At 38.8% G+C, this 72,089-nt stretch overlaps 2 protein-coding genes across 9 annotated transcripts in view; both read right to left on the reverse strand.

Moving 5' to 3' along the window:
* Positions 1-14,041: 14,041 nt before the first annotated feature.
* Positions 14,042-56,652, reverse strand: LOC149787781 (DNA damage-regulated autophagy modulator protein 2-like). Of its 8 annotated transcripts, none has more exons than XM_089973980.1 (8): positions 56,444-56,628; positions 27,571-27,672; positions 25,365-25,418; positions 24,481-24,548; positions 18,572-18,720; positions 17,388-17,568; positions 16,665-16,741; positions 14,042-14,472 (listed from the first exon to the last, which is right to left on the reverse strand). In XM_089973980.1, the coding sequence occupies exons 2-8, from the start codon at positions 27,639-27,641 to the stop codon at positions 14,281-14,283; spliced, it is 792 nt and encodes a 263-aa protein (XP_089830106.1). In that variant the 5' UTR covers positions 27,642-27,672; positions 56,444-56,628; the 3' UTR covers positions 14,042-14,280. The 8 variants fall into 8 exon arrangements, 7 of the variants coding, with proteins under 7 accessions (XP_089830106.1, XP_089830107.1, XP_089830109.1 ...); XM_089973981.1 differs by having other exon boundaries at positions 56,328-56,457; XM_089973983.1 differs by lacking the exon at positions 56,444-56,628 and adding an exon at positions 33,785-33,834.
* Positions 56,653-69,872: 13,220 nt separating this feature from the next.
* LOC149787782 (DNA damage-regulated autophagy modulator protein 2-like) overlaps positions 69,873-72,089 on the reverse strand; it is a 17,149-nt gene continuing 14,932 nt past the window's right edge. Inside the window, exon 8 of the mRNA XM_089973986.1 lies at positions 69,873-70,457. Coding sequence (XP_089830112.1) covers positions 70,266-70,457 — 192 coding nt within the window. The 3' untranslated portion in view covers positions 69,873-70,265. The remainder of the gene's footprint in view (positions 70,458-72,089) is intronic.

The following is a 72,089-nucleotide window of genomic DNA, read 5'->3' on the forward strand; positions in this document are numbered from 1 at the left end:
TAGCTACTTTTCGGGTTGACGAGTCAGCAATGGATGGCTAGACTAGCGACCTCCCCGCTTTATACGTCTCAATCGTGGATGCAATAGAAAGCATCCCTGTGTTTATTTTGGGTCGGAACGCTATAGTTCACCTAATCCAGAGGGAAAGTGAGAAACCAAAGAGTATATATATATATATATATATATATATATATATATATATATATATATATATATATTGATAAAATATTATAAAACAAACCACAACCACCCTTGTTTTCAAAACATAACATTTTTATTAAACCAACAAACAAGCAACAAATAAGTAAAAATCTATACAATATCAATGTTTTTCAAACAGCAACTTATTGATCAGGTTGACCATTAATGTACACTACGTTTCCTAGCTAAAGACAAGATAAAAACCATCTATCTACTTTATGATCGTTTCTAGAAGAGTCACGATCAAAAAGTCACTAAATGTTCTTAGGGATATCCAAGACTGAGTTGATGAAGAAAATGCACACAATATTGTCAACACATCATAAGAACTCCACACGGTCATCGTGGGGAAAGTAGACGGCCACCCAATAGATTCCTGGGAGATGACTGTCGTCGGTGTTGATCACATAAGCTTGACAGTCTTTATTTTTGCGATAAGAAGTTCATCTTTAGCGCACACCACAGGATTCCAAGAAGCAGTGTACTAACTGTTCTTTAAAAGGTAATAAAGTTCCCAGGTATCAATTCTTTTTTCTTGTTTTTTTCACACGTAATGATAAGTCATCAATTCAATCTTAACTTTTTGCTTCAAAATCTCTGTGGAGTAAACGGCTCTTTGCGGAGATTCTACGCGTTGGATCTCCAGAGTAGTCCATGGAAAAGAGGGATGATCACGCAAGTCTTCATACCACTGATGCAACACTACTTCTTCCGAGATGAGAACCCAAGCGCCATCCAGATACTTGTCCAATGTTTCTTCTTGGCTCGTTATTAGGCATTTATCGTGTTGAATTTGACTGGGAGATCGTTGTGACATCCATATCAATGTTTCTTATTCAACCCTGTATTTTTGTCTGCCAGAATTTTAGCAAAACAGACGACTAAATGCTGATCTTGTTCTGGATATCTCGACATCACCATCTCCTCTTCGTCTTGTCTTGATATGTGGGTTCTAAGATATCCTTGCATTCCATTTCCAAAGAGTTTCCACCTTTGTCCCTCTTTGAGTTTGTTTCGACGATTGATAAATTCCAAATTTTGGTCGTTCCCAGCAATCGTAGTGTCGTTGAACTTGGTGGCGACCGCTTTGTTAGGTTTCCTTACCACGCAAGCATCCAGATGGGTGTTCTTGGCTTCTTTTCCGTATGTCAAGAGATTTTCTAGGTACGATCGATAAGGGTAAGTATCCATGCTACTGCTGACAAGTTTGTTATTCAAATGCAAATCCAATTCGCTGACCAAGGAATGCATGAAATTGTTGACTGGAGCTACTCTGGCAGGTACAGCGAGATCGTCGCCCGTTTTATGAACTTCGTCTTTCATGTACAAGTAACTGCTATTCAGATGAATGTAATCATCGGGCTCACCTTGATTTCAAATTCGATGGGAGATGAGTCTGTCAAAGAGAAGATGGAATGAACATCTATCAATTAGCATTCTTGCATCGTCATCATAGTGGGTGGCATGACATACAGATCCAGTTCCGAATTGGAACATTCGCAAGACTCTCGGTGCATCCTGTTTTCTCTGTGTTGTTTAATAAGCAAAGACGTCTAATTCTCTGACGTTTCTTCGTTTCTTCGTCTTTCTGGTCAATTGTGTGTGAAGTCTGCTGGATGGGTGTCGTCGTCGTCTCTTTCTGCCATGTCCTTTTTGTGGAGTCAGGGAAGCAGGAATGTCTGGCTCGGCAGCGTTCAGTGCATTTACTCGTCGGCCCAAAATGTTTTCCAGTTTGAAGTAAGACATTGTTCATGCTCTCAAGAAGGCTCCTTTGGGGTTTTGCTTGTCAATGAAAACATATTTTGGAGAAATTCTTTTCCTTGCGACAAAGCGGCATCTTTCAAGGCGTGCAATCTTAGTCTCGCCATCGGTAGCAAACCAGGGGCCACCAAACGAAAGGCAAATTTCAGAATATTTCCATGTCTTCGCTGTTGAGCGACTCCTCGGTACACAGGGTACATGACATACAAGTCGTGAGAAAATCTTTTGCGAAATTGGAGTTTCACCGTGACATTCCCATTGAAGAATGGAATATTTTGTCCCATATCTCCGAAATATGACATACTGACGGGTAAATAATGAGGATGTACAAATTCGTGGTGAACGTGATAGGTGTTTGTACTTTTGTAGTTAGCAGTCACGACAGAATCCACTTTGAAAGGAATGACTCGCAGTAACTGTGCAGATGTGTGTACTACCACGTTGTGCTCCACCACACTGGATTACACACAAATCAAATTCAATCCTTCGTTCGATTCTACCGGGTGACAAAATAATTTTAAAATCGTTTGTTGCTGAAGATTTAGATGTCAGGGGAAAACAGATCATGAGATAATGTGATATTCTCTCCACCCAGCATGCCAAACAAACTAGGATTAAAAATGATGGATAATGTTTGGCTATCCGTAAATTTCATCAGTAAGCGTTGAGCCACTTTATGGTACTCGATCGTGACAGTTTTTATATTTGATAGGGCTTTTCCAAACTGAGTGTCGAATATACTGGCAATCGTGTTCACCATTGAGATAATAGCCTGTAGGAATCATCATCTCATAGAGTCTCAGGAGAGATTTGGTTTGGGATGGTTTTTTGGATTGGTGAAAACTATAATTGTTGGTATACAAGTTTTCTTGCACTTGGATATTCCAGATTTCGACGTAAAACTTCGTTTGATTTTCGATGAGGTTTAGGATTTGTGTAGGATGAATCATTTCGACCAAAGCCACTAACCAATGCGCTTCGTGATCCAACTGGATGGTCTAGGGTAATTTGGCAGTGAAACAGCACACACTATTGTGCGGAAAAAACATCCATGGAACTGTCACTCGGTAAAGTTCAGTAAAACTGGTCATTCATGATTCCAGAATTCTTCTGTCCAGGGGTCGCTCGAGGTCAGAGAGGTTCCAAAAGAGGGTTGTTGTTGTTGTTGTGGTGACTGTTGGGAGGAGGACTGGTGTTGGTCACAAAACTACCGTTGTTACTGTTAGAGTATTTTAGGGAAGGTAAGGGCAGAAGGTAACCGATACCACTGCTCCGTATAATGGTCCACAATTGTTTGTCTCCTTGTTGCAAACTCATATTCACAATGACAGCACCGATGACACAATACACCATAATGATTTGGCAGAAAATGACGATTTGAGTTTTAGGCACACGTGCTTCACACTACACCCACAGCGATGCATTTGTAGATCTTGCAGAGAAAAACTTAGTGAAGGAGTGGTCACTGTTGTGGTGGAGGTTATATAAAAGGCATAGTGGTCACTTCCTTTTATAGTCGATGACTTGCGAAGCGACGATCCATGAATCAAAACCGAGAGGATATCCTTTCCAACGCACTTTGACATCTTTGACACGACATTGTTCCACTTTTCTGGTTCTTTGATCGAGAATGGTTTCAATGTCGTTCACTTCGTTTTTTTTTTTTGGTCACGAGTTGTAACTCGGGCAAGTAAAACGTTCCTTTTAACACTTCTCCGTTCATGTATTCCAATTTATAGAAGCACTCGTCTAGTGACTCGAAACAATTCAGCGGTCCAGTTAGGTAAGTAGCCTTTGTTGAAAGTGCATTTGGTTTGCCTAAGTGCACCCAATCTCCCGTCGTCAACACTCCACCTTTCTTGGGGACAGCCGCAATCGGAAACGTACCGAACAGGCGCTCAAAGACGGTCACTTCGTCGTCGGAAGTCACTTCTTGGGGTGGCACATCCGATGCTACGATGATAAGATTGGTTGTAAGCTTTGACGAGGTGAGGTAAGACGAGGTAAAAATGTTCCACGTTGCTGGATTTGGTTTTGAGATTCACGGTGGTGAAGAAATGATGTAAAGCTTGGTTCAGAAATTCGGTGCCTCAGTTGCTTTGCCATCAAAGAGGTAGACGATCACTTTGCTTCAACACCAGTGTAAAGGCTCCCACTAACTCAGTCCTCGATTTGGATGTGAAAGGTACGAGCCAGTCAAATTTGGAAAAGACGTCAATGACACAAAACAAATATCTGTAGCCATGATTGTAGGGGGCAAAATGAGATACATCGGCTAAATCGGCTTGCCATTGATGAGCATTACCCTCCACTACTGGATGAGACTTCAGGAATCTTTTAGCCGAATAGGTTTGTATAAGGTGTACGTGGCTTGTTCTCGTAAACATCGTTGCACTTGAGGTAAACGAACATCTTTCAGTCTTGTTTTGGGAGCACAATACAATTTCTGAACTCCTCCGTACTCCACAGGATTGGATGGATCGTTGCAATTGCTGGCTAACAGAAGCTCCATTTGGACTAACTCTCTTGAATACGTCACCCACTCTTCACGGATGGTACTCTGACCAGAGAGAGGTGGTTTGGAAACGGCTTTACGTGTCCAACGTGACACCAGATTAGAAGTGGAGGGTAGTTTTGGATGTGGTGATGGCAATGGCATGGCTTTTTTGTCGCTTTCTTTCTTCACCTCTGCTTTCCATTCTTTCCTTTTCACTTCTGTCGAAGGAGGAGTGGACATCATCTTTTTGAAACACTTCTCGTACCTCTTCTTCCTTAGGCATCCGTGGGGCTGCGTCTGTCTTGGCTACTGAGGACAGCGGTAGACTTTTCATCATGATCTTCAAATCTTTCAAATCTGTTTCGTCTAGAGTTTTACGGTGAAAGAGCTGAAGTTGTCTTAACACTTGTCCGTACCGTTGCGATTTTTCCGTTTCTGAGAAATAGCTGACATCTATCAACGGTTATACTTCGTGTTGTAACTGGGACATCTCGGTTCGATGAGGATTGAAAGGTAAATGCGGTGGTGTGTTGTTGTTGTTGAAAACGATTTGATTCCATCCAGACTTTGTAATTGTCTAAAGTCGACTTTCGTCCTTCCATCAGAATCCGAAGATCACGTATGAGATCTTTTCACCTCAGAGGTCCCTTTAATATTCTTGGTCCTTTATTATATCGGACCCATGGGTGACAAGCCTCCAACGAGTCCTCATAGCATTGTTCCCAGTACGACTTTCAGCAAGGTCCTAAAAACATAGGTAAAATTCATCCACATTGCGACATCTTTTTCTTTTGACGAATGGAGATTTTCTTTTTAACCATTAGGCTATGAACGTGTTGCTGCTTGCGTAAGTGTTCTTTCTGGTGTTGAGACAAAGATATATTTCCTTTCAAGACATTCAGGCATCATTCGCACATGGTATCGACTACGTCTTTCAAGGCTGTTTGAATGAGTTATTTTCGCATAGTTGGAGGGGCATTAGACAGGACGGACAGCATGTCCTAATGTTTGGCTAAACGAGGAGGAAGTATTTATTTCTTTCCTTTTGGGTCAGATGAGAGATTGTTTCTGAGGGATGACATCTTTTTGCGTTTCAGAGCACAAAATTGTGATGTCTATCGTTGTCCACATGTCTCTTTTATAACGGAATGCGTTGCTACTGATTGTCGTTCCGTCCGTTAACTTGACGACAGGCAACATTTGACGTGTAGGGGTTCGCAACGGACTAATTCGGAACATTTCTTGCTTGGATAAATCCAGTAAACTCTATAGCATACCATATATCTCTTGTTTTTGGTGGTCAGGAACTTTGCAGATGCAGTTGCAGCTAAAGAGGAGGAGGAGGAGGAGTATGTTACCGCCGGAGGAAACGTTCCTCGAGATACATGTTTATATTTTTTCATCAAATTAGGGAAGACGGGTGATGTGATTTGTTATGTAATTTGGATTTTTAACGTAGTCTTAACAATGTTTCAGTCATATCGCTACGATGTCTGCAGTGTGACATTTTAAAGTGATGTCTAGCACAGGGGCATCATGCCAATAACATGTAGCATGATGTCCCACCCAGTCACATTATCCTGACACCGGGCCGACCAGTCATAACACTATTATTTTAATGCTGAACACCAAGCGAGGCAGCTGTTAGTATAATTTGTATAAGCCTTTGTTATGATTCAGCCGTGGATTGATCCCACGACCTTCCCCGTCCGAGGCGGACGCCCTAACCACTAGACCATCGGAGCTCTGGGGAAGACGGATGACAAATCGGACTTGTCTGAATCATTAGCAACGGTAAAGTGGAAGAACCTGAGGCTACTGGAGATGAATCAATTTAACGGGAAGATAAGATTGAAGGGACGTCATGTTGACAATGTTTGAAACAGACTGTAAGTGTCGCAGGATTTCATAGATTTATTTTAAGTCAACGGGTACATGTATTCGACGGGCCCTTCGTCTTGGCACCAGTGTGTGAAAAAGATGCGACCGAAATCTCAAATAATCAGAGGTAGTGTGTTTTAAATCCACGAGTAAATAGGCGTTGGGGTTTAAGTGGAATCTTCGTACGCATGAGTCACCCAAGGAGTTCTTAACTGTTTGGCTAACACTTGCACTTTCAATTTATATCTAGGACTTTTAAACAAGACCAAAAAATGTGCATTGAGACTGATGGTGCAATGGGCTTTACTTTGTTTAAGCAGATTTTGGGTAATGCAAGTGAAACTGGCATTTCGGCGATGCCCTTTTCTATGAAACCAGTTTAAATTCTTCTCCGTCTCCTCCTAATATGTCGTCGAAGAAGACCAGATGGGTTTGATTGGGGTCAGACACGATACACTCTTCTTCGCCAGGAATGCCTTCCGCAAACACGATGGAATCTCTTTGTCTTTCTCACAGGAGTGTGTACGCCGATTGCCGCTCTTTGCAACACCACACGATGCATTGATCAAATGATTTCTTTGTTCCATCAAACATTTGACAAATTCGGTCTTGCCACTAGGTGCAGAAATTACCATGTCAAAGGGATGACAAAGTTATAAGGTCTCCGAAATAGCACGATCTAACTTTTCGTCGATGACCTTGAAAGTGTTCGAAGAGGTAGCAGAGGCAACTGAAATAGCGATAGCAAAGGTGTTGACAATTTTAAAAGTAGAAGAGAAAAGACGGGAGTTTTTATACTTTTTTCAGGACACATTTATTCCAGACTTTAAAATTGGACACAAAATACAATAAGGTATAAGAGACAAATTGTTAATTATAACTATACAATGCACATCAAAACGATCAAAGTGCCACTTCAAAACGATCAAAGTGTAATATAAACAAGTCACTGCAAAACATGGGTGACGAAAGTGTGATACCCTAGAAGAATGTATATCGGTCATGGACGTTTTCCATTTTTCAATGCTGACACATATTGTCGTGTTCATACATTAAAGTGAAGTGGTTGGGATGCCGTACTGACTTCTGGTACATGATAAGATACAGTTTTTCAAAGGGTCGACTGACGATTTGGTGTGTGGGTAAACGTACAAACTTGTGATGTTCGCAGGTGTTCACTTTAATGTCTTGATCCTCTCCAGATTGAAAGGTTTCTATCAACACGTCAAAGTTCAACACTTGACTGGTGCGATGACTGAGAGTCAATCTTTTCACTCTGCACTCGGTGTTTACTTCTCCTTGTGGGTCACGGTATTAGTAACCGTAACTTTTACGACCGCCTTTAGCAAAAATTAAAATCTTGTCGGTTTGCTCGTCCGTCTGGGCTCCTAAACAGTCTACTTCGATGGCAGGATGACGGTGACAAAGGCGATCAATGTAGATGCAAGTGTCCTTGTCGAAATACAGCAAAATACAGGACACGATCTCGTAACTGGTGTAAGGTTTCGTACAAGTATAAGCGAGCATGGGATGTCACGTAGGCTGCAATAGTGACATTTCAAAATGTGTTGGCCTGTACAAAGTCCTATTCTTCTTCGTAACTGACCAGGATCAAGTCTTCACGAAGAACGTCGACGTGTTTCATGTGTTCGATTTTATCGTGAATCATGTGAAAGTAGGCAGAAGGTTCAGTCAAATACTCCGTCTTACCCCACGAGCAATTCAACATCACTTTGGCAAACAAACGCATTCTTTCATTTTTCTAGACGTGGTCTAAAATGATGCCTTCCTGGTCAAAGTATTTATTTTTGAATTTCTTTTGGTCTTCAGGAGTGTGACAGCAGAAAGCCGCTGGCCTCTAGTTTCAGTTTAAAAAAGGCATCCACATAGTCAGGGATCGGTTTTCAAATAGTGGTAGTACTCTTGTCTCCACATTTCCACCACTTGGTATCCTTTCTGTTTTAACTCCAAGTGCCGTTGACAAGTGGCCTTTTACAAGTCTTGCACGGTACGTTGTAAAAACTGATTTTTAGTGTAACCGTTATGACATCAGTGAAAAAAGCAACCGTTAAACTCGCACACGATCTTAAGGTTTTCTAAGTTCCATCAATCCACCGAATACGTTCCAATAGTCTTATCGCCTCCTCCGTTTCTAGCATGTTTGATTCACTGGTCTACTTTGTCGCACAAGTAATGTAGCCAGCGTATGGCTTTGACCGAATATCGATGTTTGACAAAATTCGTCGTTTAAGGACAGATGACAGCAAGGGTCTTCTCGGGCATGAATCGTTTGAGGTACACTAAGGTACACAATTTGGCAATGGTGCACTCTTTTTTCAAAAGATCAATCCTTCTGTGCGCCTTGAACAGTTCTTGAAATTTTCCACAGCAACGCCATAAAATGTCCTCGTCTGATCGACAGTACTTTAACATTCCTTCCTGAAAGACTAAGGGGTATGAGGCGTGAATTTGGTATCAAGCATAGTAAGCTTCTCGTTGCTCGGTGCGCGTGTTGTCTGGGTCGTAGTAGTGAGCATGAGGCAAATGTGGCAGAACAGCGTGTTGATTGGATTCGGTATTGACAAAATGTGGAAAAGAGCCTTTGGTCACATCTGTGATTCCAAATGTTTTAGACATTCGGCTCAATATGCCAAGTAACTCATCGAATCTTTAAACTGCACTGGAAATGATTCTGGCTCCGTTCAAAGTGCCTTTAGGACGTTCGATGCTTTGATCCATATAGTAGAAATTGGCCATCGTACCCAGAGAAATTGCAAGCCATCTCCATGGCATAGCGATGACAATCTCCGTAACGTTCAATGTCCTCTTAATTCCACGTCTCGTCGATAGGGTCTAAGATCTCCTGGTCAAAATCAGCCAGCATGTTCGGTCCTCGAAATATTTTTTCACGTCTTCCATGAATCTTGCTTCAGTGAGGGCAATCACAAAAGATCGGTTCTTGGATGCACTTCTTGCACGCTCGGTTAGCCACGCAGAAATTAGGTACGTGAATGCCAGTCTCTTGCGTGCATTCGAAATAGAAACAGATGAAATTGTATTTCTCTTTGTAGTCATCTTCCTCTTGTTGAGATTGATATTTTTGAATGTTGCGTTCATGTTCCAAGTCCACGATTTGGCGACAAATGGGACACCGTTTCTGTCCTGAACAAACGTGCGCTTTGGCACTATTGGTACGTATAATTTTTCCAAGTAGAAAACCATTTCAGCAGTTGGCAAGCACTTTTCCGCTGTGAACCTTGCGTCTTCAGATGTTGCTGGTAACAGATAGTACTGACAAATGTTTGCAATGCGCTCGTTCTTGTCCTTCGTCAAGATAAGGTTTAGAGACCAAACATCCTGGACATTTCGATTCGCAGTGCTTGTGTTGCTCTCGATTTTTATACACATAGTCACATTTCTCATAATAATAACCGTATCCCAGGAATCCGGTGATAGTAGTAATGGCATCGATATGTTTGTCGTGATGATAGGCGTGAATGTATTTTCTGTCTTTGAAATCTTTGCCTCGAAACAACAGAGGTCCAAGTACTTATTGAGGGTGTACCTTCCATGTGCCGGGTGGAGCCAAGACGTCTTGCAATTTTCGCATTTTAGGAATGCCACATGCAATTCTTTGGATAGCCCCGCTAGCTGTACAGGAATTCTGCTTCTCTTCGTTGTTTGCGTCGGTCCGATCTTCAATTCTCTTCCCATTTCTTTTTCATTCTGTCTTGTCTTTCTTCTCGGCATTCGTCCCACGACGATAGCTCGGGCTAAACTTATCTTGTCTGTCTTGAGTGTTGTTAATTTTGACGAGACTCTTTTTGGTTCTGCGATGGTTTTTCAACAATAACATCTTTTTGCGTCCAGTCCCTTTCGGGTGGGGGAGAGAAACGTAGGCCATGTACAGCGTCGCTTTTCGGTCGGTGATGTGAAACTTGTCGTTGGACTGCTGAACGTTTTGATACTTGTCGATGACTTTGCAAGGTGTCAATTCTGTTGATCTGCTAAATTCGATCCAAACCGGTGACTTCAAACTGTCGTCAAGCGATCGTCTTCTTTGGCTTCACGTTGTCGTTTTCGTGTGGTTAACAAAGAATCCCACATATCAGTGATGAACCCTTCTGTTTCTCCAGCGGTACTTCTGACTTGAAATCTTTCAATTTCACCGTGTACGTGTAGGCTGTGATTCTAAATTTTCAGGAGGAATGTTTATCCGTCTCTCGCACGTGGTAATACTTTTCGGGTGATACTGGTTGAATTTAACTTGGCGTAGACTCTCTCGGTATGGTCTCAGTCGTAGAATGTGTGAATTCAGTCAGTCTCGCTCATGTCGTCTTCAAAATCGCTGTCATAGATTTGAGCCAAAACGTCAGCTCGTGTGCGAGGCGATATATCATGCCTCTGCCTCTTACTTTCTTTACCTTCTTTCTCAAAGAAATCGTGCGCTCGTTTTATCTTGATTTCAAACGTGTAAATGACTACATTTTAGACGCAACGCAGTCCCGATATATAAGGTATGTGATTTTAGGCTTTAAATATACTTGGGTTTTTCCATAGAAATTTCCACAAGTTGTCGATACAAATAGATACTTGTATTTTCCATAGCAATTTCTTACAAGCTGTGACTATACACAGATGCCAGGGTTGTTCTATAGATTTTCCTGAAAGTTGTGACTATAGATACTAGCGTTTTTCCATCCAGTATATTTGGTGGTTTAAGAGATAGTCTATTTTGTGAAATTTTATCCCATTCTCTTACATTTTAAGCTAACACAGGGCGTTTGGATAGTGAGTATGATATAATGGATGGTATAGTAATAGTATTTTTGTGGTATAAGAGAGATCTATTTTGTGAGATTTCATCCCCTCCTCTAACAGTATAAGCGAACAAATGACATTTTGATAGTGAGTATGATATGCTAAATAGCATACTGGTGTGATTGATTATATTGTTGTGGTTAATGGATAGTCGTTTTTGTGAGGTTTAATCTTCTTCGTTTACATTCTGAGCGAACATGTGGCATTTTGGGATAGTGTTTTTAAAGGTGTTAAATGGTATAGTTAATGTGATGGATAGTATATTTTTGGTGTAAGGGTTAGTCTATTTTGTGAAATTTCATCTTCTTTGTCTGCATTTTAAGCTAACACATAAAGCTGGAGAGTGTGTGTGTGTGTGTGTGTGTGTGTGTGCGTGTGTGTGTGTATTATTGGTCTTTGTTTGTCCATATCAAACTCCTTTTGTCCCTAGACAGAGCCATCCATGTTCAAGGTCCCCTTGTCCCTAGCTAGTCCCATGTTCAATTCCAATTGTCCCTAGACAGTACTACACATGTTAAATTTCCCTTTATCCGTATAGTAGCCCACCCATGTTAACTTTCCCCTTTTCCGTATAGTATTTTTGTGTTAGATTTAAGTATAAATCTATGTATATCTGTGTCTCTAACCATGTCTCTAGCCCTGTCTCTATGTCTATATCTCTAGTTATCTATATTCAGGTCAGCCACTTGCAACACTGATCCTAACTACTCAGTTCAACTGACGTCAGCCACGTGCAACATTGTTGCCATTGTTTCCCCAGTGTTCAGTACCATGATGTCACCCTATGTAAAATTCTCCATGTCGCTATACAGGCCCAATCACTTGTCGCAATATTCACATTCGCTTGTCGATATACAGTCCCAATTCCTTGTCTCTGTGTTATATTCCCCATGTCCCTATACAGTCCCACACACTGTTCCATTTTCCGTTTGGGTCTAGACAGTTCCTGTTCCACTCCATTCCCGTTTGGGACTAGACAGTCCCAAACCCATAGGTCTAGACCAGTCCCAGATCCATGGGTCTAGACAGTCCAAAACCTATGTTAAATTCCCATTTGGATCAAAACTGTCCCAGGGTGGTTTTCCTTCTATAATCACCTTGGGCCTAAAGAATCCAAATTACCTACTTCCAAGCATATTTACTAAACGTATTAATACCATTTAGTAAATATTTATAACATTTATTTCATTTACTCAATGTTTTGACATAAACTATATTGGTTTACTATCTATTCTTATTTGTTATTACACAGTAGTGAGTAAATTTACTTATGATTGGTTTATGCAACTCTTCACTTAATCGTGTCGTCGACTTTGACTGAATGAACGCCTGTTCCCCTTTGACTCAATGAACGCCTGATTTGTGTTTTTATTTTGCCTAACCCATGCTTATGCCAAGCGCTAATAATAGGTCTTACAAAGAATTGTTTAGTGGCTTTGGACTTCTTGTTTAATCACCTTTATATTTTTAACTCATCAAATATATTTATTTTCACATCGATCTTTGATAGTAGGACTTTTTTTGTAAAAGTAGTCACGGCGCATACACAAGCCGTCAAGCTGAATGACAGGTGGACTATTTTCTAACGGATATCCAGATCCACAATATTCGGAAGAAGGCATTGTCAGTCATTTCTTAACAGATTCAAATGGTTACGGGATCTGTAACATACACTGTCAGTCATTTCTTAACAGATTCAAATGGTTACGGGATATGTAACATATAGTGCCAGTCATTTCTAACAGATTTCCATGGAACAATGATCTGTAAAAAGGCAGTGCCAGTCATTTTTAACAGATTTCAATGGCAACAAGATATATAAAAAGACGGTAGCTGTCATTTCTAGCAGATTTCCAAGAAAAGGGATCCGTGAAAAGACAGTGTCAGTCCACACATGGCATGATTGCGTTGTGCATGAGCATCATCATTATGTGCTTTCAATTTTCATTCAAAGTATTTATTTGGGACAATATACAACTTACAGAATATTGATCGTCATCCAATTTGTAACATTTATTATATTCATCTGATTGCATTTACAGTCCTGTACTCTCTTTTTTATCTTGTAGGTCTTCCTGTAACAACAAATGATATTGCGTCTCCAGCAAATCATGGCATATTTTATTTATATTATTTCAAGCTGACTTTTCGGTTCATCACGCCCATATCCAGTATTAAGAGCATTCAGCAAATTTTTGTTGTCACTTCAATTTGCTTAATTATTGCGTTAGTCACATGTTCTGGGACTTCTCGCTGAAACTCCATTACGCCTAGTTGTTACTGTCTCCTAATGTTTCTTTACACTAGTAACCATTCAAAGCTTATTTTCTATAGTATTATGTTTTATAATATATATTGCGTCATCATATAAAATAACGTTACAATATAATAACAATATTTTACTATTAAAACATATTACTGAGTTTAATATTATGATCCATCAATATATAAATTGCCGAAGCAAGTAGGATATCTTTCATTGGATTTTATGGCTCTTTATGAAAAGAATTTTTAAAAACATGCTATAAAGATCATTGTTGCATCATTGTATTTATTAAAATATCATTGTCAGTATCACTACATAAACGATTGTCTGAAATTTGGGGTATGTCTCAGTAAAATAACGTTGTTTTTTAGCGAATCTATTTGACACATTAATGTACACTGAATATTATATGCAGAAGAATTTGACTAAGAAAATGTTATAAGTGGGGAAGGAGAAGAAAAAAAATTCAGAAGTCTTTTATTTCAAAACCACCTGCATTTGTCATGCTCAAAAGAAACAATGCATTCTTTAATTTAAGGATAATTTCATTTTAATGAACATTTGTCCTAAAAGATACATATAACACTTAGTAGAAGGAAAACGCGAACACTGAAACGAGTGTCTCTTTTTATTTTGAATGCTAGGAGTAATAACCAATGTCACAGAGTCTATTCATCAAGCAAGAATTAGAATCACACAAAGGGGCCGGTGGGGGCTACAACTGCTTTTACATTAAATAAAAAATGTAGTTTTCATTTCTTGTTAAAGATAAAAATTAACTGTAAAATATATTTTAGTGGACTGATGTTTTAAAAAAGATAATGGAATGGCTCTTGAGATTTCCCTTATAATGCTACTCAGCTGGTCTAATAACATTTGAAGCATAATTTTCTTTGCTGTTGTCAATCTGATTTTCGGAGAAAATTACTTCTGGCGCTTGCAAATGAAACTTCCGGAACTCTCCAAAGAAAGTGGCTAGGAATATAACAGTCACTATTCCTGCGACCCATTCTGCTGTAGTAGATACCACGTGCTCTGCATAGCCCTAAATGATCGATATATATATATATATATATATATATATATATATATATATATATATATATATATATATATATATATATATATATATATATATATATATATATATATATATATCAATACACATTCATTTTATCAATTCACATACCTGTTCATCAACACCCAAAGCATTTCATCAATACACATTCATTTTCATCAACACACATACCTTTTCATCAATACACATACCTGTTCTTCAATACTCAAAGCATTTCATCAATACACATTCATTTTCATCAACACACATACCTTTTCATCAATACCCAACGCATTTTACCAATACACATTCATTGCTGTGAATACACACACCTTTTTCTCAATACACGTACATTCATAAACGTTATCAACAAAGTATGCAGACAGCAAAACTTGACAAATTATAGTAGATCTTAAGAAAACCGCACACTAAACCTTGGTCGCAATTAGCGGATAAATGTAATAAATAAAATAAACAATGGAGAAATGAATAAAAATAAAATATTTTGTACCCAATACAATGAAACGACCGATGTACCCTGCGGTTTTGTCAAGGTCCGATTATCTCAATGTATGGTTTCAACCATGCATAGTTTGAATGGTCTGCTTGAATGGAACAGTGTCTATTTTGGAAGTTCTGAAGGAAATTTCGTAGCACATTCCATTCATTAACAGCGTGAAGTAATGGTACTGCATACCACAGTATAGCTGAATAGTTTATGTGATGGTTTTCCAAACGTTTACTTTTGGGAGGACGTTATATTATGGTTATATTCTGTCGCTGTAGCATTGGTCCATTAATAATGAGTTAGTTTTAAGAAGATAGGATCAGCTGGCCAAGAGTGAGTCGAACAACATATTGTGCGCATGTGCGCTAAGGTTTATTGGGAGACGTGTATCCTGGTGGAAACGCAAACTCCAGAACTGAGTTTTTCGGGTAAACAGGAATGGTCCTGTGTTACATTTGTTGTCTTGTTGTTAGAGACCTACGTGTTGAGAAGTCTTTCATGCAGTGAATTCCGAGGATTGTTATGAGAGCGCTTGAACCCGAATAACTTGTCGGAACATTTTGGTGTTGGAGTCGGCTTGGTTAATTTGTGTTTATTGTTGACATTTAGTTTACTTATAAGCAATTAGTGATTAAAAAAAAAATGTTTACTTGTGGATGTTGAGTGACGGGCTAATAGGAACAAGTCCATTGGTTCAGAGTTTTGTCTTAATCATGTTTGGGAATCATTTATCGGGTTGGTGTTTAATTTTGAGGAAAGTCAACAATTTTGACTTGAACATATTAGTGTGACGTTTGTGTCACTCGATGTGTATTATGCGCATTTGGTTATAGCGCCCCATTTTAAAGAATTCTTATATTTTTGCGATTACTTGTCTGATTATTGGAATTCGGTGCAATGGAAATTTTCCTTAGCCCGAAATAATTAGCCAATTGCTAGGAGCAAACGTCATGGAGTGAACTGTTAGTGAGTTTCCATGATGCCATGGTTCACTAGTAGTGAAGTCAGGTCAAACCGAATGAGTGTCCCTGGAATAACAAAGTCCCTATTAAAAGCTAGTGGTGTACATTGGCGGTGTGACTGCAGTGGCAGTATTTACGGTAGGAAACCGGTAAATTACATGACGTAATCAATAAGAAAGGACTCTGCAGAAACCGTATATGTTGCCATGGTGGCAAATGTGATGCAGTTGTACTGGCGAAATGTGCCTGGAAACCATAGTTCTACTGGCCTAAGGTGGCGTAGTTAAAATAGTTCCCTATGTTAAGGGATAGTTGTATAGTTTCCATGGCGTGAACTGCTGGCAGTACGGAAACCTAACGAAGCAAACCCATGCAGATGTGCAGTAGATATATATTTAGGCAGGTTGAGAGATCTGTGGTCTTGCACTGATTAGAGTAAAATTTATTTATAGAACTGACACGTCGGGCTTTCTAATTTACCGCAGAAATTGTATGGAGGTCTTTGGAAATTAAGGGTAAACTTATGACTTCTAGCAAGAATCGCGCCAGGGTTTGACACCGCTCGGTCAAGTAAATACCCCTGGCTTGTGACTATATATATATATATATATATATATATATATATATATATATATATATATATATATATAGCGAGAGAAAGATAGAGAGAGAAAAATTCATTCTCCCAGAAATGACATATTCATACTTACGGGTTCATCTCTTGTCCATTTGAGGCGATTTTTGGGAGGTATCGATTCTAAGGATGCTTTTCTTGCGAACACAAGGACTTTATGTTATTATGTTAAGGAAATTCTTGACTTTAAAATATTTCTCAATCATCTAAATAAGTTGTATCCTTTGTTTTCTATGTACCCTGCAATTTTTACCGTTTGTTAAAGAGAAAAATTTAAGAATGACTTGAGAACATAGTTGATAGCTAAAGGAAATCATTATATTGTTAAGAAAGGCATAGATTGCCACCCTAAGTACTTATGTATTTTTATTTTATCTTGATTGGGAGAAATTCGTAGAAAGAGCAACTGTCAACAACGGGAGATAACCGCACATATTTAAAGCGGATGACGTTTTGTCTTTTGTATCTTGTACATATGCAGTCAATTAGTATAAAGCCCAGTTCAAAACTCTGACACGGGGAGCATGGTAAAATTTTTGAAAAACGGGTGAGGTTAATGTCCCCATCTCTATTCACTTTGAATTGTTCAAAACAATTGATGCAACCAATTTAAGCACCAAAGATATCTTTGTTTTCTGCGTAAGGAGGATTTTGGCTAAGTTGAAGATAAACAACAGGACGAATCACCAATTTATTAAACTGCAGCCACTGAGACTGATCCAGAAAAAAGAGGACGCAAATCGAAAATTACTAACTTCATTATTCATACATTGACACATCATGCTGTTATGAAGGATACAGAGTACAAGAGAAATAAAGTCTATGACACAAAGCACTACACGGAATACTAGAATTTTCAAATCACTTCCGGGTACTTCCATCATTCTAAATGAAATCGCTGCCTGAATGGCACCGTAAATCCCTCCAAAACCAAAAGCTAAAAAGGCACCTATTGTGTGGACAATTTCGACGTTTGTTTCCTACAAAAAAGAATATGCCATATATATATATATATATATATATATATATATATATATATATATATACATAGTTATACATCTAATCAGGTATATAGTATGTAGTTTTTGTCATATATCTAGTTATGCATACAGTTTGAAAAACTTTTTGCATAGCATTCATATTTGTCTTAGAAATTGTGCCTATTTAATGTTTGAATTTGACAAAATCAGTCAGTAAATAATGAGCTGATTATTTTTTTAATGTCTACATATATGTATGTATGTATGTATGTATGTATGTGTGTGTGTGTTTTTGTGTGCGTGCGTGCGTGCGTGCATGTATGTATGTATTTATGTCTGAGACTAAATATATCATTTACTAATTTTGTCATATTTTGACATACATGTGTACTATCACGTCATGTCAAAACCATAACGTAAGCATTAACATATAGAAGACTCTTTGAAGAGAACGCAACGACAGCGGGAGTGAACGACCACTCTCACGAAAGGAGTCTACACCATGAGCCAGCTCGAACACCACTGTTTCCGGTTTAAGATTTCTGGTTTATCCTCATGATTTGCTCCGCATGAATACTTTGAAAGAGAATTAAAAATCCATTACCGAAAAAGCACCGAAGACAGAGAAAAATTTCTTCTATTTTAAATGCATAACATGCAACAGTATGTTTGACACTTATCGAAGAAATTATTTTTTCAGGCACTTAAAAACTCTTTGTACTGGCAAAGAACGCGCATATCATCCTTTTGAAAATATTTATATGACGTCTCGCAATAATAACTCCAATAAATATAACTGTCTCAAGCAACGGTAAGATTCATTGGTAAAAACCCCAGCATGTAACCAGCAAGTAGCTGCGGTATTCTTAATTAATTGATAGTATTTAAAAAAGAGTTGCGTGACTAAAAACCAAAACAACATACAGAAAACGGCTGACGACTTGGTTTTTGACCGTAGCATATCAAGAGATTACAGCAAAAATATCGATTACCGGCAACCTACCTGAAAGTTACCTACTATACTAAGTCCTAGGCACGCTGATAGTCCCAGAATGAAACAACCCTTGTTCAGTCCAAGCAACTTTGTACGCGAGGATTTGTCTCTATAGAACTTTTCTATTTGCTTGTAGCGGATATATATAACAATGGAACCTGTAAAATGGAAAGAAATTTAAATACAGGCAGGTTCGAAACGACTCATTCAAAGAATATCTTGATTGTTATACAATAAATCTGTCAGGTTTTATTTTAATTGAATATTTTATCGCCATTATGTCTTAACGATGATTACATACAAATATATAAAACGCCCATTAATACATTATTATATATTTGTCACTCCTTTGCTGAGGCTAAGGACCACGACGACAGCGCGTTTCCCAAAATAGATAAATTAAATAACTATGTTGATTGTCACGTCCTATTGCAGGGTGGCATTAGTACCTTTCCTACTGATAAACTGCATTATGAAAAGACGGCAAGTTCTCGTCCATCACTAACCAATGGGAGTTGGGTGGGGACATCTTATTCTAAAACAAATATAATATTGCATTCCAAATGTATTTGTTTACTGTACTTATCACATACATTCAGACATACACGCATACACAGTGGAACTTGTCCATATCGTTACTTAATTAATTGGCTAACTGTTCAAGTCGCAATCTATTAATGGCGGTATATGTATAACCCTAGTCTTTCGGTTTGATTTATTCATCGGTCTGATATTGCAGCATAGGTGCACCTTCCTCATACCACGGTTCATACTGTCTTTGAAGGTCTTTGACAGTTTGGGAAAAATGAGGTAGCATTTTCAAGGCCTTGAAAGTTTGGGAAAATCAAGCTGATTACTCTGAGGTCTTTAAAAGTATTTGAAAATTGAAATAAACCCAAACATTTTAATTTTTTCCATAATCACAAATAAAATTGTCCAATGTTGTTAGATTTAGATGTAGTCGAGTTTTTCTGGTTTCTTTCTTTTGAAAACCCGTTCAGTTTCATTTCATCATTAAACAATATCATATTATTTTGCATTCTTTGTTTTCTCATATAACATAACTTGTATGTTAGCGAACCTAGGTCTTGGAAATCTGTGTTCGTGGTCTTTGAAAGTTTGGGAAAAGTCTTTGAATTCATCATTCAGAATTCTGTATGAACCCTGTAATACGCTTTTTTTTTCTGGCTTTGTGTACCTTTGTTATGCGGTGTCGAATATGGACGAAACGTTGTAACATATTGGAAGATTGCATTTTCTGTCGACGGTCGGTCGGAGGAGCCGTTTGTGGAATAATAACAAACATTTCCAACATGATTGTGTCATACGTTGTTAATACTTTATGATTGTTCGAAATTCGAACTTTGTCGCCCAATGGTTTCGGTCATTTCGTTCTGCATAATTGTGTTGACAAGTGGTCATTCGGTTTGGTTGGTTTGTTCATCAATCTGATTGGCAATGTAAGTGCACTTTCTTGATTTTACATTGCATGGTTTTGTGAGGTCTTGTGTGGCTTTCTCGGGCTTTGTGTGGCTTTCTCGGGCTTAGCAGTATTTAGTTGGACCCTTTTCTTTTAATTGGTTCCGTACCACTAGCTTGTGTTTTCCAGCTGTGTCCGTAACACTGGATTGTGTGTTAGCCAGCTGGTTCCGTACCACTGGATTTTATGTTAGCCCTCTGTTTCTCAGTTAGTTTCGTACCACTGGAATCTATGATTACCATTTGATTCCGTATCACTGGCCTGTGTGTTTACCAGTTGGTTCCGTACCACTGGATTATATGATTACCAGTTAATTTCGTATCACTGGCCTGTGTGTTTACCACTTGGTTCCGTACCACTGGATTTTATGATTACCAGTTGATTCCGTATCACTGGCCTGTGTATTTACCAGTTGGTTCCGTACCACTGGATTGTATGATTACCATGTGATTCCGTATCAGTGGCATGTGTGTTTACCAGTTGGTTCCTTACGTTTTACGGTTGCTACGAGTTTCATGCTTGGCGTACTTGGGTCCCGTACCTCACTACTTGACACTTGATTAGTCATTCATGCTTTCTGCTTCCACCACTTCGCTCCATGTTAATGGGTTTTGTGTTTCCAAGCTCGTTTAGGCCCACTGACCTGTAATTGTTCTGTTGATACTGGTTATTTTTGCATTCCGCACCTTAAAACAATGACCCATAATTTTCATGTTTAAATTTTGTTCTTTTCTTCAGTTTTTCTTTCTTAATATTATCAAGTTTGTGTCTCATCTCACTACATTGAACAGTGATGTTCATAACATTACTATAAGGGTTATTCATTTGCAACGATTGCTACGTAGTAATACACTGAAACGTATGTAAATAACTTGTTGTGGCATTCGTTACATAATGCCCCTTACATAGAGAGCTGCGTTGCAAGTGGCAGTAAAGAGAGCCAGACAATCAAGGTCCAAACTCCAAGAGGCGGTGAATAGGCCCATAAAGAAGGCACCATTGTCAACGCCAACGGCCGCTAACCCTCAACCTGGATTATCCCGCGAAGGGGCTTGGATGGACCCCAATCTTCTTAATGTTATAACTCAAGAGGTCTCCGACAGGCTTACCACCCAAGTGACACAGGATATCCATGACAAATATGATCGGCTGGTAGCTATGCCCAGGCCGTCCACGGAAAATGGTACACAAACTGGGTTTCAGCTTGAACCCTCCGTAGCAACAGACAACAAACCAGCAGCATCCATGGTCTCCCGCGCCATTGTGGAAACCAAGGTTTCACTTACAGGTACAGATGTGGAAACAGGTAACGTTGTCCAAATCGTTTCTGCCTCCAGAGGGCATTCACAATTAAAATTTGTAAGCTCGTCGGTCACACCATCACTCTGATCCCTGATAAAGTTAAGGCAGACAAATGGGCCGGCTCATAGACAGGTTTTTTTTACCCTCATGAATAACTCGCAGGATGCTAGTTTCAAATTTCAGTTAGATACGCACAGTACTGGTCCTGTACTTAGCATTGTTCCAAAAATTAGGAACGCCCAAATCACAGTAGGACAGTGGATTCTCGCTACATGTATAAAACAGCTGGGAAGGGGGTGTTTATGGCAAAAGCAGACATATCAAATGCTTCCATATTCTTCCTATTTGTCCCATGCAATATCATTGTTTTGGCTTTTTGTGATGGAACATGTATTGTTTTGACAAATGCTTACCAATGGGATATACTTCCAGTTGCAAGATATTTGAGACCTTTTGCAATTCTCTTCAATGCGAACATAAAGTTATCTATAACATATATAACGCATATTTTGGACGATTTTTGATACTAGATGCAACTCATGTCCAATGCCAGCAGAAGCTCGATCTCTTCCTGACTGTATGTGCCGACATCGGCGTTACTATGGCTGCGGATAAAACATTTGCCCCGTCAACAACCATTACGTAACTCTGATACGATATGGATTTCGTGAGAATGAAGGTTCGCCTTCCCACGGACAGACTAGAAAAATGTAATAAACTCGTACATTTATATCTGGCTTGAAATAAAATTACTCTCAAGGAGTTGCAATCCATCATAGGTACTCTTAACTTTTCTTGCGCAGTTGTTTTGCCGGGACAAGCTTTTCTTAGGCAACTCATCAACTTGACAATTGGCATCGCAAAACCACATTAGATTAACAAAAGAAGTAAAGGAAGATTTAAGGGCATGGCAAAACTTTTTAACCGGTTTTAACGGTAGATCCTTATTATTACATGACATTTGGCTGACCTCCGACATGTTGGACTTGTACACAGATGCTTCTGCCTCAGTCGGATACAGTGCCATCCTGGTCACACACTTTTTCCATGGCATCTGGGATCAGACATGGGCATATCAAAATATAACGCTTCTAGAATTCTACCCCATCGTTCTGGCAGTTGAGTTCTAGGGAGAACCCTTATCCAATAAATGTATCTATTTCCACACTGACAAGCAAGCCTTAGTTGAAACCATAAACAAACAATCCTCTAATGACACAAAACCTGCACTTCATTCGCAAATTTGTACTCTTTTGCCTTAAATTAAATATCTTGGTCAGGGCAAAACATATACTGGGTATACGTAACAGACTCGCCGATGCCCTTTCTCGCCGACAGGTTTCGTATTTCTACGCCATGGCTCCCTATGCGGACTCAAACCTCATCGCATTCTGCTTCTTCCAACCTTGCCCAGCTAGAGCGTACCCTTGACCATTTGCTTAAAAACATCATACACTCAGCTACACAAACCACGTATAAGCGGGCTTGGACGCTATATAAAGAGTTCACATCTGACAATTTGACCGTGTTCTCTCTATCAGTTTCAATAATCAATATGGCCCTTTCAGATGTATTTAAGAAATACATAAGGTTAGGCAAAAAGGTCTAAGCTTTGTAACCCTTCAATCACTTTTTCTAAGATCGCCATTCCACCGTGTGTGCTAATTCCTCTTTCAGATCTCGTGGGTTTCACAGACCTAGAACCATGGGCATCGATTGTGCTTTGCTGGGATATCATTCACTCGACCCAGACTAATCTGTGTCTACCTGCCTTTTCGACCACCAGGAGCGTACGAGGCTACTCTAACAGCTCCGGAAGACCAACGGCGCATTCAAGAAGTACGTGCATCCGTTTTAAAGTTTCTTCCCAATCCTCCATACATGCTGAATATATCCTAACTACCGGGGAGTATGAGGGTGCTCTACTGCCCCGGCAATACAGAATTCATCGGTTTAATTTTTATCAACATTGATCTTTTCTTTGATGCTGGACCTTTTTGTTCTTTGCCCCACCTACCTTTTGCCAGATATACAGCAAGCTCTGTTTGCTGTAGTTCTGTTTATGGCGGTTGCAGCCTCAAAAAATGTCTATATTATATGCTATGTCTCATTGTTCAATTTCTTAACACGTTTACGATATAGACTTTGTCCACATAGTTATGTTATGCTGTAGATACATAGCAAATATTTGGTTCACTAATATCATTTATGTTCAATACAAAGTCACGAAAGTGGCCAGCATCAAACACAACGTTTGTCTTTGTTTTAATTATGTACCCATATACTTTGACTTTGTAATATTTGCACGACTGACCTAGGATATTCTGTCCTTTCACTATCTATCTTCCTCTTAACTCTATCGATGTCAAAAAGAGTAGGCTGGTGTATGCACATTTCATTTTACAATCTCATCAGATAAGTTAATAATACAAAACCATCGTTCTCATTCACTTTCTTTCTGACAATAACCTGCACCTCTCTTCTACATGTCCATCAACACACACACACACACACACACACACACACACACACACATATATATATATATATATATATAACTTTCCATGGCTGTTTCTACAGGAATTAAACCTATAAATGTGTTATGTTTCAATTAGTTTATTTCAACTACATTTAAAGGTTCAATTCCTATAATACATTTAAAGGTTTAATCCTGTTGAACCAGCCATGAAAATATTTGCAAACATAACGGTTTTGTGTTTTATTTATTAGTCTTGTTTTTGTTTTGCACTTGCCTTTGAATAAGACACATTAATGAGTCGAAAGTGCTTAGGTTAGTTAGATACTAGTTTTGCACTGTTCGTTGTCAGTTTATTGCACATATATATATATATATATATATATATATATATATATATATATATATATATATATATATATATATATATATATATATATATATATATATATATATGGGAGCTGACTTCTAAAACATAGCATGAAGTAATTTTGTAAGAATCCGTGGTCAATTATAAATATGTATTATTGTAACTAATGAAACTTGTATTGAACCATATCAAAGATGTAATATATGTAACACAACGATATAATAATTTATTCAAATGGATGAGAAATGCGATACAGATTTGCAATTCGAGGGCTACATGAAAATACTTACAAAGCAAAGCGCCTATATTTAACAATTGTCCAAAAGCACAGCTTTCAGGTGAAAATGTCCCAGTGTCACTATGAAAGAAAAAGAACAATGACTATACACGTGATATCGACAATACATAGTTCAAAGGAGACAACATATTGGACGAAAGAAAAGCTTCCGCGCACCTTTACATAAATTGTTTTATGTTTTTCACAGGTACATAAATTCTTAAATTTAACATCCAATAGTTAACAATTCCTGAAATGCTAAAAAAATTCCATCATAAATATATCTGCCGATGAACATGAAAATTGCCATAAAGTGTCTTGATAATTTTGTAATATAATAAAACTCGAACACACGCGGATAGAGGTGAGATGACAGTGATCGGTAACGGTCAGCGCTTTAGACCAATCGGACACCTGCGGCTCCGTTCTTTCAAGTGGCCGAGCGGTCAAAGGCGTTCGCCTCTACCAATCACTGACGTCTAACCTCTGTCCGCGTGAGTTCGATTCTCGGGCGAGTCCAAAGTGGGTACATAAGAAAGCTTGAAAATAACTTTTCTTGGGTCGGTAGTTCTTCCTGGGGTTTTCCCGGGGTTTTCCTCCACCAAATATATTGGCCGCCATGCACAATAATTCATGTACTGAAAAATGGATAGAGACCCATAACAACAACAACCATACAGACGGGGATGGTGTGATGGATAGTGTAACTAGCAGATATTGGATAGATATATAGATAGAGAGATAGAGATAGATAGATAGATCGACCGATCGATAGGTGAGGGTTTTGTTAACGTACCTCGGCATATTAATAACATTATTGCAATCTGATAGGATAATAGTTGCTATTGAAAATATTGTATGAAAATCAATTATGTAGAAAATGTCATCGGTCCTAACCTTATATAGGGGAATCCAGGCTCTACATGTCCATATGCCACGGCAATTCCATATCTGTAATAATAATAATAATAATAATAATAATGATAATAATAATAATAACAATAATCTTTATTTATTGTAACGTAGGCCACCTGCCCAAATTACATAAATTGGTGAAAAAGGTAACAACACGTAACAAAACAATTCTAGGATTAACACACAGCCTACTGACTCTCTAATAACAGATTTTATAAGCAAGCACGACTTGATTAACCGGACACTCTCGCATTCCGTATGACTTGATTAACCGGACACTCTCGCTTTCCGTATGACTTGATTAACAAGCACGAATTCCGTATCAAAACAGTAGTTTCCTTACTTCATTTACCCTACAAGTACAGTGTTCTTCCAATGTCAGTGATAGGTTATAGTTTTGAATTTGGAATCAATAATTATCCATCATTAATAGAGTGAATCAGTACTTAAGAATTCTACAGTATGTTATTAAATTCATTACTACCTTACTCATTATTGATTTTGGATGTGTTTTGTAAAGCCCAAAACATATTTACACAAAGATGCATGTCATTTGCTTTGCAAAAACACGAAAAGTCTGACCATAGTTCAAACTTAATATCAAAATATTTTGAGCATAATGTATTTGAAGACAGTTTACCAAAACGATTAAATCTAGTTTCCAAGCTATAATGTGCTTTTGCTGTTTGTGCTGCTGGTTTTGTTTTGTTACACATATGGCATGGGTTTTAATGAAGAGAATGCAGAACCAAGATATTTATAACAAGATACCGTCTCTGTTGGGCAGTCACCAAATAGCAACTATCATATCCATTCGAATTTCCCTCTTTTAAAAAAGTAAAATTTTAGTTTATTTACAGATTTATCTTTTGTTTCCTGTTGGCTTGGTATTCTTTCAATTGATTTAGAATTATTTGAAGTTGAATAACAGTTTCAGCAAAGGCAACCAAGTCATCCACGTACATCAGGGTAAATAAATTAGCAAATTCTAATATTGCACTGTTATTCCGGTCAAAACTGTGTCTCTAAATTATTTAGAAATAATGAGAATAAATTTGGTGATACGACACAACCTTGCCTTACCCCAGCCGGGCAGTTAAATATTTCTGCCACGGAATTCGGAGTTTTTACACAAGCCTTGACATTTGCATGTATGGCTTTTAGTATAGTATGCATTTACTGCTAATATTTTCATCTGCTAATTTGTAATAAAGTAAGATGTTTTTTACTACTGTCAAAAATCCTTTTCCATAATCAACAAAATGAGATTAAAATCTATCTGTTAGCTTCCTAAAAAAACTTACGTATCAATGTACTTGATTGATATAATTTTCATTTACTTTCATCGTCTGTGGTGTTTCGCAAATACTCTCTGTGAAATAATTCAAAGCAGTACCAAGTTGATTTTGTTCTCCTATTGAGAGCATTGTACAAGAGTTTTCTGGTAGTGAAGAGTTGACATTTTGGACAAATATATTTAATTGTATTTAATTCCATATATATATATATATATATATATATATATATATATATATATATATATATATATATATATATATATATATATATATATCACTTGGAGGAATACTTTTATAAGTTTCAGCTGTGAGGGTAGGGCTAGACCCAATTCTACTACTACTACTACTATTACTACTACTAATAATAATGATAATAATAATGATAATAACAACAACAACAATAATGATAATAATTAGCACGACAACTACGCAGACAATTAGGGTGGTATATCGGTATTGATTTCTAAAGAGATAGCGATTGCCCAATGTCCATTTCTAATAACATCAAAAATTGAGCCATACAGCATATAGAAAAATGAATATTATTATCTTTTGTAACTTCTCAAAACAGAAATATGGAACTAGATATGCTTCACATGACATAACTTTGAGACGCACATAACAGTGTAAACTTTAAATTTAATAACGCAAGAAAACCATTCTAAGTGGTAAAACATCAATTTATTAAAAGGTATAGGAAAATATAATGAAACCTTTATTTGAGTCTTTACAAGAGATGCAGTTTAACATAGATTGTGCCATGTATTTATTCTTGATAGTTCTGTAACTATATGTAATAAACGCCCTTCGTCTATACAATGTAATAAGTATAAATGGAACAACATCCTAATAATGTTTTAAATAAACTTTTAAATGCGAAAGATACTCACGTGATTATGAATGACACCGGAATATAGACGAGAATCACAATTGGAAATACAAAGACATGGTTGTCCAGCATCTTTCAATTTTTAACGATGTTGCCACACATCCTAAAAAGTTATCGAGAGAGGGAATATCTATAGTTTTAATGGATACAATTAATTATATTTATTGGACAGATACAAGTATAGATTGCTTAGAATATTACACCTCACGGGTCACTCTGACAATAAAAATATTTGTTTATAAGTTTGGATGGGATAAGTGTTAGGTTAAAGCTATTGATGTTACTCAATAACATTTCAGAAAATAAAAACGCGCATTTGTTGATTTAAAATATAGAAATGCATCCTACTATGCTGGTGTGTACATTACATTGAGGGATCATAACATCGAGATAAGCTCCATCATACTAAATGGAGAGATGGTTAAAACAATGCAGTAGGAGAAACTAATACCTTATTTATTTGGTCCAAGAAAATGCATCGATTTGCATTCGGCTAAAGTTAACGTGTTAAAGTACAGTTTTTGAAGATCTGGTAAACATCACAAAATCATTATGCAATGAGGAGACAAAAACTGGTATATTATTTACAGCAAATATAGACAGATACAAAGCAATAAATTGTGTCTCAGTTGGAAGTACTATTTTAGTATCAATCATATGTACGAAGAACATTCACAAAAATATGAAATTATTCTTGAAAACGAACGTAAATGTTCAAGATGTACCTTCCATTGTTTTTAATAACTCCTAAAGACAAATTATCAGGTATAAAGACTCTTACTTTATTTGCTTTTAATTCACTTTAATGGATGTACCTAATTTATTTCCCTCCATCAGATGCGATCGAAAGGTGAAAATTTAATATGGTGAAACACAAAGCAACATTTAAGACAGTTTTAGTCTAGTTGTTGGCATGAATATGATTCACTTTTGAACGTTAATTAAAATGCACATAAAGGAAAAAATATTGCTAAATAGAAATAATGACTAAACGAGCAACACACATATACATTACATCAGCAACACACCTATACATTACATAAGCAACACACCTATACATTACATAAGCAGCACACCTATACATTATATAAGCAACACACCTATACATTACATAAGCAACACACCTATACATTACATAAGCAACACACCTATACATTACATAAGCAACACACCTATACATTACATAAGCAACACACCTATACATTACATAAGCAACACACCTATACATTGCATAAGTAACACACCTATACATTACATAAGCAACACACCTATACATTACATAAGCAATACACATATACATTACATATAAAACACACCTATACATTACATAAGCAACACACCTATACATTACATAAGCAACATACCTATCAATTACATAAGCAACACATCTATACATTACATAAGCAGCACACCTAAACATTACATAAGCAACACACCTATACAATACATAAGCAACACACCTATACATTACATAAGCAATACACATATACATTACAGATATAACACACCTATACATTACATAAGCAACACACCTATACATTACATAAGCAACACGCCTATACATTACATAAGCAACACACCTTTACATTACATAAGCAACACATCTATACATTACATAAGCAACACACGTATAGATTACATAAGCAACACACTTATACATTACTTAAGCAACACACCTATACATTACATAAGCAACACACCTATACATTACATAAGCAACACACCTATACATTACATAAGCAACACACCTATACATTACATAAGCAGCGCACCTTTACATTACATAAGCAACACACATATACATTACATAAACAATACACATATACATTACCTAAGCAGTACACCTATACATTACATAAGCAACACACATATACATTTCATAAGCAACACACCTTTACATTACATAAGCAACCCATCTTTACATTACATAAGCAATACACATATACATTACATAAGCAACACACATTAAAATTACATAAGCAGCACACCTATACATTGCATATGAAACACACTTATACATTACATGAGCAACACACCTTTACATTGCATAAGCAACACACCTATACATTACATAAGCAATACACATATACATTACCTAAGCACTACACCTATACATTACATAAGCAAGCTAGAAAAAAAACGAGTAATACATGAAAACCTTTATGTTAATGAAGTGGATGACGAATAGGATTGATATGCTAGCATATGAAAAATACAACAATGCATATAAACACATTATGACTGTGACGTTCTCTCAAAATACTCTTGGGATGAGAATGTAAAGGAGAATAAAGACACCATATGCACCACGCCTCAAGAACCCTTAAAGAAATGAAAGCTTGAAAATATACAATTGTACGGTGAAGAGGATCCTACAATAGGACGTACATAAATATTTTGTAAGAGGACAATACTGAATAAAAAGAAATTGACTAAAAATAAACTGCAGTTGAATGGTTTAGCTCCTTCATCACCAACCGTCTCAAATTTCCTCAAGGTTTTTGGCAGAGTCTATAAAACGGACAATAATATTACTATGCAGTTTTCAGGGGAGGATATAGTGTCCTAAAATCGCATATTAGACATAGAAAGTAACATGCCTGATAATTGTTGCAAAATGAAAGGCAGCGATAATCACTTGTTGTCCGTTACTTTTGCAACAAATATAGTGAATAAATGTCAAATAATGCAATTTTTCATAGGAAATAATACACAGGATTAAATAAACTTTCAAAACGCAAACGTTTAAAATTTAAATACTAATATCGGTATAAAATCAGAAAAATAACGATGCATAACAAAAAGCTGAACATAAAATATAAATCATGGCTCTGTGAGTTGATTTTCTAATAATTAGAAGTGATTCAAAAACTAAGAATACATGTAATTAAATGTGTAAATACTTTGATATAAAATATCATAAAGAAACAATGTTAGAACATCGGTTGCCATTGTAATGGCAAAGATTTCTAAAATACTGTATTAATAATGGATACCGACTTCCTTTTCTTCAATTAAAAATAACCAATTAATCCTAACTGGCCACTCCCAAATAGAATTATTTAATGTGCCAGTTTATACTCATTTATGAAATTCCCATATATGCACAAACTGAATGTCCCTACGGGCATTAGCTTCACATAAAGTATGAGCCATGTGTCAGATTTTTTAGATTCTTGGTAAGAACAGAAACTTTATAATTGCATCTTAATTGAGTGGAATTAACTTGATACCTGCTTCTTTTATATATGTATCACATACTCATCCTGATGCATTAAAACCTGAGCGATTATTTGTAACTTTACTCATCAAATCTAAGTCCTTATATACTACATGTTCTGTTTAGCCTCATTAAATATAAAGGTAAAAGGAGATGCTAACAATGAAGCGTGGGAAAGTTCAAAAAGAATGCTAGTAAAAGGCATTATCATTTCCGGTTTTAGCGATGGTATTTTCAAACTGGATGGAAACAATATTTTCATGAAATTGAATTGCCTGTGCTTACCTATTTCGGACTGGCAAATATAAGCAACGTATAATTCGCGAAAAAAAGTTAGAATCAGAATTTTGAGGATAACTTGGAGAGGCTACTTGTTGATATATGCCAAGGCACAAACATTTTTTTATTACGGTAATACTCGCTTAGAAGACGAGTCCAGCTTCAAACTATACAGACTGAGATCTGGCGGCGCATTTTTTCCGCTATTGATTCGAGCGTTTTCTTCTTACGCATTATTCTTTTCACCGTTAATATCCTAATAGGACATGTTTCTTCCAAACGATATTGAAAGCAGTGGCGTCACTCGGGTTGGTGTGACCCTGTGCGGTAACTCATGGTATCACCCCGATGGACCTCCTTCCAGCACAAAAATTCAAAACTTTTATAGATAGTAATTTTGGTGTAACCCCCTTTGGTGACACCGCACCCCCACTTCCCACCACCCGCAGGCCCCCTAGTGACGCCACTGAAAGTATGCAAGGTCGTTTTTAAAATATTTTAAACAAAGGCAATACAGTAAAATACTCAGCATTAAGGGGTTAGGGTTCGGACTGTTCGGCCTAATGTCAGGAAATCTTGCTACATGTCTGCGGCATGATGCTCCAGTGCTAGACATCACTATAACTTGCCACACTACAGACGTTGTAGCGATAATGCTGAAAGATTGTTAAAGCTACATTAAAATCCAAAAACGCGCGCGTACACATATACACACAGACACACACAAAGTTTCCTGAATTTTTGTTTATTGGTTGTGGAGGAAATTCATTAAACGCAAAAACAGCTAACAGACGAAGGTTTCACAATATGCAAGTCACGTTTTCAAAAGAACGTAGGGATAACTAGTATTTCTTGGATATGTAGGAAGAATAAAGGAGCTTCTACTGCAACACAAGTAATATATAATTTGAGGGAGCTGGACCAAACATAAGTTTGACACTAATGGACTACTCAAACCTTGTTTTTTTTTTTTAATATCGTATGCCCTCTTAACAAGAACATGTCTAGAATATTCATATTTAAATGTTTCGTTCATAAAGACTCCGATGTCTCGAGTGCATGATGCGTTAGTACTATTCTAGACATCGATATGCAAAACTATTACTTTCAACAATTATCTTGGCTTTGATTGAAGACAATCTCATAAATGTTTATATATATATATATATATATATATATATATATATATATATATATATATATATATAGAGAGAGAGAGAGAGAGAGAGAGAGAGAGAGAGAGAGAGAGATATGCATACATATATGCACACACATATACATATATATGGGGGTGGGGGTGTTTGTAGTCGTTTATGTAAGTATGTATATGGCTATCTATATATTTACCTATCGTTTTGTTTATTCTAGTAGCATTAAAAAATGTTCAGGCTATTTCGAAAATATGGCCGTTGTTTGTCGACAGTATTTGCGTAATTTCATAACTTCCTTGTTAGAAGTTATAAGCAGGGTAGAAATTTTAATGTATACTACCTGTATGACAGCAGTTTAATTTATACTACCTATATGGAAACAGTTTAATGTATACTACATGTATGATAACAATTTAATGTATACTACCTGTATGACAACAGTTTAATGTATACTACCTGTATGACAACAGTTTAATGTACACTACCTGTATGACAACAGTGTAATGTATACTACCTGTATGACAACAGTGTAATGTATACTACCTGTATGACAACAGTTTAATGTATACTATATTTATGACAACAGTTTAATGTATACTACCTGTTTGACAACAGTTTAATGTATACTACATGTTTGACAACAGTTTAATGTATACTACCTATATGACAACAGTTTAATGTATACTGCCTGTATGACAACAGTTTAATGTATACTGCCTGCATGACAACAGTTTAATGTATACTGCCTGTATGACAACGGTTTAATGTATACTGCCTTTATGACAACAGTTTAATGTATACTATCTGTATGACAACGGTTTAATGTATACTGCCTGTATGACAACAGTTTAATGTATACTACCTATATGACAACATTTTATGTATACCACCTATATGACAACAGTTTAATGTATTCTACCTATATGACAACAGTGTAATGTATACTACCTGTATGACAACAGTTTAATGTATACTACCTATATGACAACATTTTATGTATACCACCTATATGACAACAGTTTAATGTATTCTACCTATATGACAACAGTGTAATGTATACTACCTGTATGACAACAGTTTAATGTATACTACCTATATGACAACATTTTATGTATACCACCTATATGACAACAGTTTAATGTATTCTACCTATATGACAACAGTGTAATGTATACTACCTGTATGACAACAGTTTAATGTATTCTACCTATATGACAACAGTGTAATGTATACTACCTGTATGACAACAGTTTAATGTATACTACCTGTATGACAACCGTTTCAATGCATTTAATAACTAGACTTATCGCTATTCCGCAACCCTATAATATAAGCTGAAAGAAACTGACACAAAGGCGAAAAGTAGTTTACAAGTACTTAACACATACCTGTTCACCTTTGTCCCACGCTTTCCATGCGCTATTTTTGTACTCATTAATAGCAAATATTCCAGATAGACCCCAATGTCTTAAACGTGCACGGCAATGTTCGCTTTGATTTTAATTGGTACAAGAGTATGTTACAACTACATTAAAACCTTCTGACTGATTGGTCTCGCCTCTTACCTTTATTCCGGACCCTTTCTTATAACATAACCACCGTAATATGCACACACACACACACACACACATTGATTAAGTCCCTTGTTGTCAAGAGCTACAGTAAACAATCCAAGCAACATCGCCACTACCTACAATACATGTATACAAAATCTGGACACACGTACTCGAAGACTATTCTTGTCTTGTATATATGTAAAACGATAATACCAGCTATAAATTTTAAAATGTCGTCAGATGTATATCCGTATTCATGAGATATATATATATAGGGAGAAACATTTATACATACATATATGCACACACATTAACACATATATAGATAGATATATAGATAGATAGATACATAGATAGATAGATAGACAGACAGACAGATAGATAGATAGATAGATAGATAGATAGATAGATAGATAGACAGATAGATAGATAGCATCTATCTACTAACATGGATTTACTTCTAACTCAAAATGGCTTAGACGTATCTATTGTCAAAAATCAAAAACTTCTTGGTATCTATATTGATCAACATCTCAGCTGGAATGCGCATTTCGATCACTTATGTGCAATGGTAGTCAAAAGAATAACTCTATTAAAATTGCTTTCAAAATTTCTACCTCCACATCACTTGAAATTTATTTTTCGGGTTATATACTACCACTGATAGATTACGGCTGTACCATATGGGGAAACACATCAAATTATAATCTGTGCAGAATTGATAGACTCCAGAAAAGGGAAGCCCGAATAATACTGAAACTTCCTGTTATGACTCCCTCAAATGTTTTGTTTTCACGTCTGAAATGGCTACCTATACAAAAACGTATTCTTTATTTTAAAGGAATCATGACATATAAGTCTTTAAACGGTTTTTCTCCAGATTATATCTCTAACATAATTGAACTAAGATCATCAAATACTGAGCGTAATCTCCGATCGACGACAAACAACGATCTCCAGATTCCTTGGTCGAAAACCAATCATTACAAAAGCTCATTTTCTGTATCAGCGCCTACTGTATGGAATTCCTTACCAATGAGGATACGTAATTCAACATCCCTTGCTTCTTTTAAATTATCATTAAAGAAATTCCTTCTAGACCAGCTGGAATGATATATTAAAAGCTCTGAATAGAAACTTTAAAATGATATCCATAATTGATATATATTTGTATGTTTCCCAGTATAGTCACACATAGTCATTCATGTCAAATATGTACAAATGAGTGTGCGACGATATATGGTTATCTTCATGAACTTCTATTTTTATTATTTTATTACAAAAACTGAGGACCACATGGCAGATGGGTCAGCCATGACCAAACGTGTTATCCTCGTTAAAGATAGTTTATTATTATTATTGTTATTATTATTATTATTATTATTATTATTATTATTATTATGATAGATAGATAGATAGATAGATAGATAGATAGATAGATATGTTTATCACAAGAGCTTTATATTTCGGGGACCATGGTTACATCAATATTCATGGAAACAGTAGGAAGTCTTCTCCAATTCAGAATCTAAATTACCGACGAAGATATAACATTTCACCAAAATTAAACAAATAAATTAAAAACCAAAGATCAATATCCGCGAAAATAAATTTACAACTGGTCTGGTCAACGTTCGTTTAGCATGCAACCTCTGATATGAAATTATCAAAGTGTTTTCTGTCTTTTGCGGAGTAAGGTACTGAGAAAATGCACGAGATCAAAGACCATTTTGTACAAAAAATTACAAGCACAAATTAAATAATACAAAGGAAAAAAATCTCTGAAATGATATGATATTTATGGATAATTACATCTTATCGGCTCAGTACATGTAGATCATTTCACTAATGGTTATGCATTTATTGAAAACAAGGCATCATCTCTGATTAGAACACTACATTAATCTACGATGTTGGATATCAACAGCAGTCATGATGGTATGGAGAATTTCATATGTTGCTACAGTTTAAATACAAATACACTCAACTTTTATGTCAAGCAAACGTAGTAGTGTCAATCATTTCGGAAATATACAAAATAAAACTATACTGATTTCAATTTTTTTTAGCTATATCCGAGTGAAAATGGACCCATACCTGACTTATCTCATTTGGATTTTTCCTTTTAACGGAGCTTTAACAATCTCAACGATGTCTGCAGTGTGGCAGTGTATAATGATGTCTTGCACCGAGGCATCACGCCGCAGACATCTAGGATTATGTCCCACACAGCCACATTATCCTGACAATAGGCCGACCAGTCCTAACACTAACTTCTTAATGCTGAGCGCCAAGAGTAGTGAAGGGGGCCACCCTAGCCTCAATGGGAATTAGCGTTACAGGACCCCTTTGGGCCACTCTAGCCTCAAGGGAAATTTAACATGGAGAAAAACCCTGGGCCACTCTAGCCTCAAGGGAAATTGAACATGGAGAAAAGCCCTGGGCCACTCTAGCCTCAAGGGAAATTGAACATGGAGAAAAAACCCTGGGCCACTCTAGCGACAAGGGGAATTGAACATGGGGAATAGAGTTTGGGCTTGTCTAGGGACAAGGGGAATTTAACATGGGATTTTTTTTTTTTTTTTTTAAATTTTAAAAAAAGGGTAGGCAATCCAAAGTCATTCTCTTTTCGAGACCTATGAGTGGCCCTGAAAAGGGCCTTTGGGTTTATGTTAATGTATCCATTAACATAAAGGGCACCGCATTCGTCTTCTTCTTGTCCTTAGGCTGCGTCTCACTGTTGGCCCGTAAATCAGCACTCTTTTGAGGCATCCTTGTCTTTCTACGTAGATCCTACGTATCCACAGACTGGTGTCTGTCCTGTGGACAACGGTCCACTTGGATCGGACATACATTAGCATGCCCGTCCTAAACATCATTGAAGACACAAGGGTTGATGATTCAACTGTGGTCCACATCTTGAGGCGACGAGAACAGGTGAATCAATGCAGTGAATTGCGCTTATTTATAGGTAGAGGAAGGATTGAAACGGATTGAGTTCATTCACCAATCCAAACACGCGTTACAAAATTCAGTCAGTCCGCATCCAATCCGAAGAGAACAGTCTGTGACGTCACGTGGTCTATATAGATTAGCTAGCGCCTGTGTGTAGTCAATCTATGCGACAGTGATTCAACATGACGGAAACTCAGAAAACGATTCACTGGGGTGCACCAGCAGTGGAGACCGCCCAAGGGAACCCGGACTTACTTTCAGAAGAGGTAAATTGGGATTTTGTGGATTTTCTTACCTCGCAAGAATTTGTTCCGGAACCTTCGTTACCTTCTTCATTACCGCAAGTGGAGAATTTTAGACAGAGACAGAAAGAAGAATTGGAGAAATTTATACAACGACAAAAGGAAGCGGAACAAGCTTTTCTCCTACAGCAACAGCAGCAAGAAGAAGAGGTAAGAAAAAAACAACAACAAGAAGACGTAGCAGTAAAGAAACAAGAGGGTGAAAATCAAACGGTCACGGTACTGTTGGACATTTTAGCGGAGTTAAGAAGTCTGAAACAAATGTATCAGACTTCTTTATCACGACCAAAGAGAATACGACCTTCCCGAGCTAAACACGTCAACCCTGTGACTAAGCCTACCGTACCACCCTTAGTGATTTCAACCAAATCATCATCATCATCATCAACAGTACGCAGTCCAGAAGTAGACCTCTGCAGTGGCAAAGGCTTAAGACAGTTAAAGTTGATTGCTTAAACTCACCCCTACACCATAAAAACCAAAGGCCCTTTTCAGGGCCACCCACGTCTCTCGAAAAGAAATACAATTCCAATTGCCAATAACTCAAAAAAAAAAAAAGCATTTTACCCCTATAGTACGTGTATATGAGTGCGTGAGTGTAGCTTCTTATTTTGAAATCAAAACTCAAAGACACTTACCTTATATAATTAATGTATTCTTTTATCAATAGTTACAATCCAATTCACAATTCACAACAGAGCACTTTAAAAAGTTCATAAACTTCTTCTGTCTCATTGTTTACTCTCTCTGTTTTTTAAATTTCTTCACCCTCACAGGATTTTCCTCTTCTTCCTCCTCACTTTCTTCCCTTCTTCTTTTCTTCTCCTGTTTCTTTTTCTTTACCTGGCTGCTTTCTTCCTCTGAAGAATCCCTCTCTTCTTCCTCTGAAGAATCCCTCTTTTCTTCTGACTCATCTTGTTTCTTTTTTGGGCAATCTGGAGACCAATGTCCTTTTTCTTGACAATAATAATAGGTATCTTGACTTTTGTCTTTTCTAGCCCCTGTTTTATTTCTTTTTTGACGGTCTGGACACTCTGAAGTCCAATGCCCTTTCTTCTGACAGATATAGCAAGTATCTTGACTTTTATCTCGAAAGGAAGGAGAGTAGTCCGTCGGCTGGACTGAAGAGAATTTTCTAATGACCCCTCGCAAAGCTCTGATGAAACGTTCGATTTGGCTAGTCTCTTCCATCGTTGTGCTCGGTTTGAGAGTGAAATGAATAGTGAAAGGACAAGACACACACCCTTTTATATACGCTGGTCTGCCATGACTATAAATTAGTCTACGGTGTTTAAACTTGAGTCATTTGACGTTTTTCACTCAAGATGAAACGATCCAATTCATTCGAGAAGAAAGAAGAAGAAGAAAGTAAGAGGCAGAAACGTGATCTATCGCCTCGTACCAGAGCTGAAGTCTTGGCACAAATTCATGCCAGTGATTTTGAAGAGGACATGAGTGAACCAGAATCCAAACCCTCTAAACAAAGTTCGCCACTCTTAGTCAACCCTGAAAAATACTATTCCATTCGAGAGACGGAAAAGCGCTCCTCTAGAAAATTTAGAACCACGGCTTACAAATACACGGTGAAGTTTAAAGATTTCAAGTCCGACGTACCGTTAGAGAAAGCAGAAGGGTTCATCACCGGAGTGTGGGATTCTTTGTTCACCACACTCAAACGACAATGTCAACCCAAAGAAGACGATCGCTTGAGACTTTCCATACAACAAGACGGTTTGAAATCCCTTGTTTGGATCGAGTTTAGTACCCCTGCAGAATTGACCACTTCCAAAGTCATGGACAAGATTCAACACGTGCAACAATTTAATGACCAGTTTGACATCACCGATGGAAAAGCCACACTGGACATGACCCACGTCTCTCCTCCTCAAGGGACTGGACGCAAAAAGGTCTTATTGGTGGACGACCTTCGCAACACCAAAACAAGTCTCGTCCGAATTAACAACCCTTAAGACCAGATGTGTTTAGCCCGTGCCATCGTGGTGGGACGAACCTATGCCAACAAGAACGACACGGTAGAATGGAAAAGAACCTGGAAAACTATTCGACAATCGGACGAGCCAAACAACGAAACGAAGCAAAACTCCTGTTGCAACAAGATGGCCTGTCCAAAGACACACCCTGTGGCATTCCTGAAATGCAAAAATTGCAAGCTGTCCTAGCTCCACGATACACCTTGAAAGTGTACCCTCAGAAGTGCGCGGACGTCTGTTGTTTCGAGGCCAAGATCTTAAGGATGGAAAATACATTCACCTTTATCATTACGATGAACATTTCGATACCATTACCAGTATCACCGGATTTCTAAGATACAGATATTACTGTCAGAAATGTGACCATGGTTATAATAATCGAGAGCAACACAAGTATTGTGGATTGAAATGCTCAGGATGTTGGCCTCTCCACCCTGTCTGAGCGAAGGACCAGTGCCTTGTTCAACTTGTCTGCGCACGTTTGTCAGCCCTACCTGTTACCAACAACATTTGAAGACGCAAGGTTCACAACAGAAATGCGCTTGTGAACTGCTGAGATTGTGCCCTACGTGTGGACAAGGCATACGTACCAATAATGCCAAGGCACACGTATGTTCAGGAAAGAAAAAATGTCACATTTGTCACCACATCGTGGACTTGGAACATCAATGTTACGTGCAAAAATACCAACCCCCACAAGAGGAAGAGGACGGTCACAAGAAGAATAAAGGCAATTTCATCTTTTTCGATTTCGAATGCATGCAAGAGACCGGCATTCACATTCCTAATTTCTGCGTGGCTCATCGAGCGTGCGAGAAGTGCATTCAAGAACCTATTTTCAGTCATTGCCGTCACTGCAGCAAGATTCCCGGAGGGCGTGAAAAAATCTTTCGAGGACCGAACACGTTAGCCGATTTTGCCCAATGGGTCTTAGATCCCATCGACAAGACGTGGAGCCAAGAGGACATCGAACGTTACGGAGATTGCCATCGTCATGCCACGGTGATGGCTCACAATTTCTCCGGATACGATGGACAGTTTCTTTTGAGATAATATACGGAACAAGGCACCGAGCGTCCTAAAGTGACTTTGAACGGAGCCAAAATCATTTTCATGCAAGTGGGACAAGTACAGTTTAAAGATTCGATGAGCTATTTGGCCATGCCTTTGAGTCGAATTCCTAAAACGTTTGGAATGACAGAAATGGCTAAAGGGTACTTTCCACACTTTTTCAATACGGAAGCCAATCAACACGCCGTTCTACCCCATTTACCTGAGGCTCACTATTACGACCCCGACAACATGCGTACCGAACAACGAAGCTTTCTACGCTTGGTACCAGGCTCACGCCTCGGACCCTTTCGACTTTCAGGAAGAAATGCTAAAGTATTGTCGTTCCGACGTGGACATTTTACGGCGTTGCTGTGGAAAATTTCGAGAACTGTTCATGGAACACGGAGGGGTCGATCCTTTGAAAGAAGCTTGCACCATTGCCAAAGCGTGTTCCTTAGTGTACAGACAACGATTCATGCCTGAAAACACCGTGGTTGTCATCAGCCCTCAAACGACCAACTATGTCAAACGTCAATACTCGGTCAAAGCCCTACGTTGGTTACATTACTTGTGCGACAAGGAAGACAAATGGATTCAGCATGCCCGCAACGGAGGAGGCGAAAAGACCATCGGAACGTATTCGGTAGATGGCTGGGACTTAGAAAACCCCAAGATCTTGTACGAGTTTAACGGTTGCTTATTTCACGGATGTCCCGTCTGTTACCCTGATCGTAGCACTAAAAATCAGTTTTTACAACGAACCATGGAAGACTTGTACCAGGACACTTGTCAGCGACGCCTAAAGTTAGAACAGGAAGGATACCAAGTGGTGGAAATGTGGGAACACGAGTACGATCACCGTATGAAAACCGATCCCGAGTTTAAACGCCTCGTGGAAAGTTACAAGCTGATGGACCCCCTGAACCCGAGGGATAGTTTGTACGGAGGAAGGACCAATGCCACCTGTTTGCTGTACCAAGCTGACGAAGAGAAAGGAGAAGAAATCAAATACTTGGACTTGTGTTCGCTGTATCCCTACGTGTGCAAATGTTGTCGCTTTCCTGTAGGGCACCCACAATTGCTGACGGAACACATCAACCTGAAAAACATTCGACAATACGAAGGTCTAATCAAGTGTAAAGTTTTGCTGCCCACGGACTTGTACCATCCCGTGTTACCTCACCATTGCCAAGGCAAACTGATGTTTCCTTTGTGCCGTACTTGTGCCGAAACGTGCAACCAAGACCAGCCTTGCCATCACACCCAGGAAGAACGGGCCTTGACGGGGACGTGGGTCAACGTGGAATTGTTCAAAGCTCTGGACATGGGATACCAACTGTTAGAAGTGTACGAAATTTGTCACTTTCCCAAGACACAACAATACCACAAGGATGACCCCACGCAGAAAGGCATTTTCGCTGACTACGTGGATGCTTTTTTGAAACTGAAACAAGAAGCCAGCGGCTATCAACCCTGGTGTCACACTCCCGAAGACCAAATACAATTCAAAGAGAAATACTATGAACAAGAAGGCATCACTTTAGACCACATCGAGAAAAACGAAGGCAGGCGATCGTTTGCCAAAGTGATGTTAAATTGCTTGTGGGGTAAAATGGCACAACGCCCGTGTTTACCCAAGACGGAATATTTGACAGAACCTTCCCGCTACTTCCAGATGATTCACGACAGAACCAAATACATGAAACACGTGGACGTCGTTCGCGAGGATTTGATCTTGGTCAATTACGAAGAAGATCTGGACTTTGTACAATACGACCCTTTTGGAAATGTCATCATTGCGGCTTACGTGACAGCTCATGCTCGCTTAAAATTGTACGAAGCTTTAGAACTGTTAGGGGAACGCGTCCTGTACTTTGACACGGATAGTTGCATCTACATTCATCACCCGAGTCAACAGCACCCTGACATCGAAGGAGACCGTTTAGGAGCCTGGACAGACGAGCATCCCGACGACAAGATTCTAAGTTTCGTCAGTGGCGGTCCAAAAAATTACGGCTACGAATACCGGGACAAACAAGGAGAAGTGCACACGACGTGCAAAGTGAAAGGATTGACTCTGAATTATCGTACCCGTCGAGTGGTCAACTTTTGGGGTACTGAAAGAAGCCTTGCAATCGGGAGAGGATGGAAACTTTAAAGTGACCACCTATCAACCGAACAAGATTGTACGTTTACCCACTCACCACATCGTCAGTCGACCCTTGGAAAAAGTCTATCAAATCGTCTACCAGAAGCGAGTGCGACTGCCCAATCATTTCACTTTACCGTATGGACACGTCGGTATTGGTCGGTATTGGTCTGTATATAAAAAGGAACTCTAGGCAAGATCGATAGTTCATTGTGACTACCAAGACCAAGCGAACAAGATGAATACTTTCAGAGAAACACAAAACAAGTTTAGAAAGGCACACTTCAAGTGTGGGACTTCTGAAGTGGAATGTGATTGTGAGCCTTGCGATGGGTACGATGCTGTACGTTGTGACTTTAGCGATGCCGTAAAGCATCATGGGAACTTTAGTGTCACTACCTGTATCATTGAAAGTGATGCTGTGCGTGTCAAACCTGAGGGATGCGAAAGCGATGCCACTCGTGCTCTTGGACATTTTACTGGGTTTCGTTTTAAAGGGGAATGTTCACCTTCACGTCTACCCCCCTACGGATGTCATCCAGCCCTGAGCAAGCTCCTGTCCATGTCACCCAACTCTCATCGAAACGAACCTGTGAAAGACGAATATTCGTTTCCTGTGCGTTTGTCGGAATACTGCGACTTTGAAAATCGTCTTCAATCGTTCAAAGGAAAATGGCCTAAGTATCTTGGAGGACCGACCCCCGAAGAATTAGCCAGAGCCGGATTTTTCTACTTGGGCGAAGGAGATAAAGTCAAGTGCTTCAGTTGCGGTGTGTCACTTCATTACTGGAAACCACAAGATTCGGCCTACGTAGAACATGCTCGATGGTCACCGAATTGTCATTACTTACCCATAGTGGGACCGAGACATTGAAGTAACTTACCATAATCTGTTCATGGATACTTTACACGAGAACATTCGTGCTTTGCCTATGGAGTTGAGAGAACGCATTTACCGAGAGCTGGTGAAAATACAAGTGAAACGTAAAGAACAATTGCATCCGTTACGTCACCGGTGTTTGAACCACTGGTACATGCATAATGCTATACAAGGACTGATTCGGGGTTGAAAGTGTTCCATTGGACAGACATTGATCAACGATCCCATAGTTTTAAAAAGGATTGGTTTGCTATTGACGATTCTATCTACTACATTGTAAACTTACTGCATCGAATTTCAGAGGAAGAGTTAACGAATTACCAACATCTTGTACACAATGTCAACTTAGTGAAAGAGGAAACTTCTGAACGAATTGTAATGTGTAAATTAGTAACTTAACGATTTAAATTCGACACTGAAGTAAAACCATGTCTGTGCAAACGGTACACTTCTTGTGTCAGACAAAAGAGGATTTAGTATGACCTATTCATGGATACTTTGCTAGAGAACATTCGTGCTTTGCCTGTGGAGTTGAGAGAACGCATTTACCGAGAACTGATTAAACTACAAGTGAAACGCAAACGCAAAGTTATTCAACCGTTTTTAAATTTTGCTCTGTTCCAAAGTATAAGAAGACTGATTATGAGTGGATATTACATCAGGCACAAAGGTAAACGAGGCTATTGGCCACCACCCAAGGATTCCAAAAACAGCGTATATACTTATGGATACTTTACAAGAGAACATTTTGGGCTTGCCTGTGGAGTTGAGAGAAAGGATTTACCGACAGCTGGTCAAAATACAAGTCAAACGTAAAGAACAATTGCATCCGTTACGTCACCAGATCTTTAACCACTGGTACCTGAATGGTATAAGAGGACTGATTCGTCAGAAATTCTTTCAGTGGTCAGACCTTGTTGAACACTTTCAGTTTGTGAATGAACTAAACGTTCGTAATTTTGGTTACTTCGAGATTCACCTACTGCAACGTATTGAGGAAGACGAGTTAAAGGATTACCAACATATGTTACGTGGAATCTGCTTAGCGGAAGACGAAACATCTAGACAAACTCTGACGTTTCGGTTACAGTATGTAACATTTAAATTCCCTACTGGAGAACGAACATGTCTAGTTAGAAATTACCTTTATTGCTTCCGAAACAAAGAGACTGTAAAATCAGGCTGCCATGCCACGGATTATGTCACATATCATTGAACAGATTCCGTGGAAGGAACTCAATGACCATATTCAAACCGTGGATCATTACCATCGATTATTACAAGAACTGTATCCATTCAATTTGGGTGGACAAGTGGTGTGTGTTTTAGTGACTTGTTTTCTGGGATTTCGTTTACCAGCCGATTCCTTGTGGACTCTTTACGATCAGTACTTACCACCTCAAAGTCCTTAAATGGTCACGAAAGACTCCTTTTGCTCAAAGCCTTGCGGTTTCATCTGGATACTTCTCGACCTCTACGGGAAAAAAAGATTCGTCAACTTTTAGCTACCCAAGACGTGTATGACGATGTGTGTGTAGCTTGTGACTTACACCCCCATTGGACAGATGTCCGTGCCTGGAAAGAATGGGATTTTATGGCTTGGACCCAAGAAGTGGCCCAGTATGCACGAGAGTTGTTCAAGGAAAAAAGTTACTTTTCAACCTGTGTTAGTGACGGTACCAGAAGAACCCGTCACTCAGGACAGGACTGTCGTGGACAGTCCTGAAAGACCCTTTCGGGAGGACACTTGTGTGACCTTACCCCCTATAGAACTGGTCAGAACTTTACCCAAAACATGTTGTACAGACACTAGTTTTTATTCCACGTTGATGGTTATCATGTGCCTTTTATCCTTGTACTTAAGCCTTTGGTTTTTATGTATTTTTGTCTTTCGTATTCATGTTTAAAACATTCAATAAACGTGTTCTGAAAAAAGTATATAAACTCTCGTCTTGTTTGTTTTCGTGTCACAAGTGACATTCCTAACACTGTGGCTACCTCTGCTGTCTCTGCTCCCTCTTCCTCTACTGTCAAAACCATCGACGAACAGTTAGATCGTGCCAGTTGGGAGGCTTTGTATCTTCGCCATCCTTTTAACATGATCATTGCTGGACCTAGCGGCTCAGGCAAGACCGAATTCGTCAAACGTTTGATCGAACATAAACATCATTTGATCGATCGACCACCTCAGCGGATCGTGTGGTGTTACAAAGAGTGGCAATCGGCGTACAGCCTCTTGCGAGAAAGTCAAGGCGATTCCATCGTGTTTGTGGAAGGCATTCCTAAAGAAGACGACGGCATCGTCTCTGACTCCCGTCAAACCCATTTGGTCATTTTCGACGACATGTTAGGAGAAGAGGAAGAAGAAATTAAACTGTGGTTCACACGCAAAGGGCATCACCGTAATGCCAGTGTCGTTTACATCACCCAAAATTTGTTTCAACAAAGTAAAGCCCATCGCACCATCAGTCTCAATGCACATTACTTGGTCTTGTTTAAAAGCCCTCGAGATAAATGACAAGTGCAAGTCTTAGCCAAACAGTTAGGAACGCCTTGGCTGACTCAGGCGTACGACGATGCCACTCAAATGCCACACGCCTATTTCCTCGTCGATTTGAAACCTACGCCCCCGATGATTTGCGATTTCGTACCCACTTGTTTCACCACTGGTGCCAAGACGGAGGGCCTGTCCTGTACACGTCTCCGTCCTCGACTTAATTTCACTCCACATAAAAAAATCTATAAAAACCTCAGACCCTTTTCGTCTGTCTCACACACATTTTGAACATGACGTCCCTTCAGTCGCATCTTCCCGTCAAATTGATTCGTGCCTTGTATGGCATCAGTCGAGAAAAAATCCACAAATACGAGCTCGTGTCTTAGATGCTAGCCTCAAAGAAGTCATACGATGGTTCACGGTGACGGCACGTTAATTACTCCAAGGAATCATTCAGATTCCTCATCAAACCAAACGCTTTTTCGATCGAAACAAAGTCGCTTTGGTCCAACTGGCCGATCCCCGCATCGACACTCAAATAAAAAAACAAATCATTTTGAAACCTGGAGGGAGCGGTACTCTAGGAGGGGTCATCATTCGCTCTCTCTTAAGATGGATCCTAATGCCCCCAAGCTTCTCCCCAAGAAAAAAGTCCAACGGAGCCACAAGAAGAAAAAGACCAGGTCCCCAAGGAGAACTTCTCCAGTGGCGGGACCCTCCTCTTACCAGACACCACCCCGGAAAAAGGAAAGAAGCCCCCAGAAAAAGAAACAGAGAAAAAGTCCCCAGAAAAAGAAAAGTCCACAGAAGAAAACTAGTCGCAAGAGAGTCACTTCGGCCAGGACGCAACCTTACACTCGCAAACCACGACCTGCCACGGCGGTGGCCGCGTCTCCGGCAGCCTCAAGTTCATCCACTTCTCCGTTGATGACACCAAGAACTGAAGAGTACTTGGAGACGTTGATCACACCAAGAACTTCTCCGTTGATGACCCCAAGAACTTCTCCAGTGGCAGGACCCTCCAATTTAGTGACAGTGGCTGCTGCTCACAAAGTACCTGCTCCCAAAATCAAAGTTCAAGAAAGATCGGGCATGTTACAAAGTTTACTGGATTTGTCCAAGCAAGAACTTGCTCGATTTAGTCCGTTGCATACCCCTACACGACGTGTCATGCCTGTCCTCAAACTGATACGACATAAAGACAATCAGTGGCGACGCGTTCCAGTATAAAAAAGGTGTGTGACCAAGTAGGGTATCAGTGTTTTGGTGCTCCTGAAGATGTCACCCTCCAGAAAACATCCCTCTTCTAAACAACCCCAAGGAAAGAAAAGAAAAGGACTGCCTCCTCGTTTAGTCAAACATGGAGACATGTTATCTGTCCTGTCCAAAGCTTCTCCACCTCTACGAAAAAAACTCATTCAATCGGCCTCCAAAGAGGTCATCGATACCGTGTGCGAATGCTGTTTGAACGTCTTGAAAGGCACGATCCCTTTGTCCAAACACCAGAAACAATACTTAGGCAAACATCGTCACGTTCTTCGCCAAATGGTTCAAAAGAAAATTCCCATTCGTGAAAAGAAGAAGATGTTGGTCCAACGTGGAGGCATTTTACCCCTCTTGTTAGGCCCCTTACTGAAAGGAGTCTTGGGAACCATGTTGGGAGGACTGGTGGGAGCACGATAAAAAGGCCCTCGGACGTCCCAAGATCTCAGAATCGACCCCTGACAACCCCATGGAAGGACGAAAACTAGCTTTAGTACCTTACAAACGATGGATAGAATACCATCGTTGGCAAGAACAACGCACCCCGCATTTACCTACCAATCCCAATTTGAGCGAGATGTCCCAGTTACAACACGAATTGCAGTCCTTGATGGATCGCCAAGATTTGTCCGAAACAGAAAAATCGCAAAAGGACGGTCAACTCTTTCAACGACTGCAACTCTTTCACCAGAAAGCTTTAGACGAAACAGCTCTACCCCCTCTGAAAGATTTTAAGACCTTGATGAAAAGTCCAGCACCATCATCACTACCACCACCACCACTACTACCATCCCCAGGGGTCACCAGAGATGATACCCCACGAAGACCTGAGGAAGAAGAGATGCGAGAAGTGTTTAAAACACCGTCAGCAGCTCCCATTTCGAGTAAGATTGCAGCATCCTTGTTGACCCCGTCCCCCACACCCCAACGAGAAGAAATGAAAGCTTGGGTTAAAAAGATGATGTCCACTCCTCCTTCGACAGAAGTGAAAAAGAAAGAAGGGAAACCAGAAGTGAAAAAAGAAAAGAAAACCAAAGCCATTCCATTGCCACCTCCACCACCACTACCTTCAACTTCTACTCCCGTAGCCCATCGGACACGTAAATCCGTTTCTAAACCACCCTTTCGACCCACCCAAAGTAGCATCACCGAAGAGTGGGTGACTTATTAACAAACCAAAAAAATGGAAAAAGTCTTAGCCAGCATTTACTACGATCCCTCGCATCCTGCAGGTTACGCAGGAGTTCAAAAATTGTATCGTGCTGCCAAAACTCGACTGAAAAGTCTCCGTTTACCTCAAGTGCAATGATGGTTACAAGAACAAGCTACCTACACTTTACACAAACCCATTCAACGCAAGTTTTCCAGAAGTCGCACCCGAGTGGAAGGCATCGATCATCAATGGCAAGCCGATTTAGCCGATGTCTCTCATTTGGCCAGCTACAATCGTGGCTACAAATATTTGTTTTGTGTCATCGACGTCTTTTCCAAATTTGCCTGGGCTTTTGCCCTTGACTTCCAAATCGAGCAGCGAGTTAGTGCGAGCCCTGCAACGGGTGTTGAAACAAAGCGGTCGTCACCCTCTTCGATGGCAAACGGACAAAGGTACCGAATTTCTGAACCAAGCTTTCCAAAAAGAATTAAAGAAACGTAACATTCATTTTTTTACCACCAAGAATACCGAAACCAAAGCCAGCATCGTGGAACGTTTTCAACGCACCTTGAAAGAACGCATGTGGAAATATTTTACGCATCACCACACTCTGAAGTACTTCGACATCTTACCGCACCTGGTGCAAGCGTACAACCAATCTTACCATCGAAGCATCGGACGTGCCCCGCAAGAAGTGACTCCCGACAACGAAGTGCTGGTGTTTGAGCGCCTGTTTCGTATGTCCCCGACGAGGGCTGTCCCCAAGAAAAGTGGAGAGTTGGCCGTAGGAGATTGGGTGCGCATTGATAAAACCAAACGCACTTTCGACAAAGGTTACTTACCTAACTGGACGACCGAATTATTTCGTGTCACTGGACGAGTGCATGGTTGTCATCCTGCCGTCTATAAATTGGAAGACATGAACGGAGAAGTGCTCAAAGGAACGTTTTATTTGCCCGAGTTACAACGTGTCACCAAAAAAGAAGACAACGTGTACGACATCGAAAGCATTCTCGAACGCAGAACCCGTAAAGTGGGCTAACGACGTGTCAAAGAAGTCAAAGTACGTTGGAAAGGATATCCACCCAGTTTTGATTCTTGGATCGACGCTTCGCAAGTCATCGACTATAAAAAGAAGTGACCATCATGCCCTTTCACACAGACGCAGCTACGTCGACCACTCCTTCACCTAGTTCTTCTGTGCAAGATTTACAAAAACAACCCTTGTGGGTGTGGTGTGGAGAACGTGTGCCTAAAACGCAAATCGTCTTTTTCTGCCAAATCTTCGTGGTGTATTGTGTCATCGGGGCAGCCATTGCCAATCTGAGTTTGCAACAAGGAGACAAACAATTGTGGACCATTTTATTGAGCAGTTGCATCGGTTACCTGCTTCCCAATCCCTCCCTGAAATTCACTTCGAACGGGAACCACGGGAACCTTGTGTCCAGTGCCAGTGCCAGTCACCACTCCAATAACAACCACAACCAGAACCCCATTTTGGGCGGAGACACGCCTCTGACGTCCAGTAACCCCTCGGACAGTCACAGAACTCTGGAATTATGAGTTACCAAAACCAATTTTACTTAACCTTACCCAGTGACAGTTCCATGGAGGTGTTTCCCCACAACACGTTGTGCTGTTACACGGCCAAATTACCTCAGGCCATCCCATTAGATCACGAAGCCCATTGGGAAGTGGCTTTAGTGGAAATCATTCACCCGACCCAAGTCCTCAATGTCCTTCCCAATCAAAATAAATTTGATGTGGAAGTTCATGACGAGCAAGTGCAACAGTACTTGGATACCCATGTGAAATATGACAAGAAAACCCGTACACAAAATAAAAAGTACACCACCTATTACTTGTTCATTCCCCCAGGCTATTATTTTAGTGGTCAACATTTGGTCAGCACCATAGCCACCAGGTTTAATAGCGTGTTTCTGAAAGCTTTGGAGAGTGTCAGAAAAAGTGTCACCATGGAATACCACAAAGGAGCTCGTCGCTTCTCGATGAAATTTGACGGGAGTAAAACCCTGTCCATTTTATTTTGTCCTGAATTGTTTGACATGTTGGGCGGAGACATGAACATGAGAATGACCATGCTCAAGAAAAACGAATTACCAATTGTATACGACAACGAGTCTTTTAGCAAGTTATTTCGTACCCCGGTAGAACTGAACCAAGGACTGAATTTGATGTTCGTGTATTCCGATGTGGTGGAGTACAACGCGGTGGGACACACCTCTGTGCCGTTATTGCGTGTCATTCCTTTCAAAGTGGATTCTGCCACGAACGCTGACGAGGAAGGTGGAAACACTTATCACGTCCACCGCGAATTTGTACATCCTCACTATTTACCTGTCAGCAAATCGTATTTGGACACGGTCAACATTACTATAAAAGGAGATTTGGGACAAAATATTCCATTCACCAAAGGAAAAGTCACGGTGAAACTCCATTTTCGAAAACGGTTTTCTCACGAATCGTAAGTCATGTATCCAGTGTACCGAGGGGTTGCTCGACAGTGAGGACACGGTTTAGGAGATATGTTAAAATCGGCCTTTCGTTCGGTGGCCCCGGTGTTGAAACCGATGGTGACACGCGGATTGCACGCCTTGAAAGATGCGGCACTGACGCAAGGCAAAGAATTTCTCCAAAATGTCATCATCGACAAACAAAACCCTAAAGAAGCCTTCATGAGGGCAGGCAAAAATGTCTTGCTGCAAACGGGCAAAGACATCTTAGGCCGACGAGACACACCTATAATGCCCTGCACGCTACCAAGTCAGGCATTCAGCAAGGACAAGGCAGAAAGAGACGACGAAGAAAACACCCTTTCACCAGACTTCACACTTCTAAAGCGAGAAAGACAAAGAAAAGAAGAACCGTTCGAGACTTAGACGTTTTCGATTATTGAGAAAGAAAAAAATGATGCGCCGAGAGTCTTGCGCTTGTTCCAAGTCGGAACTGGATCTGTTTGCCATGCCCCCCACCATGATGACCATGCAAGAATCCCAATGGGTGGAATTTCATCCCGTCTCCTCATTGACAGATTCCGCTCCCATCGAGTTTGAAATCAAAGGACAGCCCGAAGATTACATCGATCTGAATAGCAGTTACTTGTACCTGAAAGTCAAAGTTCTAGATAAGAATGGAAGTGGTATAGACGGTGACGAGAAAGTGGCTCCCGTCAACAATTTCATGCATTCCTTGTTCAGCTCAGTGGACTTGTACTTGAATAACAAACTGGTCAGCAGCAGCATGGATACTTACCCTTACCGTGCCTACCTGGAAAATCTCTTGACGTACGGAATAGATGCCAAGAATACTCATCTCAATGCTTGTGTGCTATGGGAACCTGACGAAGCGGACAAGTTTGACGTAATAAATAAAGACAATGACGGCTTTGAGGAAAGACGAAACAAAATCAAAGAGGGAAAGATTTTAGAACTGATGGATCGTTTGCATTTGGACATGTGGTTGCAAGAGAAATATTTGCTGAACGGGGTAAATGTCCGCCTGAGACTGAATCATAGCAGTACCGCTTTCCATTTGTTGACTGATAGTGCTGACGTCAATCCCAAAAGCAAAATCGAGGAGGCCAAACTCTACGTACGACGCGTGGAAGTGTTACCTAAAGTGGGAAACGACATCAGTCAGACGTTAAGCAGAACGACCGCCAAGTATCCCATACGACGCGTGGAAGTGAAAAAGTTCACCATTCCTACTGGACAGCATTCCATGATCGAAGATCATCTGTTCCAAGGACAGCTACCCAAACGTTTGATCATTGGTATGGTCTTGAATTCAGCCTTCAACGGAGCTATCGCTGAAAATCCTTTCAACTTTCAACACTTTAAGGTGAAGAAAATCGAAGTCAGTCGCGATGGCAAGACCTTGTGTACCCGACCTTTCGAACCTGACTTTGAGAATAAGAATTACTTGAGATCGTACTTGTCGCTGTACGAAGCCACCGGACAGTTAGGAACCAACACCAGTCACGGCATTACGTACGAGGATTACGCAGGAGGCTATGCTTTGTGGGCTTTCGATTTCACTCCAGACCAAGGCAGCGACGAGGGACATTTCCACCCTATAAAATCAGGCCAGATTCGTGTGGAACTTCAGTTTGCAGATTCACTGGACAAAACAGTGAACGTCATCCTGTATGCAGAATTCGATAATACCATAGAAATCAACAGTTTGAGAGAAGTCATTCTAGACTATTAGAAGCTATGGAAGACTGTTATCCCTCTTTACCTAGTGGAGAAACTTTGGAGATGGAATGTGAGGAGACCCTGGAAAAAGAAGAAGTTATCAAGATGAAGTCAAGATGGCCAGAACAAGAAACCCATTTAGTCTCCTGTTTTGCCAAACACTTGGTCGAAAAAATGACGGAATTGATCAAGAAAGATTGCTATGGATGTCAAAACGATCATCCCAGTCAAATTGAACACGATAAATGCCTGATGCTGAGTCAAGAAGAAAAATTGGACGAGTATCTGGACGATGCTTGGAGTCTCATCTCGGACGAAGACGTGTTGCACCAGTGGTATAAAGACTTGCGTGAACATTCTTGTCCACCATTAACCACTCAAGAGATCGATCACATCGAAGCTCTCCTGAATCTGAGTGAGGAGACGAAACGAAGAAACGGTTATTTGTCAGACATTTTCAAGCAAAAAGTCAGGATGGAATTGATGACTTATTATTACCTGTGAAGAAGAAAAAAACCACACAAGACATGGATACCTGGGAACTTTATTACCTTTTGAACCACAGTTCGTATACGTCTTCTTGGAATCCTGTCGTCTGTGCTAAAGATGAACTCCCTCATCGCAAACCTCAAGACCATCTAGCTTACGTGATCAACACGGACGACAGTCATTTCCCAGGAACCCACTGGGTAGCCGTTTACTTTCCTCAAGAAGGTTGTGTGGAATATTTCGAATCGTACGGATTGCCCCCTTTGGAAGACGATATCATTGACTTTATGAGAAGAAATGCTCAAACCACCCGATTCAATAATGTGAAATTACAAGGCACAGATTCCTTGGTGTGTGGACAATATTGTGTGTATTTTCTGCATCATCGCAGCCTGGGCTATTCCTTAGAACATTTAGTGACTCATTTTGATCCTCGTTCTTCTTCTAGAAATGATGTGAAAGTAGATCGATGGTTTTGTGACCATTATGCTTATCTTTTGTCTCAGGCTAGGAAACGTAGTGTCCATCAATGGCCTAATGACTTCCAACAATGGAAATCACAATTTCATTCACAACGTTGCCAACCCTGTTTAAAGTAGAGTGTGAATTGAAAAAATGTTTGTGATTTGAAGAAAAAAATGTTTGATGTTATATTGTTGGATTATTGTTAAAAATGTTAGAGTTGTTGGTTAGTGTTAAGTGATTTTGAATAAAAAATGTTGTGTTTCGAAAAAAAATGCCTTTGTCTTTTGTTTGGCTATAAGAATGTTGATTCATGCTCTTTGACTTCTTACTATCCCTCTCATGACACTCATTGAACGTTCCGGCTCGAAAACCGTGGAGGGATGTTTTCCTTCACGTCCGCGCTTTGACTTTAAGAACCGGGGGAGTTTCCAGTCTAACCATCCATTGTCGACTCATCCTCCTACGAAGATGTGCTCCAAACAAGCTAAGCTAAACGAAGCCTACGTAAATTTGCATAGGGTCAGACACAGTCTGATACAGAAGCCAGAATTGATAGAGAATGTGAGAATGTTAAAAGTCACTGAAGACCTAATAGAAGAGCTCTTCAGAGAAGAAGTGAACAGGGAGAAAGAAGAATGGACAGAGAAGTACAGACTTCAGAGACAGCAGCAACAGCAACAACAACAACAGCAGCAGGAACCTGAACCTGACAGAGGCTTTGTCGATTGTCGTATCGACACCAAAGAGTTCTTCTTCTCTTTCCGAAGAAGCAGACCTATCGTCAGAAAGTCTATCCTCAGAGGACGACGCATTCCTAGAAACTAAAAGATTGCCATAGCAAACAAAAAAAACAGCCCTTTTCAGGGCTACCCCAATACTCTAGAAAAGAAATAACAATCGATTTGCCAATGTGTGTAGGTAGAGTAGTGTGAATATAAACACTGACTCTTTTTTCCTAGTGTGAGGGTATGTGTTTGAGTTTGTGTGTTTGTGTTTGTGTGTTTGTGTTTGTAAGCGCTCACGTACGTTTGTGTGAACAGTAGATTATGGGTTTGTTTATTGTTTGTTAGCGTATGTGGAGAGTATAGTTAGGGTTTTGTAACCGCTCACGTACGACTGTGTGGATAGTAGATTATGGATTTAGTTTTAATGATTTGCGTGTGTAAATAGTAGATTTGGGGTTTGTTTATTGCTGATTCACGTATGTGGATAGTAGATCATATGAAATGAGAAAAGTAGGGGATGTTTTCCTTCACGTCCGCGCGTTGTTTGGTCATGGTCTAGGTAATATCAATTTTATGTCTTAGGGGATGTTTTCGATCACGTCCGCGCTTTCACTATAAGAACCTACAGTATTCATCGTTCAAACCATTCTACAGAGAAGATGGCTTCAAACCAACTCGATAAAATGCAAACATTGCAAGACGTCCTGGACAATTTGGGCATGATGGAACAAATGCTAGTGAGACTAAATGAAGATCACTATTCTTATAGCCCCCATCGAGTAAAGATGGAGATTAACAACTTAAGAAAAGTAAAGGAAATGATAAGTGCTGTGATGAAAGAAATAAAGGAGGAGAAGGAGGATGAAGAGGAAAGGATAAGGATAAGAACATGGAATGAAAAAATTGAAAAAGAAGAAGAAAATGAGAAGAGGAAGAAAGAAGAGGAGAAGAAGAAAGAAGAGGAGAAGAAGAAAGAAAAGAAGAGAAAGAGTGTAGGAGAGAAAATAAGAAGTTGGTGGAGAAATAGAAAAAATTAGAAGCAGAAGAAACCCAAAGGCCCTTTTCAGGGCCACTCATAGGTCTCGAAAAGAGAATGACTTTCGATTGCCTACCCATTTTTAATTATTTTTTTAAAAAAAAAATCCCATGTTAAATTCCCCTTGTCCCTAGACAAGCCCAAACTCTATTCCCCATGTTCAATTCCCCTTGTCGCTAGAGTGGCCCAGGGTTTTTTCTCCATGTTCAATTTCCCTTGAGGCTAGAGTGGCCCAGGGTTTTTCTCCATGTTCAATTTCCCTTGAGGCTAGAGTGGCCCAAGTGGGTCCTGTAATGCTAATTCCCATTGAGGCTAGGGTGGCCCCCTTCACTACTGCCAAGCGAGGCAGCTGTTATTACCATCTTTTAAAGTCTTTGGTATTCGAACCCGCGATCTGCCGGATCCGAGGCAGGCGCTCTAACCACTAGGCCACCGGAGCGGTTCGACTTATCTAATACGGTCAAATAATTGACGTTTAATATTATAGATATCCAAGCATAACTTAGTAAATGATATTGTAAGTCAACTAATATTCAATATGTACCCAAACCTTTGTCATAGTTCGTTCATGAAGACTCCGACATTCAGTCTGTTTTCACAAACTGGCACTTACCCGTTTATATCGTCACAATTTTACCATTTTCCGTCCATTCTAATAATGGTTTCCAAGTAACACGCTTCGTTATAATATGAATTCGGATACAATCAAATCTAAACGTGGCCTTCAAATTTTACAACCTGCTCAATAATATTTTACTAATTGATTTTTTAGATTCTATAAAGTTTTATCACCAGAAATTAGAAGAGTCTTATTTGTTGATCTGGTCATATGTCTTGTATCCTTGAAGACAAATTTATTAAATCACTTTTCTATTTAGGGATGTTTATTTGTAATATGTCAATGTCGATTGTTATTTTTGAATGACGTCAGTTCTTAAAAGCTGATAATATTAATCTACTAGTTATTGTACCTTTTCTTCTTTTCGTTTGTACACAATGCAGTATGTACATTTACTGTTTAATTAAAGGTAAAAAGAATCCACTAATGGTTGATCAATCAATTAGCATACACGCCCATTGTTGAAAGAACTTTCCACGGCTTGGCCGTGTTGTCAGTCACACAATAAAAAAACGCTATATCCAACATATATCCCTGAATCAGAGCGGTGCTAGCTAAGTTGCAGAGGTTAGGGTTCGTAGTTCAAGGGTCGCTTATTCGATATCAGTCTGTGTCGGCAAACATATCTGCTTGGGAAAGGCACTTAGCATGATACAGCCAAGAAGGTGTTACGAGTACCCCCTGTCTGCCCTCCTCCACCCCCAACCACTTCATCATCCCCCCATCCTAAAATCTTAGTCAAACGGTTCGATACTTACCCAGGCAAGATGTGTCCTTTTAGGAATGATTATAGCCAATAACCACATTGCTATGTCAACTCCTGACATGTAAATTTATCGACCATTGTCCTTGCAAAATGTCAGTCTTTATTTACCTGCACAGATAATCACTTCCTTCAAGAACGGTTACATCATCACGTAAATGTTGCTCTCCGTATTCCTTCGCTTCAATAACCTTTTGAAGCAATGTGTTCTGTCCGTACATTTCCGAACTCATTATTATGACAATGTTAATTGGAGTCCTGGAGAATACGGCACTATCGTAAGACCACCTTATATGAAGTACTCGATAGATATGTTAGTACAGGTATTGCACTGAAATCAATAACCATACTCGCCCTAAAAGAGGAACCAGGTTTAATATACGGCGTTATAGTTATGTGCTGCCATATTCCAGCCAGTAAACACATCTCAAGCTGCGCTTGTTTCTCTTTGGTTGTGCCATATTAACAAATTAATTTTTGAAACAAGTCTCGAATGATTTTAAACCTATGAATTTTATCGTGACATGAATGTATGTGAACCGTTGTATTCAGTCGTGACATGAATGTATGCAAACCTGTGTATTTTATAGTGACATAAATGTATGAAAACCTTTTGTAGTTTATCATGACTTGAATGTATGCAAACCTATGTGTTTCATCGTGACATGAATGTATGTAAATATGTGTATTTTATCGTGACATGAATATATGAAAACCTGTGTATTTTATCGTGACATGAATGTATGTCAACCTATGTATTTTAGCGTGACATGAATGTATGTCAACCTATGTATTTTAGCGTGACATGAATGTATGAAAACCTGTGTACTGTATCGTGACATGAATGTATGTCAACCTATGTATTTTAGCGTGACATGAATGTATGTCAACCTATGTATTTTAGCGTGACATGAATGTATGAAAACCTGTGTACTGTATCGTGACATGAATGTATGTCAACCTATGTATTTTAGCGTGATATGAATGTATGAAAACCTGTGTATTGTATGGATATATGAATGTTTGTTTACCAATTTTGACCAAATATATATTGACTACTAGCATTATAGCTAGAAATACAAGTGGAAGTAATGGTCTAAAGATATTAGTATTTGATAAAGAAATCAAAATACACGGATAAATGCTGATGAACATGCGAAAGATGAAATTGCAGGAGTGTTTAAATAAGCTCTTGATCCAGGTGCACGAAACTCTCATTAAAATCAGTCAGTTACAGATTAAGATGAAATAGAACTGGAACCAGTCTATCAACAATGGATAGATGTAAATACTTCATTCAAATCTTATTAAAGATGACATACCCACCCTAAAATAACAAACAGAATACTAAGGATATTCTAATGCTGTTGAATTAGTAAACTAAAACATATGTCAATACAATTAGATTTTAAATACTTGATAAACAGAGAGAGAAAATAAGAAAGAGATGAATAAATGTAAGATGGAAAAATATTGCTACCGTTAGGAGAAGTAATACAGGTTACTGAATAAATAAAAAAAATAGCTGCCAATTAGCAGAGGTTTGAAAATAAACTTAAGAAAACATATTTATAATATAAATGTGAAGATTAGAAAAAAGTTACCTTTCAGTGAACAGTTTCAAATAGCTGTTTTAATGAGAAGGTTTGCCAATTGCAGTAATACGTATGATTGAATAACTCTTGTTTTATCCATGGCAAATTGTGTGAGGAGAGTTTAAAAGAAGGAGCTTACGTACCCTATGTGACCAGTCTTGGTCGAAAAGGAGGTGATACAATGGAAGAAGCATTGCAATAGGTAATAACAATCTTTTTTAATTACAGCTGTAAATATCGTTCCTTTAATATGGGATTAAATGATCCTTATTGGGTATTTATCGATGTGTAAATTTTACCTAATCACTCATATTGTGAGTGAATCAGTGACAATTTACACTTCGATAAATACCCAACCATGATCAAATCCTTATAATTAAAATTTAATTTCTTTATGTCATCATATCAGCAGATTTCATTAACAAAGTGTTCACGTTTTGGTACCTCGAAGGTTTCTTTCTTTAGCCTCATCACTGCGGCAGAATATATAGCCCCATTTTCGTTACCCAGGAATGGTCCAATTTTAAGTAGTAAGATAGGGTAGAGTGTTACAGCGGGTCATGACAGTTATCTAAGGAACTTGTCATGATACATTTTTTAGTCAAAAAATGGTTTGTGCTGTTTAAACCAGGTTATTCTTGTTTTTAACATTACTCTTGTGTATGGCACGTGTTGTTATAACATACGTTGTTCTTGCTTTCTGCGTATTTCGATCTTTCAAAACGCAAACTCGTGTCATTTGTTTTAGATTTCTTCCTCGTCATACGACCATGACCCATAACAGCTCCGATAACATGTTATCCAAGCTAAATGCAAAGATTGGCTTGTAAAACCGTATACACACCTTCTGCAGCAAACTGAGCCAGTAGCAGCAGGGGAAGGATGAACAGAGCAATTTTGGAGCAAGTCTTCTTTGAAAACAATGCTTCCTATGAAAAATTTGAAAATACAAGATCAATAACGTCAAACCAAAGCCTCTAACCGATCGAGATTTCGGTTGGCTCATTTTTTTTATACTTTATATTTGTCGCTCGTGTTTTCAAATGTGCATATTTGTTCGTTTCCCCACCGGGAAACTTGTTGTTAGTCGTCATCCTCCATCCTGCTGTTTCTTAACCAAATTTTTAAAATCAAGACCTACACGATATCGCTACCGAGGATCATGCAAATTTATCGTGATAAATCCTTGTGGGGTAGCTTGCGCACGTGAAAAGAAGTTAATAATATCTTTATCGCCTGAACACCAAGTCTCATGAATATTTCGCAGAGTACTTGTATCGACTCCATTAAACACAAGTAAAATATTGCAGTTATCTCTGATCACTTGAGGTATTTGTGTATATGGTTGAGTGGCATATATAAAATCGTTGTTTTTGTGTCTACCTCGAGTAAATATCCGAGCTGGATTTGATTGTTTGTTCATCATCACATCATCGTATACTACGAGATATTTAATAAATCCATCGAAGTCATCTACAGATGAGGCTTCATGAATATTGGTGATAAAATCATTAATATCATTGCCATCCTAGTCCAAGAATTTTGCGTTTTCATTAAAATCTTTAAGCGCACCGTAGCATCGCTGATCATCTACAGATGGTGCCACTAAATATAACTTATCCAGCTTGAGCCATTCCGTTATCAGATTAAGTAATAATTGCGTCTTACCAGACACAGGTGGCCTTATGATCATTGCTCTGATAGAAATTGATAGAGCTATTTGATGTTTGACTGGCTCGTGCTTTCGTGTGGCTAAGAAATCAATGATATCCATGTTGTACAATATAATAAATAATATGGATTTATATTGGGTTCGATGCAGAGCATCTACCCCAACAAATGGATTAACAACAAAAAATAAAAAGCGTGCACTTACATGCAAATGTGTAAAATGTGGTACAAAATATACAAATTTATCCCCCTTGACAAGTCAAGGAAAAGTGGTGGTAATGTCATCATTAGGAAAATTACCAGGAGCTACATGGGGTAAGTATCCAGGAGTCAAACATCTTCCTGTATATAGTTAGTGTGGTCACGGAATCAAGCAGATATTTTGTTTTTGCCACACGATACTATTAACACACGTAGACGTAAATCACGCACATACCAATACGCGTTGACTGTCGTTGACGTTGCAAGTAGGTATAAAGTAGCTGAACCACTATAAACTAAAACGGCAACTGGTAATAAAACTTTATAACATTGGCACATACATCTGTATCTATTCATAAATAATGTATCATGCCAATTATTTAAATTGACGTAGTATCCTTCATTACGTCATATTTTCATCACCATATCATTGGAGGGTGCGAGAGTTAGGGGCACGACGTAGAAATTCTTTTAAATGGCGCCCCTATTTTTGCTACAGAAAGCAGTTTGTTTTAATGTTATTAGCCAAACTACCTTCTCCCCCACCCCACCCGGGAAAAATGTGAGGTTTGTAAATAATTGCCACTTTTAGACAAAGGTTGAGGTGAAATAATATGAACAGTTTGGCTATTTGTGGGAACCCATTTTGCCTGGCGGCATGAGCAATTGGCCCGCTACCCAACCACACTCACATGATGCCGCCACTGATATCACTTGATATCAGAACTATTCCATCATAACCAACATAGATTAGACTAACTTTTCAACATGAAATATATTATTTACATTTTGTAAAACTAAAAACTGCTGAACATTTTCTGTTAGATGTCTAAAATATACAACTCTGAGATGCTGTGTTCTCTTCACATTACCGACCAGACTCACAACGAACACAGAATTATCCGGCAATCAGATGTATATTAACGAAATCAATACGCAAATATTTATGGCAGTGCAACCCTTCATGAAATTATCACAACTATTTTCAAATAACCACACAGGTGAAAAGCACAAGAGTGCATTCCAACTTTTTCAACTTTAAGTGATCTTTGAAACAGTTGTATATATTAGAACTGACCATGTATACTTATATATTTATACTTAATTTGTCTACTTGAAGTCGGTAGACAATTATTGATTGTTTAACGTACTCATTAAGGAAGACAGTTTTCGACAAGCTTCCAATTTTCTATTGAATCCCCATATAGATTATAGGGTTATAAATTATACATGAAAATGTTTCCCTGAATAAATAATGTTCAAACCAAGGTCTGTGCATTTATCAACGCTAGTGTTGAGCGGTTTTCGCTTTGACAGTAAAATGAATGAACGTTAATGTGTTTATGTAGTTCTTAGTTGATGGAACAAATTAATAGGTTCTACGGAAATTTATTATTACATTTAACACATTCGAACTTATTCTCATATTACGGGTAAAACTCAGTTGATAATTTGGTAGTAACGTATCTGGGGAAAAAGAACTCGTGTGACATAACTCAAGATCACTTCAACTCTCTTCGGTTTCTAGGAATTCATCTGCCATATCATACTCATTCTTTCTGCCGATTCTTAACGAAGCACGAGAGTATTTTTTATGTTGTTGTTTTGGGTTTAACGCCTACTATCAGCCCAAGATAGGCTATACATGGCGGTCAGTATAACTGGTGTAAGAAGACCACCACTTCCAAACCGAGCCACGAGAAGGTACTGGCAAATTTTCCCATCTACCCTCATTGGTTGAGCCTGAGGATTCAAACCCACGCGGACAGAGGTGAGATGGCAGTGTTAGATAAAGGCGAGAGCTTTTGACCACTCGGCCACCGTAGTTTTGTTCTTTCATTCGTCTTGTTTCAAACGTCTATATTGCATTTTTCATGCGTTGCATTGTAGACATGAAAATTTTATAAATTGTGAATGTAGGATTTTTTTCGGTATCATTTTAACAAAATAGCAAGTGAATACATATGTTTAGGTTTTTCCGTCATCGTAAACGCAATACTTTTTTAAAACATTGCACATAAGATTTGTATTTAGATAAATTATAAATGTACTCTTCAAATTTTTTTCTTCATTTTTTAGTGACAAGGGAACTTCTGCTCCTGAAAGTTGGAGTTTTTAACAATTACTAAATATGGCTGCATTAATATGTAAGCATTGTTTCAAGTTGACAGGCTTTCTCTTTGCGTCATAATTGGCCTTCATTAACTTTGATATATCACTTCCTATAATATTATTTTCGGAGAAGAAAATGTATCTCTATTAAATATCACGTACGACATTAATCTAAATAGTTTATGTTCGTAGGAGGACTGAATAAATCAATATATTTAATTCAATATGAATTATATAAACTAAAAATTATTGTATATACAGTAGAACGTCTATTATCCGGATTCCGATTATTCTGATTATTTGTTTATACGAACTACTGCATTGTCCGCCGAAATGTATTCTTATTACAATTAGATTATATCAATAAATGAGACTAATTTGCCAATCACAATGCCCACATAGAACTGAGTAAAAGAGACATCCACAATCGAAAATAATCTCATACAGTTGTAAGTGTAGGCGTATTATGAATAAATAAATCATATTTTTGAAGTAACAATAACTGTCATTTGTAGACGGGATGGAGAGGGTGACTACAGATTGATAACATTTATTCTTACACCTCATTATTGCTAATGAGTGTTGATAGGATAATACGAATTTGTCATACAGAAATCCCAAGCTAGTCGATCATGATTAAAACAAACATTATTGTCCTAGCAAAAGCATTATGTATTCTAAGCCTTCGCTTTTAGCAGTCGGTCAATGGTCGTTCGAGACTTAACGAGTCACGGAAGTTTATCAGCTACTGCCACAATTGTAAATATAACCCGGATCAACCGAGTTTACCTTGATCAATGTCCTTTGACACATGTTTTTATAAGATCCCTACATAAACTTACAGGCCATCACGTTTTGATCGAAATTTGATCATCGGGATAACTGAACATCCAGCCAAAATCTGCCCATCTATGTGTCTGAATAATCGATGCTGTACTGCATTACAACCCGTTAGCATGAATTAAAACTTTTTATTTTCCTCCATATAAAATTAAGATGATTTTCTTTATTAAATTCATTATATATTAATAAGAGGTTTATATTTATCAAATATATAATGCAGGCTCTGTAGTTATGCATACTCGCTATAAGCAAGTAGAGAAATTATACAGAGGATCTTCACGTAAAAGGTTGATGACAGCTAACAGAGTTCCCTTTGTGTTGGGATTAACAGCGTGTGTAGGACTTAGTATCGTTTGCAATTTCCAGGTACGTGTGCAAAGTGTTCCGGATGTTCCTTGAGCGCCTGATAAATTACTTTGAGACCATCCTTGAAAAACTTGTATTCGCCATTCAAAGATCTGATTTCTTTTACTATCCAGCTGATGTCTTCTGTATTCCAGTTCATGGAAAAATCCAGTTTAGCGGTGTATGCGCGCTCATCTGCTGCTGTTATTCTTTAGGATTTAAACTCATACAGTATAATAATATGGTTTCGTTTTTTTCTAATTCAAATACAATTTGCCTCATTTCGATATTGCGTTCTTGATTGATTTATCATAATCTGACACGCGATCAATATAATCGAGATGATCGTAAAAATCTTCCATGGCAAGACAGCAACTTTGATTTCTTTTGGGATACTTCTCAATGAAATCTTCTACTGCGTATGAAATACAATCAGGCATGACTTGGACGCTTTTGATAACGTTGCCGTATTCTTTATCCAGATCGTTCTTTTTAAGAAGCCTGGAGTCAGGATAATGTGACTGAGTGTGACATCATGCTACATGTCTGCAGCATGATACCCCAGTGCTAGACGTCACTATAAACTGTCACATTGCAGAGATCGTAGATATATGACTGAAACATTGTTAAAGCTACGTTAAAAACCAAAATCACACACACACGCCTCTTCGATGAGGTCATGTGCCAATGTGTTTATTTTGGGTCGGAACGCTGTATCTCACCTAACCCAGAGGGAAAGTGAGACACCCTTGTTTTCAAAATACAACATTTTTATTCAAACAAGCAACAACAAATGAATAAAAATCTATACAATATCAGTGTTTTTCAAACAGCAACTTATTGACCGGGTTGACAACATTGTGAAGTCAAGTTGGAATTCCATTGATGGAGGTTATGATACCATTAATATACACTACGTTTCCTAGCTAAAGACAAGATATACCCATAATGGTCACAAAACCATCTATCTAATTTATGATCGTTTCTAGAAGAGTCACGATAAAAAGGTAACTAAATGTTCTAAGGTACATCCAAGACTGAGTTGGTGAAGAAAATACACACAATAGTGTCCACACATCATGGGATATGTGCCATGTAATTTCACATTATTGAAAATGTGTCGTTTTTACATTTCTTCTCATAAAGTCGATGATGTCGTCTTCCAAAGGCAGTAATCCACACGAATCAAAATACTCCACACGGTCATCGTAGGGAAAGTAGACGGCCATCCAATAGGTCCCTGGGAGATGACTGCCGTCGGTGTTGAAGACATAAGCTTGATGGTCTTTATGTTTGCGATAAGAAAGTTCACCACATGATTCCAAGAAGCAGGTGTCCGTTTTTCTGCTTTTTTTCACACGTAATGATAAGCCATCATTTCAATCCTAACTTTTTGCTTGAAAATCTCTGTGGAGTAAACGGCTTGCTTGCAGCGATTCTTTTCGTTGGATCTCCAGAGTAAACCATGGAAACGAGAGATGATCACACAAGTCTTCATACCACTGATGCAACACAGCTTTTCCGAGATGAGACCCCAAGCGCCATCCAGATACTTGTCCAATGTTTATTGTTGACTCGTTAGCAGGCATTTATCGTGTTGAGTTTGACTGGGGTGATCGTTGTGACATCCATATAAATGTTTCTTATTCAACCTTGCACCTTTGTCTGCCAGATGTTTAACAAAACAGGGGACTAAATGCTGGTCTTGTTCTGGACATCTCGACATCACCATCTTCTCTTCGTTTTTTCTTCATCTGTGGGTTCTAAGATATCCTTGCATTCCATTTTCAAAGAGGTTCAACCATTAAAAGAGGAATAAGACTCTTCCATAGCTTATAATTGTCTACCATTACTTCTCTCAAACTGATGACTTCTAAAATATTGTCGAATTCGGCATAAAAGACGTTCAACATCTCGGGTAGAGGTGTATCAAACTAAAGTTTCACACGAAGTTGACCAGATATTATTGGGTGGAAATGTGCCTCTTCTCTGCTTTGGTCTGGAGTGAATTCAGAGGCTGACAAAGCGTATGCTCCTGCATAATTGTCGTACGAAATGCCATGCATGTGTTGGTCTCTAACTGTCCCGTGGCTTCACACAGGGACAAGTTCGATCTCAAGTAAATTCTTCTCGACAGATTTAGGTTTAAAGGGTCTGGTACAACAGGTCTTGCCATCGCGACTGACTTCGATCTTAGACACTCTGTAGTACTTAAACTCGAAAGGATTGGTAGTAGTGGCTCCGTTGAGGGCTTCATTGCTGACTATACCAACGATTAAACATCTGGGTCCTTGGAACAGATGATATTCGGTCTTGGATTGGAGTACAGTGGCAATGGTGAAGGCCTTCACTTCCACACGTCGTAACCGAAACTTGGCTGTTGTTCTGCTCTAAGTGTGACAGATCTCATTTCCCATTTAGGTAAAAATTCCGCGCGTCGCACGTAGAGTCTTGCTTATTGGATGATGGTTTGTATTGGTTGGCATTGACCATCAAATGGAAAGCGGCACTGCTAAGTTTTAGTCTGAGGTGGACATCCACTCCGTACAGCAAATACTACTCTTGCAACCACATGTCCAAATGCAAACGATCCATCAGTTCTAAACTTCGTCCCTTTTTTATTTTTTTTCGACGATTGATAAATCCCAAATTTTGATCGTTCCCAACAATCATAGTGTCGTTGAACTTGGTGGCGACCGCTGAGTTAGGTTTCCTTACCACGCAAGCATCCAGATGGCTGTTTTTGGCTTCTTTTCCGTATGTCAAGAGATTTGCTAGGTACGATCGATAAGGGTAAGTATCCATGCTACTGCTGACCAGTTTTTCTTTATTCAAATGCCAATCCATTTCGCTGAACAAGGAATGCATGAAATTGTTGACTGCAGCTACTCCGGCATAAGCAGGTACAGCGAGATCGTCGCCAGTTTTATGAATTTTGTCTTTCATTTACAAGTAACTGCTATTCAGATGAATGTAATCTTCGGACTCACCTTTGATATCATAAACGATGAGAGCTTAGTGTCAAAAAGAAGATAGAATGAAAGTTTATGTATTGGGATTCTTGCATCGTCATCGTGGTGGGTGGCAGGACAAACATATCAAGTTAATACATGGAACATTAGCAAGACTCTCGGTTCATCATGTTTTCTCTCTGTTGTTTAATAATCAAAGACATCTAATTCTCTGACGTTTCTTCGTCTTTCTGGCCACGTGTGTGTGAAGTCCGCATGAGGGATGTCGTCATCGTGTCTTTCTGCCTTGCCCTTGCTGTGGAGTCAGGGAAGCAGGAATGCCTGGCTCGACAGAGTTCAGTGCATTTATAGGAGTTCCTCGTCGGCCCAAAATGTTTTCCAGTTTGAAGCTAGGCATTGTTCATGCTCTAAAGAAGGCTCCTTTAGGGTTTTGTTTGTCAATGAAGACATTTTTTGGACAAATCTTTCAAGGTGTGCAATGTTAGTCTCACCATCAGTTGCAAACCAGGGGCCACCGAAAGATAGGCAGATCTGAGAATATTTCCATGTCCTTGCTGTTGAGCGACACCTCGGTACACAGGATACATGACGTACAAGTCGTTAGAGAATCTTTTTCGAAATTGGAAATTGACGGGTGATGCAATTTGTTATGTAATTTGGATTTATAACGTAGCCTTAACAATTTGTCAGTCCTATTGCTACGATGTTTGCAGTGTGACAGTTTATAGTGATGTCTAGCACTGAGGCATCATGCCGAGTACATGAAGCATGATATCCCACCCAGTCATATCATCCTGACACAAAGTCGACCAGTCCTAACACTATTCTTGTAATGCGTAACACCAAGCGAGGCAGCTGTTAGCATCATTTTTATAAGTCTTTGGTATGACTCAGCCGTGAGTCGAACCCGCGACCTTTCCCATCCGAGGCGGACGCCCTAACCACTAGGCCATCGGATCCGTCGGGAAGACGGGTGACAAATCCGACTTGCCTGGCATCATTAGCAACGGCAAAGTGAATGAACCTGAGGTCACAGGAGACAAATCAATTGAACCTGAAGATGAGACTGAGGGGACGTCATGTTGACGATGTGTGAAACAGACCACAAGTGTCTGAGGATTTCATAGACTCTTTTAGGTCAACGGGAACGTGTATACATCAAGCCCTTCGTCTTTGCACCAGTGGTGAAAGAGATGGGTACGAAATCGCAAATAATTGGGGGTAGTTGTTTTAATTCCACGAATAAATAGGCATTAGGGATTTGAGTGGAATCTTCGTACGCATGAGTCAGCCAAGGAGTTCCTAACTGTTTGGCTAACACTTGCACTTTCGATTTGCCTCTAGAACTTTTAAACTAGACCAAAAAATGTGCATTGAGACTGATGGTGCGATGGGCTTTACTTTGTTGAAACAAATTGTGGGTAATGCAGGTGACACTGGCATAACGGAGTGCCGATCTTTGCAACACAGGAGTGCCGGTCTTTGCAACACCACACGATGCGTTGAGGTGGACGATCGATCGAATGATCTGTATGTTCGATCAAACATTCGACAAATTCGGCATTGCCACTAGGTGCAGCAATTACCAGGTCTCCCAGCTAGCGCGATCTAACTTTTCGTCGATGGCCTTGAAAGTGGAGAAAGAGGTAGCAGAAGCAACATATGGAGCGATAGCAAAGTGGTTGACAATTCTAAAAGTAGAACAGACAAGACAGGAGTTTTTATACTATGTCAGTACATATTTATTCCAAACTTTAAAATTGGGCACAAAGTACAATAAGGTATAAGAGACAAATGGTTAATTATAACTATACAATGCACATCAAAACGATCAAAATGGCACATCAAAACGATCAAAGTGGTGTATAAACAAATCACTGTACAACATTGGTGACGAAAGTGTGATGCCCTAGAAAAATGCATATCGTTTTCCCTTTTTATATGCTGACAAACATCGGCGTGGTCGTATAGTAAAGTGAAGTGGTTGGAACGCTGTACTGGCTTCTTGTACACGATTTGATATAGTTTTTCAAAGGGTCGACTGACGAGTTGGTGTGTGGGCAAAGTACAATCTTGTGACGTTCGCTGGTGGTCACTTTAAAAGTCTTGATCCTCTCCAGATTGCAAGTCTTTCAGCAGGTCAAAGTTCACCACTTGACTGGTGCGACACTGAGAGTCAATCCTTTCACTTTGCACTTGGTGTTTACTTCTCTTTGTGGGTCACGGTATTAGTAACTGGTGTAAGGTTTCGTACAATTATAAGCGAGCATGGGATGTCACGTAGGCTGCAATAGTGACATTTCAAAATTTGTTTGCATGTACAAGCTTCTAATTTTCTCTAACCCATGCTTATGCCAAGCGCTAATAATTAGCCTTACAAAAAATTGTTTAGTTGCTCTGGACTTGTTTAATCACCTGTATATTTAACTCATCAAATATATTTATTTTCACATCGATCTTTGATAGTAGGACTTTTCTTGTAAAAGTAGTCACGCCGCATACACAAGCCGTCAAGCGGAATGACAGGTGGTCTATTTTCTAACGGATATCCAGATCCACAAGATTCATAACAAGGCATTGTCAGTCATTTCTTAACAGATTCAAATGGTTACGGGATCTGTAACATACACTGTCAGTCATTTCTTAACAGATTCAAATGGTTACGGGATCTGTAACATACATTGTCAATCATTTCTTAACAGATTCAAATGGTTACGGGATCTGTAACATACATTGTCAGTCATTTCTTAACAGATTCAAATGATTACGGGATATGTAACATACAGTGCCAGTCATTTCTAACAGATTTCCATGGAACAAGAATCTGTGAAAAGGCAGTGCCAGTCATTTTTAACAAATTTCCATGGCAACAGGATATATAAAAAGACGGTACCTGTCATTTCTAGCAGATTTCCAAGATAAAGGGATCCGTGAAAGGACAATGTCAGTCCACACATGGAATGATTGCGTTGTGCATGCCCATCGACATTATGTGCTTTCAATTTTCATTCAAAGTATTTATTTGGGACAATATACAACTTACAGAATATTGATCGTCATCCAATTTGTAACATTTATGATATTCATCTGACTCAGATTGCATTTACAGTCCTGTACCTCTCTTTTTTATCTGGTAGGTCTTCTTGTAACAACAAATGATATTGTGCCTCCGGCAAATCATGGCATATTTTATTTATATTATTTCAAGTTGATTTTTAGGTCCATCACGCCCATATCCAGCATTAAGAGCATTCAGCAAATTGTTGTTGTCACTTCAATTTGCTTAAGTATTGCGTTAGTCACATGTTCTGGGACTTGTCGCTGAAACTCCATTACGCCTAGTTGTTACTATCTCCTAATGTGTCTTTATACTAGTGACCATTGGAAGCTTATTTTCTATAGTATTATGTTTTATAATATGTATTGCGGCATCATATAAAATAACGTTACAATATAATAACAATCTTATACTATCAAAACATATTACTGAGTTTAATCTTAATGATCCATCAATATATAAATTGGCTAAGCAAGTACAATATCTTTCAGTGGAGCTTATGGCTCTTTATGAAAAGAATTTTTAAAAACATACTATAAGGATCATTGTTGCATCTTTGTATTTATTAAAATATCATTGTTTGTCAGTATCACTACATAAACGATTGTCTGAAATTTGGGGTATGTCTCAGTAAAAAAAAACGTTTTGTTTTAGCGAATATATTTGACACATTAATGTACACTGAATATTATATGCAGAAGAATCTGACTAAAGAAATAGTAAAAGTGGGGAAAGAGAAGAAATAAAATTTCAAATCTTTTATTTCAAAACCACCTGTATTTGTCATGCTCAAAAGAAACAATGCATTCTTTAATTTAAGAATTATTTCATTTTAATGAACATTTGTCCTAACAGATACATATAACACGCAGGAGAAGGAAAACGCGAACACTGAAACGAGTGTCTCTTCATATTTTGAATGCTAGGAGTAATAACCAATGTCACAGAGTGTAGGCATCAAGCAAGAATTGGAATCACACAAAGGGGTCAGTAGGTGCTAAAACTACTTTTACATTACATGAAACACGTAGTTTTCTTTTCTTATTAAAGATAAAAATTAGCGGTAAAATATATTTTAGTGAACTGATTTTTCTAAAAAAAATAATGGAATAGCTCTTGAGATTTCTCTTATGATGCTATTCAGCTGGTCTAATAACATTTGAAGCATAATTTTCTTTGCTGTTGTCAATCTGATTTTCGGAGAAAATTACTTCTGGCGCTTGTAAATGAAACTTCCGGAACTCTCCAAAGAAAGTGGCTAGGAATATAACAGTTACTATTCCTGCGACCCATTCTGCTGTAGTAGATACCAGGTACTCTGCATTGCCCTAAATGATATATGGTGAGAAAAATAAAGTTAATGTATATTTCTTCGGAACCAACTAATTTTTTATATGCATGAACTTAATTCGTTTGATTGATGGAAGTTTAATCATGAAACTACGACACACAATTTTGTATCAAATGTCTAAATAGTTGACTCGCCTGTTTTCAGCAATACACATACTTTTTCATGAATACCCAAACCATTTCATCAATACAGATTCATTTTCAACAATACACATTCATTTTTATCAGTACACATACATTTTCATCAATAACCAAAGCATTTCATCAATACACATGTATTTTCATCAATACACATATCTTTTCATCAATACCCAAACCATTTCATCAATACAGATTAATTTTGAACAATACACATTCAATTTTATCAATACACATGCATACATGGAAATACTCAAAGCATTTCATCAATACATATACATTTTCATGAACACACATACCTTTTCATCAACACACATACCATTTCATCAATAACCAACGCATCTTATAAATACACATTCATTGCTGTGAATACACACACCTTTTTCTCAATACACGAACCTTCATAAACGTTATCAACAAGTTATGCACACAGCAAAACTTGACAAATTATAGTAGATCTTGAGAAAACCGCACACTAAACCTTGGTCGCATTTAGCAGATAAATGTAGTAAATAAAATAAACAATGACGAAATGAATAAAAATAAAATAAAACATTTTGCACCCTATGCAATAAAACGAGCGATGTACCCTGCGGTTTTGTCAAGGTCCGATTATCTCAATATATGGTTTCAACCATGCATAGTTTGAATGGTCTGCTTGAATGGAACAGTGTCTATTTTGGAAGTTCTGAAGGAAACTTCGTAGCACATTCCATTCATTAACAGCGTGAAGTAATCGTATTGCATACCACAGTATAGCTGAATAGTTTATGTGATGGTTTTCCAAACTTTTGCTTTTGAGAGGACGTTATATTATGGCTATGTTCTGTTGCTGTAGCATTGGTCCATTAGTAATGAGTTAGTTTTAAGAAGATAGGATCAGCTGGCCAAGAGTGAGTCGTACAATATTTTGTGCGCATGTGCGCTAAGGTTTATTGGGAGAAGTGTATCCTGGTGGAAACGCATACTTCAGACCTGAGTTTTTCGGGGTAAACAGGAATGGTCCAGCGTTACATTTGTTGTCTTGTTGTTAGCGACCTACGTGTAGAGGTCTTTCCTGCATGTTAGTGAGTTTCTATGATGCCATGGTTCACCAGTAGTGAATTCAGGTCCAAACCGAATGACTGTCCCTGCATTGACAAAGTCCCTATTAAAATCTAATGGTGTACATTGGTGGTGTGACTGCAGTGGCATTATTTATGGTAGGAAACCGGTAAATTACACAATGAAACCAAAAAGAAGGGACTCGGCAGATACCGTTTATGTCGCAATGGTGGTAAATGTGATGCAGCTGTACTGGCGAAATGTGCCTGGAAATCATAGTTCTACTGGCCTAAGGTGGCGTAGTTAAAATAGTTCCCTATGTTAAAGGATAGTTGTATAGTTTCTTCAGACATGATATTGAAGCATTTGGAAATATGGGTTAAACTTATGACTTCTAGCAGGAATCGTGCCAGGGTTTCACAACGCTC

This window comes from Sinohyriopsis cumingii, chromosome 11 (genome assembly GCF_028554795.1).
Source record: "Sinohyriopsis cumingii isolate HCF-2022 chromosome 11, ASM2855479v2, whole genome shotgun sequence".
NCBI classification, from domain to species: Eukaryota; Metazoa; Mollusca; class Bivalvia; order Unionida; family Unionidae; genus Sinohyriopsis; species Sinohyriopsis cumingii.

Coding starts and splice junctions, on each gene's coding strand:
- LOC149787781 (XM_089973979.1), bottom strand. CDS start 56,565: ATGAGTTCGGAAATGTACGGACAGAACACATTGCTTCAAAAGGTTATT. Junction 18,721..24,480: donor AAATATAGGCGCTTTGCTTT/GTAAGTATTTTC, acceptor TCCATTTTACAG/GTTCCATTGTTATATATATC. Junction 17,569..18,571: donor GTATAGTAGGTAACTTTCAG/GTAGGTTGCCGG, acceptor TCTTTTTTGTAG/GAAACAAACGTCGAAATTGT.